At 37.8% G+C, this 72,089-nt stretch overlaps 3 protein-coding genes across 4 annotated transcripts in view; 2 read left to right on the forward strand and 1 right to left on the reverse strand.

Moving 5' to 3' along the window:
- The window catches only part of sh3kbp1 (SH3-domain kinase binding protein 1), a 41,311-nt gene extending 37,615 nt beyond the window's left edge, over positions 1-3,696 (reverse strand). The window contains exon 1 of one of the 2 annotated variants that reach the window (XM_042510202.1): positions 3,477-3,696. In XM_042510202.1, the coding sequence (XP_042366136.1) occupies positions 3,477-3,480 (4 nt within the window). In that variant the 5' untranslated portion in view covers positions 3,481-3,696. The remainder of the gene's footprint in view (positions 1-3,476) is intronic. The other variant, XM_042510203.1, reaches the window with a different exon arrangement.
- A 10,118-nt stretch (positions 3,697-13,814) lies between these two features.
- tfr1b (transferrin receptor 1b) lies at positions 13,815-27,641 on the forward strand. Its single transcript, XM_042510204.1, has 19 exons — positions 13,815-13,882; positions 16,370-16,407; positions 17,242-17,437; positions 17,699-17,897; positions 19,150-19,287; positions 20,058-20,142; positions 20,259-20,381; positions 20,489-20,584; positions 20,710-20,849; positions 22,062-22,225; positions 22,324-22,443; positions 22,956-23,041; positions 23,124-23,187; positions 23,267-23,334; positions 23,422-23,486; positions 23,884-23,974; positions 24,602-24,829; positions 24,965-25,105; positions 26,045-27,641. The coding sequence occupies exons 2-19, from the start codon at positions 16,375-16,377 to the stop codon at positions 26,249-26,251; spliced, it is 2,244 nt and encodes a 747-aa protein (XP_042366138.1). The 5' UTR covers positions 13,815-13,882; positions 16,370-16,374; the 3' UTR covers positions 26,252-27,641.
- Positions 27,642-30,561: 2,920 nt separating this feature from the next.
- On the forward strand, positions 30,562-55,804 carry tnk2a (tyrosine kinase, non-receptor, 2a). Its single transcript, XM_042510377.1, has 21 exons — positions 30,562-30,860; positions 32,816-32,921; positions 38,042-38,204; positions 38,350-38,420; positions 39,135-39,341; positions 39,484-39,633; positions 39,731-39,826; positions 40,597-40,778; positions 40,897-41,023; positions 41,174-41,320; positions 42,102-42,196; positions 42,626-42,820; positions 43,386-43,477; positions 44,547-44,591; positions 44,697-44,932; positions 48,730-48,933; positions 49,018-49,664; positions 51,869-52,004; positions 53,434-53,529; positions 53,881-54,008; positions 55,318-55,804. The coding sequence occupies exons 3-21, from the start codon at positions 38,042-38,044 to the stop codon at positions 55,322-55,324; spliced, it is 3,024 nt and encodes a 1,007-aa protein (XP_042366311.1). The 5' UTR covers positions 30,562-30,860; positions 32,816-32,921; the 3' UTR covers positions 55,325-55,804.
- Positions 55,805-72,089: the final 16,285 nt, after the last annotated feature.

A 72,089-nucleotide genomic window follows, 5' to 3' on the forward strand; every position in this document is an offset into this window, starting at 1 on the left:
CATCATAAGCTTTTCAAAGGCAGAATTTGTGATGGAGCTGCTTTGTTTAATTGCAATATATCAATAAAGATGTTCCTAATATAGTGGCCACTGGTGGAAGATCTTGATGAAAGGGACATTACACCCAAACTCAAGAATACAGAATGTATTGTGTTGTTTATTTATTTATTTATTGTGTTTATTGGTGTTTTCGTATTATATTATTATTCTTACCGTTAGTGCTATTTATCAGTCTGGTGCTATCTATCAGTCTGTTTGTTGTGAGCTGCTGAGTGTTGAAGATTGTGGCCATAGAGATGTCTCTCTTCTCTCCAAAATGATGAAACTAGATGATGCTGGGATTATGGTGCTCGAAAAAATCCACTTGAAACAGTGAACAGCAATGTCTTCTAACAGAAAACATGACCCTGTAACTCAGGATAATCCACACACCCTGTTGTGAGCAGTTTCATTCAGAAGTTATTTTCTTTCTACCAAATTACACCCACCAACCATATAACTGTATTTATGAGGGCAAGCCCCTCATATATGGAAGCTGTCATGTATGAAGGATTTCTGGGGGGTGATTGTCCAAGATTTCAAAGAGGAACTATGGATTCAAAACTTCCAGATGATCAGCTCAACTTTTGCAGAGTTATTCGATGCAATAACACCTCTTGGGGTGCCTGTTTCTACCAACAAGCGCATAGCCATGGCATCACGTGGCCTATAAAAGTGAAATTACAGCAGACATTGACATGCTTCTTTTAGGTCTATAATATATTCGCAGTTTCAATTTGTGTAGTTTGAGGTTTCATGGAAACCGCTCATAGACAGACGGCAAACGAACAGCTGCTTAACAACAGATTTACCAACAAGGTCGCAGACACGATCACAGCAAAGAAGCATAAAGTCGACAGCCAGGGCCACCGTGCCCAGGTGCAGCGGAAAGTTGACTACTTTTTCACTCAAAGATGAACAGTTGGAGAAAAGGCAGACATCTCGACAGCTGATGTCTCAGATCTAGAAACAATCTAAACTGATAAATAGCACATCAGAGGAAAAATGTGCTTTGATTGGGGGATGAACTGTCCCTTTAAAAATCAGACGGGAGTAGGAAACTTGGCAACTTATTCCTCTTGTACAAATGTCATGAACAGATTAACCCACTTGGGGGCCCCGTATTGACACCCCCACAACCACCACCATCCCTCTGGGCACTGTGTATGCATCCTGTTACCATGTATTAGAAAGAGGGATATGAAACCTATGAATGTAACATAAGAGGATATAAAAACTACTTTTTAAAGGCTTATTTTAGGTTTAGTTAATATGCCGGTCCTGTTTAAAGGCCCTTGTAATTTCCATTTCAGCTGATACTATAATTAGTGGTGCATATTACAGCCAATTTTGCAAGTAATTAAACGACCACAGTACACACATGCACACAGTGAGTATGGTCTAGGCCTTTGAGGAAATCGCCTGCATCTCCCAGTTGGTCAATCAGCCATGACAGCAGAGTATAACTGCGTGCCTGTGAGTGTTTCCTTTAGGGATAGCTGTGCATTGTTTGTTTACATGCAGCAGAGTCAGGGGTTCATTAGAAGGCACGCATGCAAAGGGGATTTAAAAGAGGTATTTTTGGACAAGGTTGCAACTATCTTCATTACAGCTTAACCCTTTGAAACCTGGGTCAACATTACTTTCCTTGTGCTGCGTTCAGACACCTTTCACATGTTTTTAAACCTTTAAACCCTGAGCAAATTAGTCTGATTTCTTTTGAAAACGGGATAGAAAGGCAATGAACAACTGCATGTAATGTCTTGAAAAATGCTAGAAATTAGTATATTTAGAAATTTATTTTTTTAAAAGACAGGAGGATATGTAGAGAAAACTATACTTATAATTATCAGAATCATATTTACAAAATATTTTTCAGAATTTGTATAATTATTATTTTAAGCATTTTTTGGTCATTTTTTCTGTTCATTAAAAAAATATATTATCTTTTTTTTGTGCTAATTCTCCAGGTTTCCTACATTTTAAGGCAAGTTAAATTTAAGACTTTTTAATACTTTTTAATGCCCCTCAGAAAAAAATGAAAAAAAGACCAGATTTACAGTGAATTGAAGAAAGAAAATGAACTGAACTGACAGTTATGTAGAGTTATGAACAATTTTATGAGGTATGTTAGGGGCAACCAAGCAAAAAATTGCAAGAGTCAGATTTACAATTTTGCCTAAATGTTTATTTAAAATATAGGATGACTTTTTTTAATCTTGTGGTGGAAACAAGGGAAGAGCAAAAGTAGGAAATACCCACTAATTTATTTTTTGTGACGATTTTGCGTTTTTCACTCTCAAATCACCTTTTATTCTTCTTTTATTTTGAGCATGGATGTATGCTTTTGAAGTTTCTTCTTTATGTCCTGTGCCATGAGCATAAACACTGTGTGCCACAGTATTAATCATCCGTGCAAAACACATTGCACTTTTTTTAATATGGATTAAACAAAGCTTTGATGCAGATAATTTGCATAAATAATTTTCCGTTTCACCCCTAGATGCCACATCACAACAAACAAATCCCATGTCTCAGCATTTTTAAGAATTTTGAAAGTTTGATTTTAGACATTTTAATACCAGTTAAGGCCTTACTTTAAGATTAATGAATTAAATGCCTTCTAAGACTTTTTAACAATCTGTGGGAGTCCTGTTTTCTTGTTCTACTAATTTCTTGCCCATTTTCACCTCTTAAGCGGCTCATTGTTTGAAAGAAATCAAGCCACTTTGCCCTGGTTTCAAGGGGTTAATAATATAGAACCTTCAGCTGTTTACAAAATGTAAAGTGCTTCTTTGCAGCAGTGATAAGTTATCCACGGGAATGTCTTATAGATGCAGACTGGAAAGCAGCATGGAAAGAAAAGGGAGGTGAAATTTCTACATGCACTTAACTGATAACTCCTCCACCAATCCTGCAATGAATTAATTTTCATGCATTGTGTGCAACAGCGCAGTGCTGTGGGAAAACGATAGCGACGATGAGAGAAATGTCACAGTCAGGCCTGTTTTCATCCACAGAGACGCGGGGAGCTGGAGAGAGTCAAACACTGTGCAACACAATGGGCAGACAGACAGAGAGTAAATGTAAACGTGTCAACATCTGCAACTCATCAATGTGACCCGCTGCTTTTTCCTGAAAACGCATGCACAGCCGCGCCGCCGCACACCCACGCGCAGCTTTCTAATCATGAATACAAGCGACGGAAACGCCAAAGCCCGTGCGGTCACTCACAAACAGCTCGGCTATGTATGAAGCGACGTCAGTGGAGGTGAGGTGGGGAGGAGAGGAGAGAAGAGGGGGAGGAAGGAGATAGGCTGAACCCTGCGCGCATCTGGACCGGGCGTTTATTCCTGCCCATCCAGATGCGCAGAGGCGCTGGAGGCTATTTTTGGGTATTCTCTAAATTAGAAGCAGAAAAAGACGTTGCATCTCACCCATTTATGTGTCCCGGTGTGCTGGTCGCGCTCCTGTGGGTTAGTTGTAAAGGTGGTTGTGTGAGGTTTGTGCGACCGAGCCCCAGCCTCCTGCTCGTACTATAGATCCGCTACCGCCGCGCTGAAACGGGAGGAGCGTCTGATGAAACCATATTCCTTCCTCTTTTTTCTCTCTCTCTCCGGTGACACGGCAGAGGAGGCAGAGCGAGGACCCAGAAAACGGAAAAGCGCTGATGAACAAATCTCCCTCTCCCTTTCTCTCTCTCTTGTTGCCTTCAAGTGCACTGCGTAAATTCCGACTTCCCAAATTTGCATTTTCATCACAGCCAGATAACGGGAGCAATGTGACGCAATTTGTTGTACCAAGCATGATGCTCTCAAAGCAGATGGTGGTGACACAATTACAAACAGATCTCTGTACTCACAATGAGCTGCTTCACGAGGAAAGCTCTGATTTTGCCCAACATGCTGTAACATGATGATTTATTTAGATTATTTTTAGAATTGTTATATTCAATTCAAAATATGTTCTTTTGGAGAAATCATTGCCTTATATAAATTTTGTCAAATCTTTGGTTTTGTATGGCATTTGATTTTGTTTTAACTCTCCTCAACATCTTACTCCATAACTCACAGACATCCTCACTAACGTCATTGACTGCCACAGCTCGCAAACTGATTTAATATTTAGTCTGGTTTCTTTATTGTATAATAAAAAGATTTTTGAAGTTGTTTGTGTTTCCATTTCAATATTTTCTTGTCTTGGCTCTAATGGCTTTAGGTTATAACAAATGAAAGCGCCTGGCAATATGTCAACCCAATCAGCAGAATAAATTGTACAAATGCATTACATTTGTACATAACTATGTTGCAGACACTTACAGATGTTAGGTTTCAACAATACTGTCGTTAAAATGTGGTTAGCTTTAGGCACAAAAGCCATTTGGTTATGGTTAGGAGAAGATGTATTGGCTTAAAATACCCACTCTTTTTGCCACAATGCAGTGATGCTTTTTGAAGCACTATCGCAACGGAATCACAGCAACAGGTCACGTCAAAACACCCATGTTTGGTGCCTAAGAGGCTATCAGGAAAACAGTGATGAAACAAGTGGAGTGATTGTTAGCTGGTCTCGCACACTGTTCTGCTGTAGTCTGCTATTTCCGCCATCCAACATCCTTTACAACTTACAATGAAAAAAATCAGTTAATACACTGTGTCACTTTAAAATTGTTGATACGGGGGTGCCTGGTGGATCAGTGGATAGAGCGGGCGCCCCATGTATAGAGGCTGTGTCCTTGCCGCAGTGCTGTGGGTTCAATTCCGGCCTCGGCCCTTTGCTGCAGTCAACAGACTGATTAATTGACTAATCATCACATACAATAATTAATTTATGTAAGCACATGCATGTAAAAGTATGCAATATACTTTAGGTACTTTGCAGGTGCATACAGGAAAATTAGGTCTTGTGATACATAGTATTCAGAAATTACTATCAAATTCTTAAGTCATAAATACTCTTATGTTCCAAAAAATCATGTTATTCTAGAAAACAGTTACAAAGCTGAGCAAAGGTAAACATAAGGCATGTAACTGGTGTTTTAATTTAACAAAAGGTTTTGCAAATTTCTCCTCAGTGATTGAATTCCCCTTGCTCTAACAGACTAGTCTTATCTATAAATATTATGTTTCTGATTTTGTTCTCTGTTGGTAAAGTGGCTGAAATACACTAGGACATTCAGTATCAGTAACTTTTAAAATGTTTACAGAGCTGCTTAAGCACTTTTCATTGTGAATGTCAGTATTTCCAACAGCCCTTGAAGGTAGCACCTTCCTCGACTCATAGCCTCGCACCTGTGTAACCCAAATCTCGCGATAGCTGAGTGTAATCATATACCCTCACATTGCATTGTGCAGGGAGTCTACTGTAGTTTAGATAATGAGCTCAAATGGATAAAGTGGCATTTGACTGCCAGAATAACCTAGTTATTTCATGTACACCTCATTATAAAATTAATTGACAGTCACTTAAAACAAACATACAGTACAGATACACACACAATCTCTCTCGCACACACACCATACTAAGCCCTGCAGTGTTATTGTCCCCTCTGGATCAAACTCCATGCAGGGGGAGAATGTGCTGGCAGCAGCAGAAACAGGGCCGATGAAATGATGCAGCGAGGGTAGAGAGAGAAAGAGATGAGGAATTTAGATTATTTCTCACATTCAGATGTCATTTGGGTGGAGCACAGTGACAGAACAAGCTGCTGTACACACAACAAAGGAGATCTGATGTGATAAAACACAGCTCAGCTCAGAAAAGGCATTTATACAACGGCAGAAGTCTATTTTTGTGAATGCATCTCAGGTCTCTGTGACGCAAGACAGATGATACTTGGCTGACCTTGATTTTGTGGACAGTGCTGCAAGATAATATCAGTTGCATCTACTAGTGCTTACTGTATTATGTAAGTAAAAATGGCTCTCCTGTGGGTGTAAAAGTGTGTAAAAGCCTTCAAATTTATCATCATGTGTCACGCATCACAGTATCTTAAACTGAAAGCAACAAATTCTATTTTCAGAAATTATCATTACTTATGAGAATATTTTTGACATTTTGTATCATTATGATTAAGTTGGATGAGAAGATTGATACTCTGCAATCTTTGCAAGATCACTGGCGTTTTTTTAGAGAAAACAAAAGTTGGGGCAACAGTTTTGCACTGATGCAAAAACCATAAACATTCTGGCATGACTTCACTTTCCCACACACTTTCACCCAACATGAGCAATTTGACTTGATTTTTTACAATTATGTGGAAACAAGGCAATGAGCAACTTTACACAAAAAAAGATCCAAGAATTTGCAAGACATCCCTCTATGACTGATCTTCAGATGTTCATAATGATTATGCATACTTCTAGATTTTCATACTATAATTGAACTATAACACTTTGTATTTTTTGCAACAAAATGTATTGATGTTTTAATTGTTAATGTTTTACTATTCATATGTTTTCTGGGTGTGTGTGTGTTTTTTTTGTTTGATTTTTATATAGACCATTATAGGTTTCTGCCACACTCTCACAATGTACTTTTTATATGTTTTATCCTCATTGTACTCTCTATTATGTGAATCAAATATAATAAGCCAAACTAAACTAAATTAGTAAAAAGTTACAAGAAAATCCCATGAAATGATCACCCCAAACATGCTAAAATGAATATATATATCATAACAATAAATACTTATATTTCTGTTACTTAATTTTCTTTTTTTTAAAAAATAGAATAATCATAATAATAATGAATAAAGCTTTGTTGATATTTTCCCATTTATTTGATAATTTTCTAACACTCTCAGCTAATTTTAAGGTAATTTTCTAGTCAACTTTCACTAATTTTTTTGCAATTTGCCTTTCTCCCCATGTTTTTGAAATAAATCAAGCCATGGTTTAAATGCTTATTAACGGTGTCTGAATGCAGTACAAGAAAACCAATGTCAATCCAAGTTTCACTGGGTTAACTCAGGTAATGATAAGACTACTAAACCGCACACATACCTGTTCTCCTTAGGTTGCCATTAAATTGCTCCATTCCTTGTTTTTATGCGCTTTCAGTTTGGGCAGCTAACGTTAGCATGTGATTGCCCAACCTCACATTTTCCTCCTGTTTTCATGTTTGGTAATCCTCTCCGAAAAAAAATCTTTAACTCCAACGCTTAATCTTGACCAGCTGTCTTAATTTCCTAATAAAACCAGACAAGTGGAGCGAAAAACGAGCGTTTTTTCTGTCAAGCTAACGTTAGCAGTTAGCCATTTTTAACCGCTGGGAAAACACTGTAACATTATCTTAAATACCTCTGTGACTTCCAACCAGGGGTAATGGTTTTAACCAAACCTCTAATAAAAAAAAATCAAACTCTCGAGTTATTCACCTAAATATGTGCCAATAATCCACATTGTTCATGGTGACCGAGTACTGTACTACTACTGTAGTAACTGAACAGAAGAATACATTTTGCGCATGCGTATTGTTTTCCCACGCTGGCGCCACTTGTCATGTAAATCATGTAAAACAATTTAACAAATATCATATATTGTCGCTGACTTTAAATAATAGAATAATAATAAATAACAGCTGTATTCAATTATTTTTTATACATATATAATTTTATTAATAGTGTATTATTTAGTATTAGTGTTTTAGCACATTTGGTTCCCTTGGCTTAAATTGAATAGGTTTCTAATTTTTAAATTTTATTCATTTATTTATTGTTAGACGTCTGAAATGCTCGTGTTGATATACTCACTGGTTTGGGGTCACTGCAGTTTTTACTTGGTCTTGCAGCTTGTATGATCTGTAGCTTATTGTGGCTAATGTTAGCAAGCCTGACATAAATTCTCTGTACTGTATTTTATAGATTATTTTAATCATCAGCAGGTTTTCTGCATTTAGAATTATAATATAGGCCTAAACTATCATTTTTCGCCACTTCCATGACTATACTGTGATCGCTTAAGAGTCATTTCTTTTCATCCAAGACAATAAAAACCATTAATTTGTTTGTTTTTTTGTTTGTTTGTTTCAGGTCTCCTGTCTATATTTATTGTACCGTTCAGTTACCATGACAACAGGGTGAGAGACCATCCTGTCATCAAAATGTCACAGGTTTGATCCCACAACAGCTAACAAATCAATTTTTCCAGGATCCTCAACGACGTCTTCAGTCAAAAGAGTGCACTCTGAAATGCAAACAAACTATCTAAAATGCAAAAGATGTGTGGTATTCAGTGTAACAAATATCCTAGATGCCATCTGTGCTGCTGTATGTGCAGCCTGCCTTCACAGAGCCTAATTGTTTTCTCATGCAGAGATGGAGGTTAATGTCTCCAGAGAGGAGAGGTAATTTTAACACAAAGCACTAAGGTGACACCATCTGGGACAGTATTGCTATTGCATGGTGTGCTGGAGCCCTAATTGAATTTTGCCACCTACAGTACATGTGGAAACACGCAACCACACACACAGTGAGAAGTCTCAGCAGTGCCAACACTATTTCTAACACCTCCATTTCTCCCGTGGACAACACTTGTTGTTTGATAGCATCTGAAATGTTGCATTTGAGTAACTTTAGGGACTGTATGAAAATTATTTGTCATCACTGTAACTCTCTGTGATTCTAGATTCTCAGGTTACACCATGAATCAAAAAAAAAAAAATAAAAAATTTAAATGTTAAATGAGACATTATATCAACATTCAATAAGATATATTTAGGCAGTAAATGTCACCTGAGTCACCGACAAAGATGGCAGCTTAGGAGAGGGGCTCCGGCCAATCGTGCACAAAAAATCTTTTTTTTCCCGGATAGTGGCTTGGAACTTAAAAATTTCAACAGGGTCAATTATGTCGACATCTCACGCAACTAAGGACTGCGACACTTTCACCAGAGCTCGAAAACTGACCGCTCAAAACAAGAAAGAGGCCTCCTCACCCCAGCAAGCTGGCGCTAGCAACGTGGCCAACATAGCAGACGTGCTAAAAGAGCTAAAGTCGCTTCGCTCGGAGTTTGGATAAAAACTGGCCGGCATTAATAACCGCCGCGGGGACGTGACCAATGCTATAACGGCGCTTGAGGGCAAAGTAGCTGAAGTTAAACAGGACGTGTCGGGACATACCAAACGCATCGAGGAAGCGGAGAACCGAGTGATGGTGGCAGAGGAGGAACTGGAGAGTGTAAGGGCGGAACTGGCCTCAGCTGTGAAACGGCTGGCATATGTGGAGATGAAGTCTGACGATTTTGGAGAACCGAAGCAGGAGGAAGAACCTGCGTCTGTGCGGTGTACCCGGTATTGGAGCGGGTACACCGCACTCTGGCGCCAGCAAAGCCGAACCGACACAGAGCCGTTCCCATACGCCTCTGGAACTTCCAGGATGGAGAGACTGTTTATCGTCTTTCATCACAGAAGAACATCCTACACGATGGAGCTAAGCTCACTCTGGTACAGGACTTTTCAGCAGAAACGATGCGGAAACGTCGGGAGTTTAACACAGCCAGAAAGTTGTTCAACGAGGTCGGAAAGTTCCGGGGATTTCAGCTAAATCCCTGCAAGATGAAAGTGGTCCATGATGGCAAATGTTCCTCTTTTCTTCACCGCGTGAAGCAGAGGAGTTTTACCATGAGATTCAACCTAAAGGTTAAGCCCTGTTCTGCACAGTCAGCCTCTGATGACAGGTAACACCAGTAAGAGTCACAGTAACAGTGATATGGACTAACGGGACTGATAATGCCAGCATTATAATTAGCCCAGCACACTTACGTTTTTTGTTTTTGTATTTCCTAATGAAGATTCAAGTTTATTGCATATTGTTTGTATGAGCATTTGTACGGAGTGTGAACTGGGCATGGTCTCAATTAGCCCCAAGTATTAAACAGAATTAGACAACTCCAGTCCCAAATAGTTTTCCTGCAGGAAATACATTTAAGGGCAGCAGAAATTGATAGATTGCAAAAAAGGTGGCCAGGTCAGGTTTTGTGCGCCCCATATAGTAATCATGCTAGGGGTGTGCTCATTCTTATACATACATCTTTACCGTTCCAAACTACTAATGTTATCTGGGATCAATATGGCAGATATATCATTATTCAGGGTAATATAGCCACATGTGCATTAATCTGGTTTGCATCTATGGTCCAAATGATGACAATCCAATTTTCTTTCAGAATCTCTTCCTCACTCTGTCTACCTTACAAGGTATGTACATCATTGGTGGCGATTTTAATTGCACTTTAGTGCCCACAAAAGATCGCTCTACTAACATCGACTCTACTCATATACAAACAAGGAAAATACTGTTACAGGCCTGTCAAGATTTGAATTTGGTTGAAATATGGAGGGAGTTGCACCCAGATAAAGCTGCATATTCCTGTTACTCGAGTACGCATGGCACTCATTCGCGAATTGATTATTTTTTGGTCTCATCTGGACTTCGTTCAAAAATTAAAGAATGCTGGTATGATAGCATTGTTATTAGTGATCATGCAGCTGTATCATTGAAATTATATATAGACACATTTATTCACAATCCGAAGAGATGGAGATTTCCCACTGAGTTACTGCAGGACACAGAATTTATAAAATTTGCTCAAATAAGTATTAACAACTACTTTGAAATTAATCTTAACCAGACTGACGCCTGTGTTAGATGGGAGGCGTTCAAAGCATATATCAGAGGGGAAATTATTAGTTTTACGAAATCTAAAGCCAAAATACAATATGGAAATGGAAACAATTGAAAATCAAATTAGATTGTTAGAACAGGAATTGTATAATAATTATAATCAACAGAAAGCAAAGGACTTACACATTATGAGAGCTAAATATAACAAATTATCAATAGAAAAAGTTGCAAAAAATTTAATGTGGCTAAAACAATCTTACTATGATCAAGGAGAGAAATGTGGTAAACTATTGGCAGACAGCGCAATTAATAGCATCAAGACACCTACAGGCGATATAACTTCAGATCCAGTGAAGATTAATCACGCTTTTAGGGATTATTACGAGATCTTGTATACATCAGAACGAACAGATGATTTAGACAGTCAAAATTCTTTTTTGGATCAATTGAGATTTCGGACTTTGTCAGAAAATGAACAACAGAGTTTGGATTGCTGTCTAACAATTAAGGAATTAGCAGAGGCCATTCAAAATATGCAGAGTGGAGAAACACCAGGGTCGGACGGCTTTCCAATTGAATTTTACAAGAAATTTGGGGAGAAACTTCTGGCCCCGTTATTGGACATGTATAAGGAATCCTACACAAAAGGAATACTCCCTCCAGCTTTGAGGCTTGCAATAATAACTTTAATTCTGAAACCAAACAAACCACCAAATGAATGTTCCTCTTTCAGACCTATTAGTTTGATGGGATGTGATATTAAAATACTCTGCAAGGCCTTAGCCAGAAGACTGGAGTTATATTTCCCTCACCTTGTTGATAATGATCAAAATGGCTTTGTCAAAAATAGACATGGATTTCATAATATTCGATGTGTTCTGAATATATTGTATGCAAAACACAACTCTAGAGAGACAGCTGTGCTATCCTTAGATGTACGTCTAGCCTTTGATAGGATTGAATGGGGTTTTCTTTTTAATGTGCTTCCGCAATTCGGAATCGGTGCAAATTTTCTGAGATGGATCAAGCTCTTGTATACAAGCCCAACTGCTGAAATATTGACCAATAATAATATCTCTAAGCCATTTACTCTACACCGATCAACTAGACAAGGGTGTCCGTTATCGCCTTTGCTATTTGTGTTGGCCATTGAGCATTGGCCCTGAGAACTTTGTTGTGTCTCAACAGCAGTCACTGTTTATTGACTTTGGGCTCTTACAAGCCAGAAGGATAATAGCATTATCGTGGAGAAATATGGACGCACCTTCTATTGGAATGTGGACGAAGGAACTGATGAACTGTCTAGCTTTGGAGAGGCTAACATATATTGTAAAAAAGAAAGAAAAGGACTTTGCTCACTTGTGGAGACCTTATATAGACTTTTTGGAAACTCATGACCTTGAAGTGTGATTAATTATATGATTATTATTGTCATTATTTGTGTCTGTTTGATTGGGTTTTTTCTTTTTTCTTTTTTTTTTGTTTTTGTTTTGTTTTTAATATATAATATTTGTTATGACATTAGTCAAATTGTCTAAACTCAATTAATGTGAAAATCTTAATAAAAATATATTTTAAAAAAAAAAGATATATTTAACTTTATTGTGTTAAAGTGAGCAATAAAGTGGCTGTGGGCTGGTGAAAAAATGGTATGCTTATTATTTTGGCATATTCCTGGGTAATTGCATAGCCACTGAAACACATTTGACGTCGACGCTTATGCACATTTATTTTTAGGACATTTGATTTTTGAATTTTAGAAACGTGATCAAAAAGAAATCAAGTGCAGTAACTTGCATTACTTGAATGATGTGGTTAAAATAGCGATGTTATTTTAATGGTAAAATTTTAAAAGGGTAACTGAGTTCTTGAAATAGTCTGTAACCAATTGCATTTCAAGGGTAACCTTCTCTGTCCATGACACTGTCCATGACCAAAACAAAAGGCATATGTAATGTGTAAAAAGGCTCTTTACTGCTCTCCCACAGTAGAAAAAAAACAAACATTACACTGAAATAATATCCATACAGTCCCTTAGATACTGACTCAGATGTCCCCCTTTCCCATATTTTAGTGTTGTACTGAAGTCATGCTCTGCCCGACAGACGACTGGCAATGACCCATCTGTGATGACACTGCAGAGTGAGATCATGTTACTGTAAGTGTCTTTCTCTGCAGTTACAGGTGTATCATTTTCCATCTCAGAGGATTATAAAGACCATTAGTTGCACTGTGGTGTCTCCTTCACCTGTAATCAATCATGTAGAACAACTTTAAACACATCGTTTATAAAAGAACATGCTGAAGTCAGTAGTTTGTCTTCTTGCTTGTTTGTCAGAGGAGTGGATTATACCTTCTCGCCAGAATAAATGTTGGCATTGCACATTTCTGCAAACCACAGATATGTTATGTATGTACATTTCTTACGCAGCAGATAAACTTTTATGTTTCTTCATGTTCCGGTTTTATGCTTTGACAACGCTGTGGTTAGGTTTAAGCACAAAAACCCACTTAGATGGGGTTAGATAAAGATAATGTTTTGACTTAAAATATCTGGTTTGGTTGCAACAAATACATATCCAGTTTTGTTGTTTGCCATCCAAAAACCTCTCCTCCTTAGGTGAAAGTAAGTAAGTATAACCAGGAAAATGTACTTAAAGTATGAAAACTAAAAGACCCAGTGCAGAAAAAATCATCATTAAGAGAACACACTCAAAAAACTCAAATTATTAAAATTATTAAAACAAACAAACAAAAACCCACCCCAAACCTCAAAATTATATAAAAAAAACCATAAACACAATTCAAAATTATTAAAAAAGGCAAAGAAACTTTAAAACTAAAAACGTATCAAATAAATATTTTAAAAAGAAAATAGAAAAACATCAAACACAAAAAAATTTAAATAAAAGAGAAAAAAAATTGAAAAAAACCCTCAAAACTATTAACTAAAACAAAAAAAAGACTCAAATGGTTATCAGAGTAGTAGTACTTGTATAAACTGTTTGGTAATTTCATTTATAACAAAAAATAAATTATAGAAATTAAGTTAAGTACAAATACAAGTACTTCAATACAGCACTTGAATCAGTGTACTTTCGCCTTTAAGAATGCGTACGTGACTGCTTGCAGGATGACGTAAAGCGGAAGTGCCATAGTAAGGACACGGCTGAGCGGCGCTCCTGCTAGAAGACGCGTGGTGTCTCAGCGGCGAAAAGGTGAGATTACTGACACTGACAGACATTTTATTCATCTATTACTCGAAGTCAGATAATTGTTGACCTGCAGTGCATTTTACGAGAGTCTTTCCCTCAACCGGAAAGATACGGAGGTCACTAAACGTGCAGCTAACTAGCTTACTCATGAATGATGCTACAAATGTCACCTGTCCTCTCTGCCTCTAACATTTCCTCCGTAAATGCATATTTCATTGATTAACCCAGAAAAATATGCATGTATATCGTCTTTAATATGGAAGTATTGATTTTGTTTCGTCTCACGGTTTACAAATGTAAGGTATAAGTTGTCTTTGCAACACCAAAAAAAAATACGAAATAATTTTATTTAAAAACAAACAAACAAACAAAAAAAAGATCAGTCCTACAAAACTGTCAAAATGTGTCAGAAGAAAAATCTATCTTTTTTTTAGCGGAAGAGTCCACATGTGGAGTCAAGAAATGATGCAACCTCACATAGCCACTCCCCAACGGTTTCTTTACAGTTTATTTGCAAAATAACGCGGTTAAAAAAATGAATACATATTAGTGGTATGCTCTTGAGCAAATGAGTGAGTAGGTTTGCACTAGATATAAGTCTAACTCTTATTATTAGGGTTTTAAACATACGTATTTTAATGAGGATGCTTTAGGATGCTCAGATTTATTAAAAACAACACAAAAAATGTTTTGGTCAAATTTCAAGCAAAAATGCCTAAAAATTGCTGGTTCAAGTCTTTCAAATGCAAGGTATTGCAAATTTTCTTTTTCCTAGATGATTGTAAGTGGAATTAGATATTATTACAGATATTTTCACAATTCTATTCATTAAACAAACCAACAATGAACTGGCTAATAGGGTGGGAAAATGATTAATCAGAAATTAAATTTAGTTGTACCGAAGAACCTAAAAAACTAATGAAGTGGGACAGAGTTGAAAGAGACTGGTGGACAAACCTGCAGCTAACAATTTTAAGCTTAAACAAAGTTTTAAATAATTGATAAGACAAAAAATAAATAAATAAAAGATATAAATTAATGATTAACTTGTTAATTGGAAGATATTTATCATTCAAAAATATTTTCTAACTTCTCAAAATTTGATAACTGTGTGATCTTGAGTGATTGTCTTTGCCATATTTTATTCCTCTTAATACATTTATTGTATGTTTAATGCATGCACCAAAACCAAAGGAAATTTCCTGTAAGTAAAACCTACTACTAATAAATATTTTTTTTAGTAAAATAAACCCCCTTTCTCTTCAGGTTTAAGACTGTGATAGGACAAAACAAGACCTTTAAGAGGATGTCATTTTGAAACTGGGCCTGGCATTTTACACTATTTCCTGATGATAAGATAAGTTAAATATTCAAGGAAATAATCAGCAGATTAACTGATAAAGTTGTATGAAAACTTCCTCATACTAATAGGCTGTCGCATACATAACATCAGCAAGGAAGTGTTGAGATCGTGTGCAGCAGCCCGCCAAAAAACTTCATCTGTCAAGTCTTTTGAGAGCAGTTTTAGGGCTGCACAATATGCTGAAAAAATCATATTGCAATTATTTAGCACAACCAGATAAACATTTAGAGCATGAAATGAAAATACATAAATAAGTAATATAAAATAAAATAAAAAAAAAATAAAAAATATAATTGATAATAAAATAGGGGAAAAAATAAACAATTTTTATTTTTTCAGTAAACTGTAGTTACACTGAATATTATCTTTTTATGATATTCCAGTAGCTATTTCCTGCTTCACCTCAGTAACGAGGAAGTGGGTTGATTAACCGGTAAGCTTGGTTCATGTTGCATCAGTTCACTTGCACAAGGAAGAAGATCTACCTGAAAGTGACAGTTGGAACAAACAGTTGTCCGTAAGCCCTGACTGACGCCTCTGTGTCTGACATGTTTATAAAAGAAACAAAAAATATCGCTGTTGTGATGTGGAAACAATTCCCGAAGGTCTTGTTTTCGGTGTATTATCTGTCTCGTGTTTTGTAAGTATGTGTGTGGAAGGTGAAGGTCACACCAGTTCTCGGATGTCGTGACATTTGAAGTTTTGCATGAAGACAGGGAAATAACTTTTAATCAGAATGAATACAGCATTCATCTTTGTTCCCCCAACTAGTCATTTAGTCTGCAAAGAGTCCAGAATATTGACAAAAATCCAGCAAAATGGTCCATATTATACGATTATGACAGCAGGAAACTTACTTTAAACTGTAAATAATATCATGTCTTGAAGCGGTTTATCCTGTGTAGGTTTCTTTGAGTAACAGTCAGCCTGTTTGCTGAGAAAACAGTCTGCAGACCTACAGCAGCCCTTGATGTTAATCTGAATATGAGCTTTGTTGGTGGCCTGACTCCCCCGACATCCTCTCCCCTCCCTCTCTGTTTCCTTTCATCATCTCCTTTCATCGTTCCTAATTTGCTGCTCATAAACTCATCTTCTCCGTCTCCCACTGTCTGTCCTTTACACAACAGCTACAATGGATCGAGTGAGGACTGCGTTTAACAACATGGTGAGTTTTTGCTATTCATATGAAAGGTACAGTTAACTTGAAAAAAAAAAGCTCATTTTACCTCTTACCGTTTTGGTGTGAGTTTCTGAGTGTTAGGGATATCAGTCATACAGATGTCTGCCTTCTCTCCAAAATAACTGAACTAGGTTGCACTCTGCTTGTGGTGCTTAAAGCACGGAGGGAAAAAAAAACTTCTAAAAAACTCAACAGTCGTGTCTCTTTTCAGAAATCGTGACCTTATTGTGAGCAGTTTCATGTAGGAGCTATTTTCTTTTTATCTAAATACACTTGCCAACAGTATTACTGTGCAAAAGGAAGTGTGCATCAAAGAAAATAGTTCCTACATGAAACTGCTCACAACAAGGTCTGTGGATTATCTTTAGTAACCGGGTCATGATTTCTGGAAAGAGACATTGCTGTTGAGTTTTTCAAATTTATTTATTTGGCACTTTTTGCACCACAAGTCGAATGCCATCTAGTTCCATTATGTTGGAGAGAGGACAGATATTTCTATGGCTGATATTTCCAACACTCAGCTCATACCAAATCAATCTATATTAAAACTGGTACCACAGGGAAGAGGACAAATATCTGTTTTTTGACTTGGAGGTGAACTGTTTTTATTATTTTTGTATCAAGACCAAACATGTTAAATGGGTAATAATATATTGTCCATTTTGCACAGTGTATAATAGAAAAATTGCCAGCCTTTTGTTAATAATTAGACCTTTGGTTACCACTTGGCCAGCTGTCCTCCTGTGCAGCTGTGGGATCAGGAGCACATTGCTCTCATAGTTGTCACTCTTATCTTTTCCTCTTTTTCATCCTCTGTAGATTAAAAGTGAGCGGTACAGCAGGTTCACTCTGCAGCCGGCGGAGGACGGAGAAAGACACGTTGAGGTCAAACTGTCAGATGATGCCACAGAGGACCAGGCAGGAGGATCTCCGAGCTTCAGGCCGGCACCTCCACATCAGAGCCGGAGAATGATTTGCTACCTGGCCCTGGGGACCATCCTGATATTTATCACCGGTAAGCATCGCTCGTTCTGTTCATCTATGGATCCTTAAAATCCTTGAAAGTTAATGAATTTGAGTTCAAATAGACATAAAAAGACATTGGTCATTGGAAATGCTTGAATTTATATATTTTGTGCCAGAATAGATATTTAAAGTTATTTTGGTAATTAATTTTATTTTTCTTTTAATATATAAAAACTCCGCCCTCTTTCTTTGTCTGTTTTTCTTACATTCCTTTGACCAGTTTTTGTGTTTTGCATTGTTTGTCCTCCAGGCTATGTGCTCGGTTACCTCAGCCACCCGAAAACTGAGGTGGAGCAGGTGAACTGTGGCACCGAGCAGACAACTGAGAATGAGCCCGAAACAAGGCCAGCTGTTGTTGCACCAGCTCCAGATGTACAGATGGACTGGGTGGACGTCACCAAACTCCTTACGCAGAAACTCACCAGCGAGACCTTCAAAAAATCTCTGAGGTACTCTGTTCCTGTGCACACCTTTAAAAACCACACTCAAATTTATGTCGTCACACTGAAGGCGAAGCAAAAGAGAACACATTTTACCAGACAAACAGCCAGACAAACGTCCTGCCAATCCATTAATAAGTAAACAATCCCAAATGAAAAGAATCTACACCACAGTATTACACCACAGACAGTCACAGAAAACAAGAGGAAGGTTATAACAATTATATAAAGAATAATAAACAAGTTTCATGACTAGTGGATGATGCAGACCCAAAGAAGCACCAACAGACGAGCAAGAGAGATTTCAAACGTCTGAAATTAAATTGCAGTTCCCACTTAGAAGATTTGTTTTTTCTTCTTTTTCTTTTACTGCACACATAACTCAAACTCTAAGCCAGAGCTGTGTGACAAAAAAAGTAAAATCATAAGTTTTCTTCGGGCTTGGAGATGATTCATGATTTGAATAATTTCTAAAGCAAACTACAGCAAGGCTCAGACATGAGTGAAAGACCTTAAATTAGGTTGTCATTTACAAGCATTTTGCAAGAGTAAAGCACCGTTGTTACGCATTTATTTAGAAAGACTGATAAAAATACAAGTATTATACAACGATGAACAATCACTACAAGATGTTCTGAATAAAAAGAGCACTAATGTCCACTTTAGCAATCTGTTTCAGCACAGAGAGCAGAAACGTTTGCGCAGTTTATTATGATTGGTCGAACACACGAGCAAATGCAGCTCAGGCAACCTCCATTTTTTTTTAAACCTTGTTAGTCAAATAAACGCAAACAGCTCCTAATAATCATAATAATTAAAAAAAAGTAAGAAAATGTGTTTTGACCACAAAATGGTAAACTGTAAAGTCCAGGCTTTATTTTGACCCATTAAAGCGAAATATTCACGAAGAATCTTTAATAGCCAGGTTATGCCGCCTCCATGTTCCTATTGGCAGCATGAATGCAATCAGGAAAAAAGCCCTTTAAGGCACATAGTTCTTAGGAAATCCCCAGTACAGTTTGGTCCAAAAACACCTAATATTTTTCAGAAATTAGTTCAGCTTTGTGGGAGGTATGCGTCATTTTGAAAGTGTTTCTTGTAACCCAGATAGAAAATGAGGGCTGACATTTAAAAAAGAAAGAAAAACCAAAAAAAAGGCACAATTTGTGTTATGAGTCATCTGTGGGGGTTTTTTTCTCAGAGATGTTTGACCTGTGCATGAAAGAGTGGTTAACAGGGGCGTTTTGTTTTTTTCCTGCAGTGACTTTGATCGGCCCACACGTTCAGCTGGAAGCGATGAAGACATGAGTCTGGCAAACCGCATCTTTGAAGAATTCAAGAAAGCGGAGATGGATCCCTGGACTGACGTCCACTACGTTCAGCTGCAGATGCCAGACAGGTTGATGCAACAGTTACTGCATCTTTACTGCATCTGATACAATAGCTGATTCTGATTTTTTGATTTTTTAATTTAAAAGAATAATTCTATAACATATCAGGATTTGGTGTTGGGACTTGAATCACCATCATCATCACCACTGTCCTACACATTAAGAGCAAATGTCCTTGTTGGCCTATGGGAGGTGCTGTAATTCAAAGTCAGTGTGATGGAGTACTCCTGATGCTGATCGGGTACTTAAATTATTTATTAATAGAGGAAACGATATCATCCTTTAAAATAAAAAACTGAATGCTTGATAAAGTATTCTTTTTAACAAACAAGATAACACAAGCAATGCAAGTGAATAAATATATAAACAGATATTTAAAAAAAGGAGGGTACAAGAAAGAAAGTAAGAAAAAAAACACAAACCCTGTTTTAGATGTCTTTTTGCAAAGATATTGTAGGAGAAAGTAAAAATTGCAAAAAAATAGCTCTTTTATGGTCTTCAGGAGTAATTTTCGTTGGTAAATGTGAGACTTTTGTGTTGCACGTCTGCATCTTCGCGACCAGATACAAATATGTGAGTTTGGTGATGCGGGGCAACGCTGTGATTGGTGAAACTCACAGGAAACTACAATGACAGATCAAATTTGTGGAAAAGTTGGACAAAATTGCAAGGTTGCACAGAAACCACAGGGATTAGTTAATTCTGAGTAATTACTGTGATCAACAAAATGAAAGTAAATGAATGACATTGTAACATGCTTTTGTCCTCTTATCTGCAGCAAGCGTCCAAACCGTGTCGTTTTTGGCTCAGTGGACTTTAAACCTGAAGGGTATCTGGCCTACAGCGCCACAGGGAAGGCTGAGGTGAGTTTCAGTATCATTTTTATGAACAAAAATGTTTTTAAAAAAAATGAAATATGAAAATGAATTTGTTGCTTTTAGCTGTTGATTGTAGCGGCCTGTCTGACCTGTGTTCGTAGGGCAAGCTGGTGTACGGAAACTACGGCCGTCAGGAGGATCTGGAACTTCTTCAGAAGAACAACATTGAGCTGAAAGACTGTGTGTTGCTGCTCCGAGCTGGAAATATCACTTTTGCAGAGCAGGTGACGGCTGATTTGAGACCTTTAGATGCTTTGTATACATCACTTTTTGAGTTTCTCAGGAACTTTACTAAAAGCTTGTTTTCATGTTTCTGATTTTGTTCCTTCAGGTGGATAACGCTGCCAAGAGGGGAGCCTCTGCTGTTCTAATCTACCCCGACCCGAAAGATTTTGACTATGTAGCAGACACAGCACTCTATGGACATGTAAGTTTGTGCATATTAGTTTTGAAGGAGATTGTTAAAAGCAACTGAATCAAGTAGCCGGTGAAGTCTTGCTTTGAAACCAGTTGGTACAGCATCGACTTGATTTAGTGTGTGTCCCCGTTCAGGTCCATCTGGGTTCTGGTGACCCCTACACTCCTGGATTCCCCTCCTTCAACCACACCCAGTTCCCCCCAACAAAGTCATCCGGCCTCCCAAAAATCCCAGCCCAGACTATCACCGCCACAAAGGCCTCTGATCTTCTACAGTAAGGACACAAATACACAGATTTACAGACACTCTGAGGTGAACAGTCTTTGATAGATCTTCTGGTTAAACATGTGGTGCACAGTAAATATGTACATTCATTGTGCTGTATGGCACTTTGGACAAGATATAATCCTTTATTATATAGGGGGAAATTTGTATTATTACAGCAGCAAAGTGATATCAAATCAAGTTATGTACAAGATAAATAAAGCAAAAGAACAATATAAATATTAAAAAAACAAATGCAAAAATCAGCAGTTAACAAATATTTATACCAACTGCACATGGAAAATAATTGCAGATTGTGATAAAATGCACTTTATGATAATAAAAGTGCAGGTTGTGATAATGAAATTGCACAGGTTTGAGTCCATTATGGAGTGTGTGTGTAGTGCTGGTTGTACAGTCTGACAGCAGCAGAAAGGAAAGACCTGCAGAGTCACTGCTTCACACTTTACTGTATATTAACAACCAAGACTGCTGCTCAAATTGCCTTGAGCTGGAATGAAATAAAAATTAAATCATTAGGACAAAGTAAAATGAGGTAAAACAACAAACAATGATGAAGTAGAACAGTAACAAAAACTCAAAGCTTAGATAATTATATGGAGCATGTCTTAAATATCAATAAATAAGTAGCAGCAGCAGGTTTTAAGTATGTTGTTGGTTGTTGCACAATACAGTGCATGTGCTAAAATCAGTGCTCAGCAGCTGTGATAACAATGGGCCACATGGTGGTGCTGTAATTACCCCTCTCACCATAAGTCTGATAGATTTGAAGTTTGGGTCACATATCCTGATCAGTGTGCTCCACAAAAAAGCCTTTTGAAACCATAAACGTCACAATGGATTTTTGAAAAAGAACAAACTTTGAATGATTAGACGACTTTGTGTGACTCTTTTGAATTGTTTTCAGAGAGAACAGGTAAAATCTTGTTAGGGAAAGTTTTCTGGGAGGTTGTGAGACTAAAAAATTATTAATTCAGTCCAGACGTCTCTTTGACAGTGTTTGCATATGAGTGTTATGGGTGTATATGTCTTAACAATTTTGTTTTGGACAGGTTTTCCTAAAAAACTCAATTTTGGTCAAAGCAGTATTAGAGCAAAATATATTTTTTTTCTCAGTTTTAAAGTTCATTTTGTAAATACATTTACATTGCATTTGAAATAAAAGTAGAAACTGCAGTAAACTCTTCTCTATCCTCTTTAGGAACATTAGCGGGCCTGAAGCTGATGGCACGTTTAAAGGCGCCCTCTCGTCAGTGACTTACAGACTGGGTGGCAGCAAGAACATCACCGTTGAGGTGAACAACGTGCTGGTCAACAGGGAAGTCCACAATGTGTTTGGAGTCATCAAAGGATTCACTGATCCTGGTACCTTTTCTCACTCTTCTAATCACCTACAGGCAGATAATTTTTTTTGTCATCATACATGTAAAATAACATGTTGGTGCATTCTTGTGAATCTGCAGATCGCTACATTGTACTGGGGGCTCAGAGAGACGCCTGGGGGAAAGGTTTTACCAAAGCCACCGTTGGCACCTCCATACTGGTTGAGCTGGCCAAGGCTGTTCACGAGATGGTGGAGAAAGGTATCAAATATCACAAAACACAGAACACGAGAGATTAGCAGAGATTAACAGAGACATGACACTGTGTTTCCTTTATTAAAGGCTAAAAACCAAGCCTGAAAAACGAAATTAATTTAGTTTTTTCTGATTACATTCTTCTGGTAGGATTTTATTTATGCTATGGAGAGGCTTGTATATGAGTTATAATTGACCCATACATATCCAGCTGGTTGAATCAGTCAAATCAAGTGGATATCTTCCACATGACAGTCTTTTTAGTAAAACAATCTCCCTTTTTTATTGCTCCACTGCAACACAGTAACTCTGTCCAGAAAAACAAAGGAGGCCATTTTAAAATAAGAATGACTAACTCTGGAAAATATTTTTATACCCTCACTTTAACTTGAAGTATATTAGAAAAAGATCTTAAGATTTAAATGCCCTGTATTGACAGGATGAATGAGTACCATAGGCTAAACCTGTCTGTGTTCATATGTCCACTTGACTTTTCTGATGGGTTTTCTTTGTCTCAGATGGGTTCAGGCCCAGGAGAAGCTTGGTGTTTGCAAGCTGGAGCGCCGGAGAGTACGGAAGTGTTGGCGCCACCGAGTGGTTGGAGGTAAGAACTAAAATACTTTGATCTGGAGGCACAAGAAAAGAAGAACCGTACTAAAATTGTTCTGTAATATGTCTGTTTTTAGGGTTACATGTCCTCCATTGACAAACGTGTTTTCACCTACATAAACCTGGATGGAGCTGTCATGGGTAAGTACAGCACAAAGCTGCAGGAGAGCTTACAGTTTTCCAGTGATTGTCAGCTGACTCAAGTGTATATTCTCATAAGGTCGTGGGAGCTTTATGGCCTCAGCAAGTCCGCTGCTCTACACCCTCCTGGAGAACACGATGAAAGAGGTAAAAACACTCCATTCAGTGCTGATTCAGTTCTGTATAAACCAGTTGTGTTTGTACTAATGAAATTAACTTGCCTCGTCCATGCAGGTGAAGAGTCCTCTTGGTTCTGGCACTGTGTATGATATGGTGGGAAAAACTGCCTGGACCAAAGTGTAAGTAGATAACTATTGTGCTTGGGCGGTATCTATTTTTTCATACCATCCTGACATCCTATATGTGGTACATGGTGATATTTTCCTCATAGTTTCAACTGGGGGGTGCATTCCAGTTTGCTTTGTGATGTTTGGTTTCATAAATTAGCAAAATAAACTCAGAAGATGACAAGAAAAAAAAACTCTTACACCTATTTTTCTCACTGAACCTTTAAAAATGGAAATTCTGCAGAAGACTGCAAGATTGTTGCTTGCATGATCCTGTTTAAATGGATTTAAAAAAAGAACCATAATAACTAGAGCATTGATTTTTTTTGCAGCAGAAAGCTAAATCTTCTGTCTTCTCATAACAATTCGTCACAACTATAACAGTAACTGTACGTGATGCTGTTTGCAGACTGAGCCCGATGTCAATTGACGACCCTGCCTATCCCTTCCTGGCCTTCTCTGGAATTCCCTCCATCTCCTTCCACTTCACTTCTCCCAATGTGAGTCCTGATATTAAAAAACACAGCAGATATTTACTGTTAATAATAATCTGTGTTTACATTTACTTACAACAAGTAATAATGGGGATTTTTACATGTTCACAACCCTCCTGTTAGCAGAGATAATCACATAACAGGTAAAGCAGAGATTTGAAATAAACAAAATGCCCCTTATCTACAACAACGATTAAATGGATTTGAGTTATTTCTAAATATAAGGTAAATATAAATCAATATAAATATAAATTTGGAAAAAATCAATTTTACTCATCTAAGGCAGTTAACTAAATATCTTTGGGTTGAGGACAAAACAAGACATTTTCGTAATCTTTTGACATTTTATAGGTGAAACAATTAAATGTTTAATTGACAAATTAATTTACATTGGTTGGTTACAGCCCTGCTGAGCACAGAACAGCCGATTAATAAACATAATTGTGCTGTTTTTGTGTAATTTGCTGATGTCTACTTGAGTCTGGTTGTTACATTTTGATGCTTAAAAAAAAATATTAAAATATATATATATATATATATATGTATATATATATATATATATATATGTATATATATATATATATATATAGAGAGAGAGAAATAAATAAATATAAATTGTGTTTTTGTTTAAAGACCAAGTACTATAACTACTATGGCACCAACCTGGACAACAAAGATCACCTTGATTACAAAACAAACCAGCGCACCAGTGAAATGACGGCGGTGGCGGCACAGTTTGCCGGCCAGATGGCTCTGCGACTAGTCCACGACCACCTGCTCAGCCTGGATGTGAGCAGATACAGCGGCATCATCACCAAGTCTGTGTACCAGGTCTACAACCACGTCAAGCAGCTCTCTCAGGTCGGTCTCTCTGTCTCACATCTTTCCACGCTGTTGTTGATTCATATTTTGACATTTAGCTATAAAGAGCAATTTGTTCTTTGACATGTGTTCATGTTAATGTTTGTTCAACTTTTTGTTGTGCTGCCTGGTCAGCTGAAAGACGTGGATCCCAAATGGCTGAACGTTGCACGCGGCGCCTTCCAGCGAGCTGCTCGCGACATCAAGAATGACATCATCAACACTGACTTAGATGACAGAGAGGCCTGTCGGATCCTCAACGACAGGATCATGAGTGTAAGACACACACTTTGAAACCTCTGCTGTCGTCACATGCATGTATTAACATCCCTCTATGTAACTTTTTATATTGTATGACAGAATATAAGGAAAAGCATAATGGGTCCTTTATTAACAAACACCGGGCTGCGTTCAGCTCTGACAAAACATAGCAAAATGTTTATTTAACATAAACATTTGTAGGTTCATCCTGTTGTGGTATGCAAGCATGGTTGGTAAAGATCAACTAAATAGTCACTTCTGAGTAACTGGGTAACACCTCTGACGTAACCAGAAACCGAAGAAACCATACCTCAAAGCCAGCTGTTTCACTCAGTTTCACACTGTTTCAAAGAAACATTTCAGTCTGGAGACTGTAGCAAAACAGTGCAAAACATTTTGAGACTGAATGCGCCCCTAGTTTAGTTTTATCAAAGCCTGCCCTGTATGATCTGATCAGTTTATGAAATTAACATCATGAAACATTTGTTTGCTGAATGTATGCTCCTGAACTCAGACTTCAGTAAAAATTCAATTTTATCAAGAGGGCTATTAGCGTAGCAGCAAGAATAAAAGCATAATAAAAACACATAAAGCATAAACAACAAGACACAAAAAAACAGTGACTTGCCCCTTTGTACATTCAAGCTCCACAGGAGCAGATTAATAAGTTATGAAGTATCCACCATAACTCTTCAGGGCCTATAATAACTTAGTGAGCGTTAAAAAACGACAAAATCTTATAACAACAAACCATTTTCAGTGTAGTGTACACCTTCAACAGGTCATGACAGTCACAATAATGCAGCATCAGGACTGGACCCACAAAAGCCGATGCTGCAATATGGCTCACAAGTACAATATGTACTGTTACTATCACCCAGTCATCAACATCATCATTGATACTGTAAGTACAGTGTGCGTGCAAGATGTATTTTTTTTTTTTTATCCTTCCAGGTTGAGCACGGCCTCCTCTCTCCATACGTGTCCCCCATTGAAACTCCCTTCCGTCACCTCCTGCTGGGTCGCGGCTCCCATACGCTGGCATCCATCGCCAAGACCACCGACGTGGAGCATCTCCACACCCAGCTGGCCCTCGCCACCTGGAACCTGCAGGGATGTGCCAACGCCATGGCGGGAAACATCTGGGACATTGAAGAATAGATCTGAAGAAGGAGGACAAGGAGTTGTGAGGTGGTGTGTGCGTGTGCGTGTGCGTGTGCGTGTGTGTGACTCAAAATGAAATTTGAGGTAGAGCAGAAGGATGAGCTCCAGTAACAGCACTTAAGCACAAGCTGTCGATCAGAGAAGAAAGGCTTATATTCAGATTTTTGGGGTATTTAATCCCACAAACATCCGTGAGGAGGCAGAAAAGTGAAAAACACATTCTTAAAAGCTGCGAAACAACATCAAACACTTGAAATGCAGAAATGCCACTACTGACAGATTTGCCTGCTCTCTAAAAGCCTTCGCTGTGACCTCTCGCCATCAAACACTGAGAAACCTTATTACCTTGTTTTTTGTTTTTTTTATCAGTGGCAGTGCCCACTATAAAGTTATTGTTTGTCTTTTTATACGACGTTATCGGAAGCAGTGCCTTCCATAATTATGACGGTTATACTGTCGAATCCTCCGGCAGCATCTGCTACACCAATGACTCCTCAACTGTTGCTGACAAAATGGGGCCCCGGATGATGTTAGATTTATTTATTATGGCCTTCATTTCTTCGTTTCTTGGAGAATTTTTGAAATGACTACATGAGAAAAAATCTTACTTGACTCATTAAAACGTTGCATGAAATTATTAAATTTATCTCTGGGCTAGGGCTATCCATCCCAGTTTCTCAAATAAATTTGTCTTGTCAGTCGAAAAAACAAAAGATATGTAGTTAAATGTGATATAGAACAGAAGGAAAGCATGGAATTTTCATATTTGAGAGTCTGGAAAAGCATTATCTGCTCCTTTTGCATGAAAAATTACTTTGATCAGGGTTCCCACAGTTATGATATTCCTGGAAAAATAATTAATCTAAAAACTATTTTCTGGGCCAGGAAATTGTCTGGAATTCACTGAAAGTTTAGGAACAGTTTTGAATAAACATTGTTTTGGCTATAGTTTAAATTGCATTCATAAAATTCCCAAACTATATCTAACATTATGCAAAATACATTATATTTAACATCTAGTGCTGCGCTGCCTGATCGTTGATTGGATCTTCGGTTTTCTATTCCCCCAAAACGGGTGCTAGTTAGCTGCAGGAATGTCTAACTTGTGGGCGAAGATAGCAGGTGCTAGCAATGTACTTACTCAAATGCCTGTTAATTTCATGTTTTTAAGTCTACCCTTATTAAACTAAATAAGTCATGTAATCAGGGTATAATATGTAAAGGTTTTGAAAAATCATCAGTTAAAAATGTGTGGGGACCCTGTTTGATTAAACGATCAAAATAGCTGGTTATTATTTTTCTGACAATCAACTAGTCGACGCATTATTGCAGCCCTACGCTGCATATTGGGAAAGTTTTACTATAGCCTGGAAATGAACACTGAATTTAAAAAAAAAAAAAAATCACAAAAAGCCAAAACTTTATCAACCTCCCCTTTTATTGGTGCAACAACTAAGCTGATAATTCCATAATTTGCAAGAAAGCCATTGATGTTGCACAGTCTACTTTGGAGCACTTAATGATACAGTGAAGTTATCGGGAGCAGTGCCTTCCATAATTTAAAAAAAAAAAAAAAAAAAAAAAGCATTATCGGGGGCAGTGCCTTCCATAATTTAAAAAACCATTATCGGGAGCAGTGTCTCCCATAATGCCAAGCAGTGATGGTAGTTTTTGCCTACCAGTGTGTGCGATTGTGTGTGTTTTACATGTGTATTTATCGAGAGCAGTGTCTCTCATATTTCACTTGAAGGGTGGAACAACTTATCGGGGACAGTGTTTCCCAGAGTTTTATACTTGATGTATTTATTTGTTTAGTCTTTATTTTTGGATTATGTTTGTGTGCGCTTCTGATTGATTTTTCCAGTTTTGCTCACATTCCTGCATCACACTGCGACTTTCTTGCCGCTGTATTTGTTAGATCTCAGTTTGGTTTTGCATCCAGTCAAACAACTCAACACACAAACATACTAATGCACTGTAATCATTAGAGTTAGCAAACTTACCCTCAAACCTGTCATGTGTTTTGTTGTGTTAGTGACTTTAACCCTTTGAATCCAGAGCAAATTGGCTTGATTCTATTATGAACATGGAAAGAAGGCAATGGGAAGAAACCACTCAAAAATTTGTCAGAAATTAGTAAAAAGTACAAGAAAAATACCTTAAAATCAGAAAAAAAGGAAAAAAAACAAAAAAGAAATGACTTAAAAAGTACATAAGTGATAATAATAATTCTGTAAAATAATTTTCAGTGTATGATAATGATTATTATCTTATAGTTTTCAGATGTTTTTCCATAGTTTATTAAAAAAGGAAAATGAAAAACAAACAAGAAAATAACTGGAATAAAAGTAGTTGATATTAACAATTATTCTGTTAAATAATTGTCATTATATGTTATAATTATAAAACACTTCATTGTCTAAATCTACTAATTTCTTGCTAAGTGTGGGACATTTCTTGCCTTTTTCCCAGTGTTTAAAAAAAAACACAACAATTTGCTCAGGATTCAAAGGTTGAAATATTTGTGATAGGCGTCTAAACGTAGCACAAACGGTTGAAGATGCAACAGATGCTGTACCTTTGTATGAATTTACTCCGCAAGCCACAACTCTCTTTGCATGTGTATCAACGACATATTTCCTCTTCACTGCGTGGGACTGTATTGCTTTGATAAAGTGTAGCTCAACAGACTTGGACCATATTACAAACTCTTCAGATTAATTAGGTTATAACTGATATTTTCTGATTTTTAGTTTGGACATAAAAACAACATTTTCACATCTGGGCTGCTGATAAATATGTCTGACTATTTTCTTCCCATAAAAGTTATTCAGTCGTTTCCTAAAAATATTGTCACACCGCCGAAGCAGTAATAAGAGAAATATAACAAAAAAAAATTATTAACTGCAATTGCAGCTGGAACATATTAACCTAAATGCACCTAAAAGTAAGTAAACAGCATGTTAAAAAAAACTAGCATCACTCAGTCAGCACCATTTAAACCATATTATGAACTGCTGTATAAATTAAAATCTTAATTTTACCGTGCACTCAAGCGCAAACACATTATTATCTCATAATTCAGATTATTGCATGTTTGAATCCATTTGTTTGTTTCTTGGTATCACTTCTGTTGAGCTTGATACTGTTACACCTTGTTTTTACTTTCCTATGAGCAGATTTAAAAGTACGGTTACTTCTTCCCGAGAGCGGAAGCCGGGTGGTTAGGAAATAGCTTTTTCCGCTCACTGTTAAACTTTCACTGTTGTGTGTCAAAGCCTGTTATTATATTCATGTTTCTGTGATCTCTACGTTCAGCAGAAAAGTGAAATAAAAACCTTTGGCTTAGCATCCAGTATATCAGTCTGATGGTAGTTTTTGTCATGGTAAATAACAAGACATTCACTGCAGAAGATACGTGGCATTCTTGTCTCAGTCCCATTGTTTTTTTTTTCTTAGAGTAAATCCCAAGGGCAAAATAAAAATCTGCATCCTTCCTCTTTAATATGTTCAGAAAAATGCGGAAGCTCAAGCAGATGTTTCAACAGTGGCAGTTTGAGTATATCATCATTTACTTAGGCAACATATTTTTATGCTTCTGGTGCTCTGCTTTTCAGATTAAAAGTGCAGTTTGAGGTTGAGAAATCTGAAATATTTTCACTGGAGAAATTTTAGTTCTGCTTTAGTCCACAAGTACTTGGCTCAGTCACCTGCTGCACTAAATCTAGAATGTCAAAAACCCAGTGTGACTCTTCTGGAGTCCATCTGTTCACTGCTGCTGTACAAATATGAGATGTACATAACCTGATAAAAGTATTAAAAGGCTGGTGTAGTTGTAGAAATGTTTGATTTGGTAAATACGGCCAATGTTGAGGCACTAGCAGAAAACTGGCAAACTGTTGCTACTTATATACCCCTGTTTTTTTGCAGATTTATTTTGTCATTTTATTTTCATAAAGATTTAAAGATAAAAAGTGAACAAGTTAAAGCTGAGGGAGATGATTTATTTGAAACATGTTTTAGGTCTTATTAGTTGGTAAATTTACACTTTTTAAAATTAAATTTTCATATTGTTACATTTCTTACATATCTCTACAAAGTTTGATGTCAATTTACTGTTAAAATAGTACTTAATAATTTAAGAAAATTTATTTAAATAAGTTACATTATTTCAATTAATTAATTTATTCGTCCATCATCATTAGATTTATGTATAATGAATATGTATAATAAAATAAAGAAAGGACGCGATATTTTCAGTATTTCTAATCAAATAACTGACAGTTAAAATGATACAAATGTTTCATTATTTTTCCTGCGCTTTTATTTTGAAGCCCAAGACTCCAAACCGGAAGTGCAATTATTTTGGCGATTCCGAGCCAGGAATCATCTCTGCGTTGATGTTACGCACGGTGACGCTCATAAATCCCGACGGGCGCGTTGAGGAGCGTCCCGGAATTAACGGAGGAGAGCGATAACGGATCCGCTGAAATTTACCGACAAATAACTTCGGACTCCCGGCGGGCTGCAGCAGCTGAGAGCGGCGGAGGGAGCGAGGACTGACCGGGGGAAGAGCGCTGGTCTCCCGCAGAGCCCGTCTTCACAGGTCGGTGTGGTTGTGTGTTGTTTTTTTCCTTCTGGTAGCTTGTTAGTCTCTGTGTGGGAGATGCGACATGTTGCACCAAAACAAAATACAGTAAATTAATAAATAAAACAAAGTCAAACTATAACGGTGAGATGTTTACTGACATTAGACAGACAGAGAGACAGACAGAAAGACAGGTGGACACTTAACGTGACTGAGGCTAATCAGCTTTGTAGGGCAGACACAGACTGAACCAGCAGCCTTATCAATTAAAATCTAGTCTACTCTATTCATTAGAGATGGATAGACCTCTCAGCAGATATCCTACTTTATTTGCATTGGTGTATTATTTACTTTTTTAAAATAGCAAGAAATTTGTAAAAAGAAAAAAAAACTTACAAGAAATTTACCTGAAAATTAGAATCAAACAAACAGATTAACTACTTTTATATATCTATATTAAATGAATTACCTGAAATTAAGCAATAAACCAAAAAAAAAATTTAAATAAATAAATAAGTAAAGTAAAACAAATTAAATATAACAAATTATATATCATGTTTGTGTCTTAGACAGTGAGATTTAAGTAATAAACAATATGATGTGACACCAAATTACAGCCAGAATTTTAGACATTTTAGACTTTTCTCCACTTCAGAAGACTTCATCTCATTTTTTAAATTGTTTTAAGAAATGTCAAATAGATCTGCCTTGTATCTTTTTTTTAATAATCAGAAACACACAAAAACATTTTCTTACCACATTAAGATCTGAAGCATTTACATTTTGTTTCTCGTCTTTTTCAGTCTTTTTTTCTTTCTTACAGTGTTTCCTGTTAAACCCTGTTGATTTTTTGACTTGTACGTTTTATTTTTCTGCCCTGTGAGCACTTTGTAATGCTGTTTTTGGAAAGTGCTCTGTAAATAAAGTTTATTGTTTTTATTTTGCACACGAACAGGAAGGAAATTCTGGCGGGGAAAATCCTCAAAGCTCCCGAAGCTCTGAATTATTGTTTTTATTTTGTGGTGTAAGCAAAAGATAAAAACATATGTGTGCACAAAATAAAAGGGACTGTGAGGGCTTGTGGTTGAGTATCTTGACTGTTGATGAGAAAATAAAGGAATTGTCTGCACTTTTTCCAGCAATGTGCAGCTGGATCCGGTTCTTCTGATATTTCAACAAAGCTGTGTCTTCAAAAACAAGTTCAGTTACAGCTCGGATGAAGACACAATAATCGAGAAACCTTGAAAAGACTCCCATGTTTAAAACCAAAAATCCAAGAAAACAAAAAAGAGGAAAGGACCTCGGTGCTCTCAGGTGTAGTGACAGATGCTGACTGAGACAGACTTCTCCTCCTCAACTTTCAATTTTACTTCAGATATATAAGCAGAAACATTCAAATAAAAAATATATACCCACACTTGGTCTCAAAACACAGATTTAAAAGACAAAATATGAATTTATTTTTTATTTTATTTTATTTATGTTTATAATATAAATATAATGAAAAAGTAAATTTATATTATATTTTATTATATTGTATTTTTTTTCATTTATCTATATTAAAAAAAATAATTATAATTGAAAAATAATAGAAATTAGCATTTTATTATATTTATTTATTTAGATACTGTGTCACTAAAACTTCCACACATGAGCCCCCTGACAGCGGAAGTTCCCAAAAACTTTTCTCTGCCCTACGGCAACTCAGAGGGACACACAATCTGTTACAGCTATGACGACAGCTATGACCAGTGTGAGTCTTGGACTTAAGGATTTTGGGACTTGATGGCTTGTTTTTCACTCGGCAGTTTACGGACAGATGGAGGTTTTATTTTCTTTGCAGCAGTTCATAATGATTTGAGTGAAAACAGTTGTTTGGGCTCTTGGGTCTCCATGTCACTTTATTTTATTTAACTAATTTTAATTTGTTTTTTTAAGTAATTTTGCCCTCTTTCTTTTTCTGGTATGTGAAGATGTGGGGTCTCTCCATCTATGGCCTCCTCCAGGTGGACCCACAGTGACCTCAGTCACTCCTGACGGCAGCTTCAAGCTCCTGATTCACCAGAAGACTTCTGCAGGGTGAGAACAATTTTGACCAAAGAATACACACAAGCTTTAGTTACTTTTTGTGTATTTTCTATGAGAACATTGTACTTTAAGTGACTGGTGTATTGGGTTAACATTAGAGCTTAATATGAAGAAAATTCTTCAATATGAAAAGCTACAACCATTTATATTTTGTTCATTTTTTAGGCAAAAATTACAAACTTTCTCCGGTTGTAGCTTTTCATATTTGAATTGTTTTCTTTGTGAAACATAATAGTGAAGTGAATATCTTAAGGTTTCAGACTTTTGGTTCCTTTTTGTTAGCACATAGATGTAAAAAAAAGACTTTTAAAAGTTTGAACACTGTGTAGGAGAAGTTAGAGGACAAAAATGGCTTATGAAGACACGCCCCCTCTTAAATAACGATAGTTGTACTTAAAAAAATAAAAAAAGATTAAAAAAGATTGCATAATTCATAAGACATTTTAAGACTAAGATGTACAAAATTAGAATATAGAAAATTGTTTAAGATGTACAAAAATTATAGAAATGTACAAAACTGACCGAAATATAAATAGTGTTTAGAAATGTACAACATTGATAGAAATATACAGTGTATAAAAAAATTTACGCACTAATAGAAATATAAAAGACGCATGGAAACGTACAAAATAATTAGACATGTACAAAAGTTACAGGAATTGACAAGACTTATAGAGATGTACAAAATGAACAATGTATGAATTACAAAATGTTTTTTATATACCAGTTAAGATGAGTTATGAATGAATTAATGAAGTGTTAGTGGACTTTTTGTTAGAGAAAACAAGCAAATTGAAGACCCCTGAGAAATGATAAAAGGTGTTATTTTTCTTTTTTTTTTTAACATTTCATAGACTAAACAAGTAATCTGTTAATCAAATACATTCTTTGTATTTGATTACTTGATAATGAAGATGGTAGTTGCAGCCTCAGTGAATGTAATAACTCCCAAACTAAAACATCATTGAATATATAGTAACAGATCCTTCCTTTTCTATTCCCCTGAATGTTTCCCCTCCACATTATGCTCTGCGTCTGTACTCTGATTCTACTATAAATGTACCAAATTACAGGAAAACTGAACATTGGTGTCTATAATTACTCAGTGGTCAATGCGTGTGGACAGTGAATGTAGAAAACCAAGAATTTAGATGCACAATAAATCATTGCCGCCGTCACATGTTCAGTGTCTGTGACTGAATCTCAGGTATCTGATGCTGAGACGAGAGCAGAATAAAGCAGCTCTGCTCCAATCGTCATGGCAGTGAATTTAAGCTAAATTTAGCTTTCCTATATTTAGAGCATCGCCCTCGATAAAAACTCGTGCAGGCATGGAGATGAAAGCTCTGATTTTGTGCTCATTTAGGCCACAGAAGCACACACACACACACACACACACACACAGACATGCATGCAGCCGTGTATTGCACGCGCCAGTTAGCCTGTCTTTGCCGGCAAAACGTTGCTTATGGTGATAATTCAGTATTTCATTGTTTTTTTCATTGTGTCTTTCTACTTCTCAGTCTACGCTGTTGCATTATGTATGTTTTATCAGTTTTCCCTTGTTTCTCAAAATCTCAAAATTAACGCCTCGCATCTTGAATTTCCACAAGAGTCACATTCATATTACTTCTTATGTAAGCTTGTTGAGCTAATTATATTTTGAATGAAGCCCACAGGATCAGCAGATTGGATTTATGTGTGCATTTCAGTCTTTGGCAGGAGCTCAGTGTAAACAGTGGATAAGCTTTTACCAAATAAACTGACAAGAACTCACTTAATGCCGTAATCTGGCTGTGAAAGGGTCGGTAAACCCCCAAAATCTTTTTTTTTTTTTTTTACTTCTTATCTGTAGTGTTATTGATCAGTCTAGATCATGTTGTTGTGAGTTGCAGAGTGTTGAAGCCGTAGAGATGTCTGCCTTCTCTCCGGTGTAGTAAAACTAGATGGCACTCGGCTTGCGGTGCCTGAAGCGCAAAATTTATGATTTTTTTCTTTGAAATTTACTACTTTAATCTCAGAGAATATCTGGGTTTTTTTTTCAAATAAAATGACAAAAATCAGAGTTTTTTTCTCTGAGTATTAATGCCCTCTCCTGGCTCTGTATTCTATTTGTCTTTTTATTCCTATTTTTTACCCTCAACTGTCCTAATACACCATTGTAGAAATTAGCAACTGCTTGACATTTGTCTGTTTCTTAATCAATAGATCTATTTGCTATTACCATTATCGACAAAATCTGCCGATTATTTTTTTTCAATTAATTGATCGTTTTTTTTCATTTTGTAAAAGGTCAGAAAATTGTGGAAAATGCCAATCATCATTTCCGTGGGCCCATAGCTATGTTTTAATATTAGCCCAGTACCCAAACAATACTCAAAATGATATAAAACCACACTGAAATCACTTTTTCCTCATCAATGACTTAAGTAAACAATCATCATTTCTTTAAAATGGTCCTGAAATCAGCTCAAAGCTCCCAAAGCTGTTTTTTCCAATTCCCCACATGATATTTCCATCTTTTTAGAAATGTTCTGCTTCTTTGGATTGATTTCAAGCTTATCTGTTGTACCATCTGCATGTCTGCGTCCATCAGACGCACGCTGGGAACTGTCTCCGTATTATTTTTCTTTGGTCTGACCATTCATGCATTTACCATCCATCTGTGCGCCTGTTTGTATCTGCATTTTCTCCCCTCCTTCCTCCGAGATCTCTCCCTCTCTCCCTCATCCTCTTGTAAGCGCTGCTGAATTATTTATCATCAGACAGACAGCGGGGCTCGGCTGCAGAGCCGGGAGATGGAGAGCTAGAGCGAGGCAGAGGATGGAGAGAGAAAGGGAAGCATGGAGGTGTCCGACGCTGCAGGAAGCCGTGAGTCAGCAGGGAGAGAAAGACCCAGTGGGAGGGAAGACAGAGAGAGTTTATAGATAGCTTGAGGCGATACGGCTGGAGAGAGTGGCGTCAAATGCCTCCCAGTGTGTTTGTGAACGTGCGTGTGCATGCGCCCATCGATTGAGCCGAGAAGGTCATGGAGCCGAGAGGAGATTAGCAAACCAGACTCGGAGCACGGCAGCAGAGCTAACGCCTCCTCTGAATAGCAGCTAGACAGAAAGAGGAGAGCCAAGAGAAAAGAGAGAGGGGGAAGGACGAGAGGAGCTGCTGCAGCATGGGGGAGAGCTATATGTACCGGCGACTCCCCTACACCAGAGGAGGGGAGGAGGGGGAGGACGAGGACGAAGAGGAGGGAGACAGGAGGATCAGAGAGAGTGTCGGGGGACAAATGGTAAAATGTGAAGCTGTGTGTGAAAATGCAGTGATTCTTCCTCTCTCCCTGTGTTTGTGTGTTTATGAGAAAGTGTGTGTGTGTTAGGATGTAAGTGTGTTTGTGATTGTGTGTGCATTGATTTTGATTGCAGCTCTGCAGCTTCATTTGCCTTTAATTCACTCCACTTGTCTTAAACCCGCAGGGCCCTGTGCTGCAAATGTGGTTTAACTAATCCAGGCTAAAATGCTGTTATCGGGCTAAAATAATCCTGTGATCTCATGTAGTCTAGGGATGCACTATATTGGATTTTTTGTTGATATCCAATATGCCGATATATTCCAGCTCAATTGGCCGATAACCGATACTGATATCAGTATATCCACTTTTTTCCCCCACCAAATTCTAGTGATCATCAAGTCTGTAGTGGAATTAACATCATATTATGCATACTCTTATCATGATGGCCTGGCCTGTGGAGACATAAAATACTTTTTAGTGTATGTGTTATCCATTCATTGTGCAAAATATGAAAAATACTTCAATTTAGGGTTGATGTTCTGTACATGTCCACTTTGTCAATGAAATCCTCATCAAAGATGTTTTGAATAGAAATAACTTAACTCTTAATAATGTGAATATTAATATCAGTATCAGTCTAAAAGATCACATCATGCCTTTGTGGAGATAAAAAGACAAACAAAATCCACAAAAATAAGAAAATTACTTATTCCAATACTAACACACTAACAGTTTCAAATAACCTGAATATTTTTGCAAATTATTGTATCCTGGGAAATTATTCAGATACAGAGTCCTGCAGGGATGGTTTTTTTGTAGTGCTAACCCAGAAGTTAACATTGCTCTGGTTGTCTCATCAAAAAGCCAATTTTGAATTATGGCCGAAAACAAGCTCTGTGGCAATCAAACATTTATAGTATGATAATTTTATTCAACAAGATAATCTTTGATCACTTTTGCACCTTAAATGAAATCGTCGGAAGTAAAAAGCTAATGTCAGGCTATAAACAAAACTCCAACGCCACCATAAAAGGGCTTTAAGAAAGCGCTTTGGGACAACTGCTGTGCTCTAATTTAGCCATTTGTTAAAAAGCAGCCTTTTTAAAGACACATAAAAGCTTTAAAATCTAAATTTGGGTTATTTACTGGCACATTTTATGCTTTTAAACTAAACTCAAAAGTCTCTTAATCTTGCATTGACTACAGACCTTATTTTAGGCATCTACCCTAAAATAATTGAAAAAAACAAATTGTCTTTGAGACAGAGTCGTGAGTGTTAAGATGCTAACTCGTGCAGGATTTAGGGATAATTCCTGCAGCACTCGATGTGACATTTTGTTAAGATTCAGGTGGAAAAGTAAAGAAGGAACCAACATTAAGCAGAAATTTCACATTTTGGGAAAAAAAGCTTATTCATGTTCTTGCAGTTGGCTAACTTAGCTTAGCATAAAGACTGTAAACAGGGGGAAACAGCTAGCGTAGCTCTGTCCAAATGTAAAAAATCTGCCTATGCTCACTCATTATCATGCTTTATCTATTTTTAATCAATATAGAAAATGTTAAAAACAAGAAAAGTAGTGCTTTTATGGCTGTTACAGCAAGTAAAAAATGATTTTTTTTTATATTGATCTTGTAGTTAAGAGCTGCTCCTCCATTTCCACCGAACATTACAGTGAGTCCATTAACAGGGTCCATCAACATCCCACTCAATAACTGAACTATTTAAGTGCACATGTTTTCATAATTCATTTCAGAGCCTACTAAACACTAAACACAGGCGATTTGTCAATGTGTGTGTCCTCACATGTGTAATAATGTGTGTGTGCAGATGCAGTGTGAGGAGGGGACAGAGTGGCTGCTGGAGCTGCTGACAGATGTGCAGCTGCAGCAGTACTTCCTACGAATCCGCGATGATCTTAACGTCACGCGGCTCTCCCACTTCGACTACGTCAAGAATGAAGACCTGGAGAAGATCGGCATGGGACGCCCGGGTAGGTCCCATTATTACCTCTGCTCCCATTATCATTATTATATTGGAGTGTTACAAAAAAATAAAGTCAGTTTATTTGTGCTTATATTAAGTCCTCTGGAAAAAAAAATCTAAAATGTGTTACATGTTTGTGTGTGTCGGTTCAGGTCAGAGGAGGCTGTGGGAGGCGGTCAAGAGGAGAAGAGCACTTTATAAACGAAAGTCCTGGATGAGCAAGGTGCAGTAACACTCTACCCTGCAAACACACACAAGCAAATATTCTGCTCATTTTCCACAAATTTCCTTTTAGAAATCAGTAAAGTGTCACATTGCTTTCATCGCTGACTCTGTGACCTCAGTGTCTGAACATCAGCTAAATAAAAGTCTGAATGCCAAATGAGATATTTGGAGTCATATCCACAGTTTTAACAAATTTCTTCCACTAGATCACTGATTTCCAAGGCTGGCAAAGTACTCACACGCTTGCAGGGTGAATGTGTGTATTTGAAAAAAGCAAAATGACTTTTTTATTTGTGTATTTATTGTTTGTGACAAATTGATTTTATATTGTAAATGCACTTGCACTAGCACTCTCGTAGTCCAGTCACAGCACTTTCATCCTACAAGTCACATTCACCCACTTACATTCATAAAAATATGTTTTTGTGTAGTTTGCATTTGTGTAGTTTTGGTTTTAAGATCATTCTGTTTAATATTATGTCACATGTTTTGTGTCTCTTTTTACATTTTAGCAAACATAAATTAGAAAATAACTTGCTCATGTTATCCCTTGGATTGGTGAAGATCTACAAATAAATCAGAAATCTTGAAGATCAGAAAATATTTTACTGTACAGTTTTTGCAAAAGTAGAAATGTGTCTTTCTTTTTTGCATGTGTAAAATCTGTGATCATTGAAAACCCGTCACCAGTTCCTGTCTCTGGGCTCTGTAGGTGTTTCCGGTTAAACGACCCGACTCGGACCCCCAGCAGCCCCTCCCTCAGGGGGCGTCGTCCAGTTCGGCGACAGCCAACAGCGAGCCGGGAGCCTCGCTCACCTGCCTGATCAGAGAGACGGAGCTACAGCTGTTTGAGCGTCTTGGAGACGGCACGTTTGGGGTGGTGCGGAGGGGAGAGTGGACGGGACCCAACGGCAGAGTGGTGAGACGCAGAGACACAGTAGAAAGTAGGGTGGAGACGCTAACAAGTACACACATTACATGCTGTGGAGTGTGCAAAATGTGTGAAACTTTCACAAAAACAGGCCCAAAGCATCAGTATGACATCATCTCTTCCTCTCCAGTTATCAGTGGCTGTGAAGTGCCTGAAGGCCGGCGTGCTGGACTCTGACGGTCTGGACGATTTCATCAGAGAGGTGAACGCGATGCACTCACTGAGCCACCAGAACCTCATCCGGCTGTACGGCATCGTCCTCACACAGCCCATGAAGATGGTAAAACACACACACGATCATTCTCAAACACCTGAGTCGCACAAATTAGATCTGTGAAAAATAATAAGTGGATTGTTGTGTGTGTTTGTGTGTGTAGGTGGCTGAGCTGGCGCCTCTGGGTTCACTGTTGGATCGTCTGAGAAAGCGTCAGGGTCACATCCTCATCTCGTCTCTGTGTAACTACGCCGTGCAGGTAAGTTCAGCACCAAAAACATAAAATACACAAGAGGAACTGAAAGTGATAAAACCCTGAATTTCATCCGATGTTTGGTGCAGTGCCCGGAGACGTGTGGCGGCCTCCTCTGTCTGTGCATCAGAGTCATTTTCACACTGTGGATGTTTATGATCTCTGTGAAATGATAACGATAATGGTAATAATTATGAACAGGCAGCAAATGGCAAATGTAAAAAGACATGTTAGGGCTATTGTAGGTAAAAACAAGCAACAACCAAAAAACAAAGCTGTAGGAGGGGGGTATCTTTCGAGAAAAATCTCTATTGAAATTGAAGTAAATTCTCAAGAATTAACTCATTAAATGTATGAGAATGGCTCCAATGGCTCCTTTTTAATTTTTAAATTTTTTTCATAAACAGTGGACAAACACTACATATTTTATGTATATATATATATATATATATATATATATATATATATATATATGTATGTATGTATGTATGTATATATATATATATATATATATATATATATATATATATATATATATAATATATATATATATATATATATATATATATATTATGTATGTATATATATATATATATATATATATATATATATATATATATATATGGGGCATTTTTTCATTCAGCAGTAGGTGGAGTAGAAGTGCAAAGAAACATTTTATGGAAATACTCAAGTAAAGTACCTTGAATTAATACTTATGTGCAGTCCTCGGGTAAATGTACTTAGTTCTGTCTCTTTGTGACTGTGTGGGTGTGTAGGTGGCGTGCGGCATGGCTTACCTGGAGCAGAGACGTTTCCTCCACAGGGACCTGGCTGCCCGCAACGTCCTGCTGTCCACCAATGACACAGTGAAGATCGGAGACTTCGGCCTGATGAGGGCGCTGCCAACACACACCGACCAATACATCATGGAGGAGGGACATAAGATCCCTTTCCCATGGTGAGAAGAACATCCTTGTAACACTAAATCGTGTCATTTTGTCATGTGTTGCTCTCCAAAGTTTTTCATACTCTAAGGGATTTTCCGTGTATCTGTCTTTGTCCTCGTCTTTCTCCAGGTGTGCTCCAGAGTCTCTGAAGTCTCGTACTTTCTCTCATGCGTCTGACACCTGGATGTTTGGGGTCACGCTGTGGGAGATGTTCACCCACGGACAGGAGCCGTGGCTAGGCCTTAATGGGAGCCAGGTGCATGCATGTGAACATGCAAAAAAAACTGTTATTGCATGTGATGTTTTTGCAAAAATCTTAACCCACAAAATAATTTCAGCCTCTTGCAATTTAAAAAAATCACCAGATAGTAATGATTCTTCAGTGTATTTCTGTGTCCGTTTGCAGATCCTCCACAAGGTGGACGTGGAGGCCGAGCGGCTGTGCAAACCAGACGACTGTCCTCAGGATATTTACAACGTCATGCTGCAGTGCTGGAGCCCCAAACCTGAGGACAGACCGACCTTCATCGCCCTCAGAGACTTCCTGCTCGAGGTAGCACAGTAGTCAGAATGAGATTCATAAGCCCTGCAATATCAGATCATGAAAATCATAAGCGGCAAAGCTAAAATGTCATTGTGGTGTCTGCGGAAACTGGGTTAATGTGATTCAGAAATGAGGTTATATCTGTAAACTTATCTTAGAGGAAATTATCATTCTGAAAACTGAGGCCATTCTGCAGTGGTGGAATGAATATCTATATCCTCTCCTTAAAGGGACAGTTCACCCCAAATTCAGAAATACTTAATTTTGCTCTTTATTACCATTTATCAGTCTAGATTGTTTTAAGCCTCCTGCAGAATGTGAGATTTTAGCAGTCTTATAGGTTTAGTGCAAGCTACACTGTGTGAGAATTATCTAATAAACTTCATGTTTGATGTATGCAGACTGTACAATGACAACGCCTACTGAATTGCAAGCTAAAACATACGTATAGTATGCCCTTTCAAGTCTGTGTTAAAAATGCTCTCTACATTATTATTAAAAGTCAGGTTCTAATCAATAATTGTGCCCAAGTACTTAAAATGTTCCACTTTGTTTTAGTTTTCTTCTAAACGTACTACAGTACAAATGTTTTTCAGTTGCTCCAAAAGTAGTGTGTCACCAAAGTGATGCACCGGTGCAAATAAAGGACAATAAAGAGGAAGCGAATGGAAAGAAATAAATCAGCATTACACAAAATGACATGAAGAGTTTGTCTCTATGATCCTGCTGATGATAGTCATTAATCACCGGACTTTTTTGCTCAAAGTGTAACTGTGTATGTGCTCTGCAGACCATGCCGACTGACATGAGAGCGCTGCAGGACTTTGAGGAGGAAGACAAGCTGGAGATTAAAATGAACGACGTCATCACCATCATCGAGGGAAGGTCAGTTTGTCACATGCAGGTACCCTCGAAAAAAACCCATTTAATTCTAGTAATTTAACAAGATTACTAGCATGAAAGTCGTGCCTGTGTGACAACAAATGCATCTTTTGTTGACATTGGATTCCTCGCATTGTGGAAAATTACTGTCATTACTATCCCGTTACTGGCTCATTGTATGAATACTGCGACTTTTGGTGATGTGAACAAATTAACAAGATGTTCCCTAATTTTACGCTGACATTTACAAAAGTGTACTCATGTGACAAGAGACAGTTTCTTGCACTCAGAAAAAATCCAATTAAATTAAATTATTGTTGAATATCAGGACACAGATAATACAAATCACAAGAGCAGGCAACATGTCATGTGGTAAACACAGTAGACGGTGATTTAATGTGTGTTTGTTTATTTTTGTGTGTGTGTTTTCAGGGCGGAGCACTACTGGTGGCGAGGTCAGAACAGGCGGACGCTGCGCGTCGGTCAGTTTCCTCGTCATGTTGTGACGTCGGTCGCCGGTTTGTCCGCCCACGACATCAGCCGGCCGCTCAAGCACTCCTTCATCCACACTGGACACGGAGACACGGACCCTCACAGGAGCTGGGGACATGCAGACCGCATAGACAGGTCAATAACACTCATTAATTAAAGTTTTTATCATAAAATATGAAATAAAACAGTAGGAAGCTTGAAAGATTTAATCTAGGGAGATAAATTAAACCTTTATTGACGCGACACAAGGGGAAATTCAAGTGTTGCTGATGTAAATAGAATAGAAACAATAAATGCTTTTAAAGAATATTTTTCACAATTACTACTTTTAATTAGATGAAATATCTGAGTGCTTATTCCAGCTGTGTCCACTGGAGTGCAGCATTGCATCAGTTCACCAATAGATTTTGTACTTGTTGAACTTCTCAAATCTCATCTCACAACTGCTGCAAAATACACAGAGACTCAATCAACATTTTTTCTGGCAGTGATTAGAGCTGCAAAGTGTCTCCAACTCTGTAATATCTATTAGCTCTAGCAAATATGAAGGATAGCTGGTAAAGAAATGAAAGGTTCAGTTGTTACTTTGCCCATTTTGTAGCTTTTATATAAACATATTTTTCATATAAACCCATCCTGAATTAACTTATGTCCTCAAAATAATTCAATCTGATTTACTCTCTGATTTGATCTCTTTCAGTCTGTATTTGGGGAACCCCATGGACCCTCCTGATGTCCTCGGGATGGAGCCAGGCACTGCGAGGCCGACCAAACTCCCCAACCGCTCCAAGAGTAAATATATCCAAACATTTAAAACATATACTCAGTCATTGAAGTACATTTACTTAAGTAATTTACTTAAAGAAAAAGTTTTGATCTTTTGAAGTGGGGTTATACGAGGTACTTACAAGTAGTCAGTGTATTACATGCAGTAGATGATGGCTGGCATGACCCCAGTTTGTAGAAGCAGCCGGAGTAGCGGCCATAGATATAGAAACGTAGATATGTCATTGGCGCCATATTGGCGAGGTCAAGATCCACCTGTAAACAAATACATGTGTATTGAGAGATGCATATTTCACTACAAAATCAACTTTAACTGGCTCAATTGAACTTTAACTGAACCAATTTTCCTTAAATTTGTTTTGTTATTATCACTGGAAAGTGAACATGATAGTGGTTAGTGGTTTGAATTAATTCCAGGTGATATAATCACCTCTATGGTAAAAAAAGTAAAAAAAGTAATCTTCTGACTGATGAATAAGTAACATCCAGTGATGGAGTGTATCAAAGTACATGTATTCAAGTACAGTGCTTACGTACAGTGTTGAGGTACTGGCACTTCTGTTACTTTAAATTAACTTGAACTTCAAGAAATTTGTAGTTTTTGGAAGTTATTATTCTTAAAAAGCCAGTGAAAAATGTTGATGGAAAACTTTTTAAAATAAATCCTGGGAAAACTTTATTATACTGATCATAATTATATGTTTAAATTGTTTTTACAGTATTTCTAAAAATTTTCAAGCATTTTTTTCAGGTCTTGCTCGGTTTATTTTATGTTTGTTTGTTTCTAATTGTCAGATAATTTTCTTGTACTTTTTTTAAAAACAATTTCTTGCTAATTCACCGCTCATTGCCTTCTTCCCATGTTTTTGAAAGAAATCAAGACTTTTTTTCAGGTTTCAAACAGTTGCATAGAGTATTTTCATAGTGTGGTATTAATGTTTTTACTTCACTGTAGTAAAAAATCTGAATACTTCTTCCACCACTGCATATACTCAACATATATGTTATTTTACAGAGTTTATACTCATATTCTTTAGAGAAATGTGAACTAAATGTCTCAAACTCTCTTCATCAGAGCAACCTCCTCCTCGTCCGCCCCAACCTGCCATTCTGCTGAAGAGTAAGTGTCTTTCCTCGTCTTCCGTCTGTCCTCAGTTTACAATCTGTTCTTTAAATAAACACTTTTGCTATTTCCTCAATCTGGTTTGTGCATTTGTGTGTCCAGAGCCGTTCTACGACTCTGTGATGGACGATTACGACGACGACGACGACACCAGCACCTCGTCGGGGCTGAAGAGGCTGGGAGTGTCCCTGGGGCTGAAGCTGCGACCCTGGGAGGGATCCGGCGTGCGCTCGGCCAAAAGCGAGGTGTCGCTCATCGACTTTACTGACGACAGCTTCAGCTCCACCACGCCCTCGCCGCTCACTGAGACGCGGCAGCCGGATGAGGACACGTTGAAGGTAAAGTTGGATAGTGACAGTAGTTCGATCTTCAGAATGGAAAAAGCTATGATGATGGAAGAGCAAATGCAAGCAATTAAAACAAATTAAAGCTCACACAAATACAGTAAAGCTTGTTATTTTAGTTTGGACAATTCCACAAATCACTGTGATCTAGATGTAATTTATTCTTTGGTTTATTTAACAGGATAATGCATATTAATAAACATTGCTGTATCAAATTTCATAATTTTTCATTTCATCTATTAACCGATGTTACAAGTCATCCTTTAAAATGAGTAAAAAAAGCCATTTATTCTAAAAGTTAGAAGCTGAAATCATTTATAATAAATAAATAAAAAAATAGCACACCACTGCACTACATTATCAGGTCCTAATTAATATATATACCTCAGACAAACATTATACAAAACATGAATAGATATGTGAATAGAAATATGCACTGAATAAGACCATATTCTGTCACATTATTTGTCCCTAAACGAAACATTCAAAGCTGAATTATGCAGAATAGTACTCATAGCATCATAAAAAATAAAATGAAATGATTAAAGCAGAAATGTTCAAAGGTTTTGCAGCAGATAAGTACAAAGTAATATACAAAATAAACACTAGATTAAATACTAAATGTAGAATATAGATTACGCTGTGATATTTGGAGTATAAACAGTATTAACATATGTAACAATTGAAGTAGGCACAATATACTGCACAGTGCAGGTATAAGTACAATAAGGAAATAGTGAGATACACTGAATAGACGTATTAAAATCAAAATAACTATTTATCAGGCAAGGCAGCTTTATTTGTATGGCACATTTCATACAACTGGGCAATTCAAAGTGCTCTACAGAGCAATAAAGTATATTCAGATTCAAGATAAGAGTAAGGGGATAACATATAAAAGGTAACATTAATTACCAAATAATTTTAAAAAATTACTATTGAAAATAGCAAAATCTGTTAGAAAATTGTCCTGAAAAACACAATAAAGGATACAAGAGAGTAAAAGTAAAGACAACACAACACCAGACAAAGTGTAGCTTGAGATTTGTCCACACGTGGGGTTAAGTGGACCTAAAAGTGTCCATAAATAAATAATATGGAAAATAATACCGATAAGTTTGTCATACAACCCTACTTAAAGAAATCCAAACTATCCCTTTAAAGAGTCTAATGGCAGCAGGCACGGGGCTTTGCATGGCCCACTTAGTCCTGAATGGGAGTGACCTGTAGATAACCTGAAGGTAAGTGGCTGTATTGGTTGTGTAGTGTGTGTGTGTGTGTGTGTGTGTGTGCGTTTGTGCGTCTGTGGGTGTGTGCTGTTTGTGGTCCTTTCGTTTTCGCCTGTCTGCTGTAAATGCAGCTCGATGGTTCTCGGTCCAGTCCAGTGATTTTGCTCATTGTGATGATGCTTCTGTGAGGATTGAGGTGGAGGCTGCTCATCCCTGCGTATTTGTGAAAGGTGTATTGAGTTTATAAAGCTTTCATTTCTTAGTTTTTCTTGTATTTTTCTCATTTCATTTCTCTTGAGCTGCTTTAACAAGTGAATATTGGACGAGGAATCAATAACTTGTTTTTAATCTTTTGTTCTTTTCTTATGTCCAAGGTCCTTGTGTTGAGTTGTGTTTGTCTCTTGATATTAATCAGCGTTGTAGGAGAACAGTGAAGGCTGTCTTCGCAGTTCAGTGCAGAAGAACAAAGGGAGATGGACGTTTCAAATGCAGTTTGAATGATGAAAATCCGTTGAGCTTATGTTGAGATTTCAATTTCTAAAGTCGAGAAAACTTTCCAAGGGTGTAGGTTTTAAGAAGTGTAACATGAGTGATTTTGACCATGACTGAAAATGCGTTACGAGCATAAAGGCCCGACCGCGTCTCTTACGCAGACTTTTGTGTGGTTTTGCATCTCTTTGTAGTTGCTGTGCATCTTTGCGTGGTTTAGTGTCATTGTGATCATGTCAGTTTCTTTTTTAGCGGTTTTGGGTCTCCTTGATAGTCAATTTGTGTCTCCTTGTGGATGTTTTGTATTTCTTTTAGGGTTTTTTGTCTTTTTTGGAAGTTTTGTGTCCCTTGTAAGTCATTTTGTGTCCTCGTCTTTCTTTAGGTCTCCTCAATAGCTGATTTGAGTGTCCTTGTGGTTGTTCTGTGTATCTTTGTAGTCATTTTGTGTCTCTTTGAAGTGTTTCTTGTATCTATTTGTACTTGTTATGCATCTTTGTGGTGTCTTTCGGAGGTAATTTTGTGTCTCCTTGTGGTTGTTTTGTGTATCTTTCTGGTTTGTTGTCCTTCCTTGTAGTTGTTTTGCTTCTCTTTGTGGTTGTTTTGTGAAGTGGTTTTTGTATCTATTTGTCCTTGTTATGCATCTTTATGGGGTGTCTTTCGGAGGTAATTTTGTTTATCCCGTGGTTGCTTTGTCCATCTTGATAGTCATTTTGGTGAGTCTTTGAGGTAATTATGTGTCTATTTTTGTCATTTTGTGTATCTTGTTTGTAATTTTTTGTCTCCTTGTGGTTGTTTTGCTTATCTTTGTAATTTTTTGTGTCTCTTTGTGGTTGTTTTGCCCATTTTTGTTATTTGTTGTTTCTTTGCAGTTCATTTGCTGTCTTTTTGTGTGTCTGTATGGTCACTTTGAGCCCGTTTGGTAATCCATCCACATCACTATCAGATAATGCAGAAGCAACAGCTCAGTGCTAGTGTGCATAGCAGAAAAAAAACCCAAAAAACGATTTACTCTGCAACATAAAAACATAAAACAGCATTGTGTTGTCTGTATAAGATATTGTTGTAACAATAACTGCTAGTACACTCTCTAGCAGATGAGCTTGCTAGCTGTAGCACCAGCTTGGTTATCCCCCTTGGTCACTTGACTCTTTTTATGACAGTAATTTTTTTGTTTGTTGAACCTTTTAACTAGCTGAAGTTGATAGGAGGGATGATTTGTGTGTTTTGCGGCAGGACTTACTGTTCCACATGTATTAAGCTGCAATCATAGGACAGCGAGCGGTTGTCTTATCTTCACACGATATTCCATCTGATATGATGCATCCAGATACCTTTTTCTGGTCGCATGTCAGCACACACAGAAAGCAAATTGTGCTCCAGCATTACGTAATAATGACGTCCTGTCAAACACCAAAGACCAGCTCCGTCTGATCACACATTCGTGCTCTAAAAAAAGGAGTCCAGCCTTTGGCTAAGAAATATCTTGAATCATCTTTTGTCCCTGGATGAGCCCGAGGCACATGCACCATGATAGATTTATGCTCATTGATTGATCATGTGAACATTCATGCTTTGGTGGTTTACAGTCATTTTGCCGCTCGTCTTCTGGTCCCTTTCAATTGTCAATAAGCTGTAGCTTCATGCTTCACACAGCATAAAAATTCGCTATCTTTGCTTTTTGTGGAGCATATGGAGATTCATTTTTATCTCAGTGGGAATGTTTTACGATTGTGTATAATTGCAGAGGACAATTATTTTGGCAGGGCATTTTTGTTGTGATAGATGACGATGTTGTTTAAGCACTTTGACCCAGACTGATGCAACACGAGCATTGAAGTTTAGTCCTTTTTTGCTTCTTTTACTGTTGACTGCTGCTTTGTAATTGTCCATATTTCCAGGTGGTTCTGGTAATCCACGTTTTCTGATTGTCGAGTGATTTAACTGTAGTTTTGTGTACATTTGCTTGTGTTGTTTCACAAATTTACCTTTATTTAATTAGCTGATATAACAGAAACTTTCTATATAGGTCTTTTTCTCAGCTTCTCTGAGAATGTCCATCATTCTGATCCTCAGGACACTCCGTCCATCCTGGACTGGCCTCTCCCTCAGCCATCTTACGACGAAGTTTCAGCGGAGCTCGAGGACCAATCAGAGGACCAGGAGGTGCGGTCCATCAACAAAGGTTTTACTGAAGAGACAATGGCCGTGTCCGGCTCTGCCATGGCGAGCAGGAGCGAGTCACAGTCAGCTGACCTCTTCCAAGAACTACAGAGAGAGGTAGAGAAAGATTTTTCTCTCTGTCTGTGATGATAAAAACAAACAGACACACACTGATATTTCTGTCCGTCTTTGTTGATGTAGGTGATGGTGAAGCTGCAGGTTCCCATGGCAACAGGCCGCTCCCTCCCGTCCTCCCCGCTGCCTATACCCCTGGCTCCGTTGGGCCCTCATCGACAGATCTGCCTGCCTCCTCCCTCGCCATCCTCCACCTCCTCCTTCCCCTGCTGCTTCGAGGACCGGCCCGTGCTGCCTCCTCGCAGCCCCGTACCCCCGCTGCGTCCCTCCAAGCGCAACTTCTCCACCCGCACCACCCACCCGCAGGCGCGCTCCAGCTCCATCTCCCTGGGCGACGAAGACGACATGCCTCCTCAGATCCCACCTAGAGACCACGCCTTCTCTCAGCCGGGCTCCCGCTCCTCCTCTCCCCTCCCACTGGTGCCACCGCTATCCTCCTACCCTGTTGCCCTGCCTCCTCCTCCCCTCTCCGTCTCCCCACGCCGGGCATCCGGACTCCTGGGTCCTCTCCTGTCCTCCAACTCGTTGTCCTCCTCTCAGGCTCAAGCCACGTCACATTCCTCCCAGCTCGCAGCTCGTGGTTCCTCCTACTCATCCAGCTCCTTACTGGATCCTCTGGCCTTTCGTGAGGGGCGTAGCCTCTCCTCACTGATTGACAGCTCCCCGAGCTCTGCGCCCGCCCCGTTGCCAGAGCGACCAGCTTTTCTGGAAAGGTGTGCTTTCTGATATCAAACCTTGTCCAACTAACTTGGTTGGCCAAGACGTTTCACTGAAACAAGCTCCTTATTAGCTTCAGTAACTAATCCAGGAGCTAATATCTGAGTTCATTTTTATTCAGACTTAAGACAAATAATGTTTTTTAAATTATAGCCCTCTTTCAAAGCACTCAAGGACACTTTACAAGACCCAGTTAAATACAAGCACCAATATATGCAATGATTATATATTCAAACAAATCAGTAATGTACAGTATTAAGTTAATAACTAGACAAAAAAGATTTTAAAAAAGCTATGAACAAATTGTTATAAAGTCATTATCAGCGCAAATCTCAATGTGTACGTCATTGTTAAAAATAAGTGCTTGCCTCTGTGAAAAATACTTCGAAAGTTTCAGGAGTTTATGCGGCTTACCCCTTTAAATATTTTTTTTTGCGGCATGTCACGTTTTCTAAATCCTTACAATGGAGTTGCAAGTGCAAAGTTATTTTGACCTCATTACCCCCCAAATGATCATTTGTTTATCAGTTACTCAACCTCGTGTTACGTTTAGTTCATGAAGCAAACTTTGTTTTTTTTCTCAATAAAAGGAGAAAAACCATAATTCGAAGTCATAGGTGGCCACGTTTAACAGAGACTATATCTAAACACAAACTCTCACATAACTCCTGCAGTATACGTCAAGTATCCTTCATCCATTTGTATTCTCAGTACTTCTAAATACATGTATTTGTGCTAAAACTTGCTATTTAAAAGTGACGCTTATCTATGCTCTCTCTAAAGCCAGACTCTGTGGCGATGAAATAACCATTTAAAACACCAAAGTCACACAATAATACAAACACGTTAACTATTTGTAGCAGAGGAAGACCAGCAGCTCCTGTGTTCAACGAGGTAAAATTACTGTTTTTGTCAATGAAGTCTGGCCTCGAAGAGAGAGGATATGAGTGTCACATTTAGATCAGTTCCCCGTCAGAAACGGCTGTTTGTTGGAGAAGTACTGAGCATACGACTGGATAAATGACACTTGGATTATACTGCACGAGTTGTGTGAGTTTGTAAATGGATGTTTTGATATAGTTTTACTGTTACTTAATGTCACAAGTGCTCATTTGGGTGGGGGGCTTATCCCTATAATGAGGGTATATATATATATATATATATAATATGTTTTAATTTGAAAAGTTCATCAAGTTTTACTTTACAGTCCAACCTTAGTTTCCCTTTTTCTAAGACTTCTATCTTATAAAAGTCTTTATCTAGAGAGGGTCTTGAAATATTTGCCACATTTAAATTCTCCATCGGCGTCATTCAGTCAAAATGACACATTGTTTTGTTGCTATTTTCCTGTATGTTAAACAAAAAACAGCTTTTCCATCTTATTCTCATTGTACATAAAATACTGAAAACACTAAAGGATGTTGACGTCGTACCACAGTTTCAAAACGAAAGCTCACATAACACCCAGAGAGAGCAGCCGCCACTCAATACCGAGTGAGAAAGTGCTGTGTGACTGACAGCCCGACTGAGCTGCATTTGTCTCCCTGTGAAGTGTTGTTCACTCAGGCAAAAAATGGTTCAATCCAGATCCATTATTTAATTTCTTTTGCACAGTGTGACGTCACCTCCTCGACGTGTTTTCAGTGTATTTGTCTTGAGTTTGCAGAGGAGATATTTATGCAGTTTATTTGGATTCCAACAGCTCCGACGCTCTCTTTCATTCTCACATCAAAACTTTAAAACCCGCAGCAGATTTTTCATCACCGAACAGAAAACAGAAAAATAATGGGAAAGAAACAAAAAAAAATACAGCATCGATATATAGCAATCAGGGCAAAACAAACAAAAGTAATTTTGTAGCTGCAATATAAAACACTGGATTCAAATTGTGACCAAAGTTGAGTTTAATGCCAATTTTAACTCTTTTCTTTTGCAATCTTTGTGAAATTGTGTTTTAACTGTAAATTTGAAATTCGAAATGTGTTTTGGAGCTTTTCATCATACTATATATACTTTAATAGCAGAAGGACTTTGCCAGTTTATAAATATCTATGTATTACAATTGTGTTCATAAATTGTTAGATATTTAGTAGACTCATTGTTATCGTGTAGTACAAACTTTAATTCATTGTAGAAAAGTGCAGAAAAACATGCACACTGTGTATAAAACTGTGAAAACTGTCACCTTATTTTGTATCAGATATGGAGCAGCCAATATGGCGGCAGTCAAACCCATGATTCAGCATCCCGGCGGAGCCAAACCAAACTCCTCCTACAACAACAACAACGGGCGAACTGCAACTCCCAGCATGCAACAGGAGCAGAGTGTCACACAGGTAATGAAAAGAAAATTTGAATGCATGTTTTTTTCTTTTCCTCCTAATTTAAATATCATCACATCGCTTTATTATTTTCTTACATGCAGCACAAAAACAGAGTCACAGGGGTCTTCACAACAAAACAATACACAGTTTACAACATATCCAGAACTCAGCTGCACAAGTTTTAACTCGGACAGAAAGATCAGACAATTTTGAGTCAAGCCCTTTGAAATTTAGGCCTTGTTTTTGGACTATAATTCAATATCCTCCCTTTAGTGTACAAAGCACTTGCTGGTGTGTCTTCACATCATATCTCAGACATGCCGTCAGCAGCAGATGCCTGTGGTCGCATGTGGAAATCACCCTTACGTGTGCCCTGAGCATTTTCAAAGTCTGATGAGATGGTATTCACAATTTATACAATTAGAGTATGGAACAGTTTTCCTGCTGGTCTAACTGTGAATGTAAGAGAGCTGCCATAGAGTACACACTGACTCTGTCTTTCGTAAATGTCTGGCGTCTGTTGGCAGCAGCAGCTCCCGAGGAACTGAATAGATAGCGTTAGCCTGCATTCACCAAGCTGACTAACAGCAGATATTTTTATTGAGCAAAGATGGAAGTGTGTCTATTTTGCAAGACGCATGTATAACGGATGTCAAAAGCACTTTTTTTCATGAACACATATTTGTGCAGTTTGGTTGTGTAAGTGTTTTCAAGTGCATATGCATGGATGTCTTTGTATATTTGCACATATTTCCTGTTATTTTGTTTTTGAAAGAGCACTCTGAACTGATTTTGTATAATATGGTGCTATACACAAAAGCTGAACTGCATTAAAATGAGTCAATCATAACACATAACTTTATGTTATCTTTAATTTAATTTCCCCGATTGGCCTCTTCAGTTAAATCCAAACCCCTGCGATAATCTTTTTTTTTTTTTGTCTTTTCCTCATCATAGTAAAACTTCTCTTCGTCCTTTACTGTCTCAATGTATGATTGTTTTAATATTCATTTAGGATTAACAATAAAAAATTTAATTTTTTACTATTTTCAACACAGCTGTGGGAGTGAATGGTTGACTGTAAACTTTTAAGTGCGTTGGGGAAATTAGGAAGTTTGTTGCACTCAGTCATTAAGATAATCATAAAATATGATCCTTTTTAAATCTGTAACTGTGTTTCATCACTCATTTCTTAAATTATAAAAACAACATATATTGTTATATTATGAATAATTAAATAAATAAATATTGAGCATGGAGATACTTAACTTCCAAGCTTTTGTTATTATTTACAAATTAGAGGAATTAAAAAACAACAACTTTTTTTTTCCCATTTATAACGTTGTTGCTATTGTTTACAACACAAACTATCCATTGGTCCACTTGTGTTTCTTTTGACTTGAATCCTCCATTGATAATAAGTGTATGGTATTATCGACAGGTCCAAGGAGCAGTTCACGGTGTCACGCTGGAGGAGTGTCAGGCCGCCCTGCAGAGCCACAGCTGGAGCATCCCTCAGGCCATAAATCATTTGAAGGTACGCTTATCTCGTTTCATTTTTGTATTACTTTGTTAGCCTTGGAAGTTAAACTCTGTCATCTGTTGTGTCCTTTAGTAGAAGCTGATACCAGGTAATAAAATAACATTTTGTTCAAATTTAACATATTTTAAAATACAGGACTATGGATTATTAATCGTGGAATGGTGTTTATTTTTTTGTTTTTGTTGCAAAACGCATGTTTTAGTTGAATTATATACCAGGACAGTAAAAGATACCCATGACACATTGCAAATGAGAAAAACTGCACATTAAAAAATGTGTAGTCCATGGTGAACACCTTGCCTACCTTGCTGCCTGAAATGCCTCTTATTACTGTTTGCGTTGCAGGTGGAGCAGTTGTTTCGCCTGGGCCTGCGGTCAAGAGCCGAGTGTGAGGAGATTCTGCAGCGCTGCCAGATGAACCTGGAACAGGCCAGCACGCTCATGCTGGACACATACGGACCACATCGAAACAGGTGTGTAAAACTAAACTCACTCAGAAAATTTAAAAAAAAAAAAGAAACAGAAAAACCTAACGAACAGTTGTACACTTTGTAAGGAGTCATATGTAAGTCTTTAGTGGTACATCTGCAAAAAATAAACAGTTTCTATTGTGTGTAACAGCTGTTTTCTTTATCGAATATATGTTGTACATCTGTGTGTTTTTAAAGAGTTTCTGAGTTTAATGCAGCCAGAGTTATAAAACTCTCTCCGAGTTTCTCTGACAAACACAATCACATATGGATGAAAATGTCACTCCATCTGCTCTTCTTACCACTGTCTGTCTTGTGCTCTTGTTACTGTTAAGACACCCAGTTTGAGGGCACACATGCTGGCAAATGTCTTCGTCAGTTTCATCATTTCATTTTAAAGTATGGTGGTTGTTTGAAACTGTGACTAGAACAAGGGGGACATTTTATCAAAACAGGTGTGGTGTTCCTCAGGGATCTACTTTGGGACCTAAAAACACATCTGTTCGCTCTAACGCTGACTTTCTAAAACTCTTCTTTTTACACTCAAGATGGCTGCAATTCTTTTAAAATGTTTTATTTGATTTCATAATTTATGATTTTATCCAATAATTTTATGATTTTAAACAATTAATTTAAGTTTTAAACTGTTTAAAATGTCCTTTTAAGCTGAATTGCCTTGGTGACCTGTTTTATTGTAAAGCACTTTTTGCTGCATTTCTTGTATGGTATGGAGGGCACTATATACATACATTTTATTATTATTAATATTGTCATTGTTATTAGTAGTAGTAGTAGTAGCAGTAGTAGTAGTAGTAGTAGTAATGGTAAGAGTAGTAGCAGTTGAGAGAGAGCGAGAGATAGAGAGAGAGGTTAATGAAAACTGGTTTGCATGTGAAAAATCCCAAAATTACAGATATGTCCATGCCCTTTGAAGTGGCACCGGTACAAAGGCGTTACTGGTCAGATGATGTCTTGGAATGAATGAACAGCTAACAGTCCATTAGTAAAACAACCTAGTTATTTGTATCAAAGAACCACCGAGTTGAGTTAAGTTTTTGTTAATGACAAGATCATCTGCTTCACCACCCACGTGCATGCACAAGCGATGACGGCAAACACACTAGCAATTTGGTAATCTTTGCTTTGTATAATATCTGTGACGCACTTGACAAAGGTAAGTTATTTTTATGCAGTTATTTCAGGACTTTTATTATACACACCTCTGAGAAAAGGTGTGTACGACTATGATTACATGGCAGATTTTCGGATTCCCCCACACCTGATGTCATCTCTGTCTCTCTACGTCTCACAGGAAGTGACAGCGAGAGGAAAAACTGAGCGATAATCAACCAGATACGAGCTCCTGATGTAATCGGGATCAACACATCAATGCTGACCTGCGCGGATGAGTCACCGCTCCGAGCAGTCGTAACACACAGAAGCTTTCTAATGAACGGAGGAACATAAAGCAGTACATGTGCCTCACTTAATGTACTGTGAATACCTGCTATTACCTGTCGCACACATGCATGCTCATTATTACCTAACAGAGCAGCTTGTTGAATGAGTCACACTGTTTACTTGAACAGTTGCTATTTATGTTGTTTTACTATTATATGAATAATGAAAAGTAATGTTTCTGCAAACTTTAACTGTGTGTGTGTCTGCTGTGAAAGCGTGCATGTTCAGGTGTGTGTGTGAGTGTGTGTGTGCACGCATAAGCTTACATTTTGTTCAACACTGTAAATGCCCATGCCTTTTTGCTGTTAATGAAGCATTATAAAATCAGGGAAATGTCAGCTAACGATATAGTTGTATGTTTTTATGAAAATGTACTGATTAGATGCTGTATTGGATATAGCACTTTACTGAGTGTGTCGACACACAAGTGGATATTTTTGAGCACACATTAACTGCTGGTCAGAATAAGATTTATCTAGTCTGTGAGGTGAGATTCTGACATGTACTGATAGCATATCAGGTATTATTATGCATCATTTTTGTTGTAAGCAAAGCTTTTTTAGGCTTTATAAAGGTGGGAATTTTGGATCTTATTGTAGGCAATAAGATGGCAGAAAAGAAATGTGAAGATATCTATCATCTCCTTATGAATACAGGGTATATGAGTCGAACCTCCACAAGTTACGTATATAATGAACGGAAAGTGGATGTTGAGTATTTTTTCTGATGGAAGGACCGCTGTCTGATAATCATAAACACATGCACAAGAGCTTAAGTGTCAAAAGCAACTGCTATGCTTGAGTGTACGCATGTGTGCTTGGTGCTGCAGATAGTGATGGCAGCTGACATCCAACTTTATAGTGTGTGTGCGCAAATGTTGATCATAAATGTGATCAATTACCAATTATAAGCAGCTAAACATAGATACCAACGGATGACGAACTATCCATCCCTTTACTAGACTCTGTGGGAAATTCTCTCCTCTAATCACGAGTATGCATTCGCCCTTTGAAATTTGCATTAACGTAGCCAGCCTTTCAGGACATGCCACCCCGAATATGTATACAGTATAGAGCCTTATGACTGTATCATTATCCATTATTCTCCACGCAGTAAGGTGGCATACTGCCTTTATTGGCTGGGGCCCCTACTTCTCTGCTGCGACAGCCTAGGTTATAAAGAAATAGTAATAATAGTGTTTAGGTTGCCCATGTTAACAGGTTAGAGCAGGCACACTGTCCGCGTATGCAGCAATGCTCAGGCGCGGCACAGCTGCTGCTCAGCTGCGGAACATCTAGAAAATATCTCGCCTATTTTCACACATGTAATTAGCAGCAAAAATAGACTGTGAGTATTCAAATTCATATTGACCATTTCCAGTGCATTGAAGGGTACCTCTCAGATGAAAGGTTGAACCTCCGGGTCGATCAAACATGGTTCAAACTGAGCATTTATTTTTCTGGTGTCAGGTTCAAAATAAAAGCCAAGCTCTGTTTTTGACGCCATAATCCCTTCATTTGTTATCACAAAGCTTTTTATTTTTAATTATAGTCATAACCTTGTTGTTGACAATGCAGTGGCTTGCACAAATTCAGAAATTAGTGCAGTATTGTCTTTTAATTGTGGAAATACAGTTATTACAGCTGCACGCATGCAGTGCCGCAGCAGTTCAGCAAGGTGGCCGTCATGCACTGTTCAAGCAGGCAGTGTGGGCTAGATGCAAACCGGCCAGGATCAGTGTGGCTGGGTCGATGTTATATTGTGACAGGGCGTTTATTCATCGGGTGCCACCCACTGTTACAATATTTTAACCCTAGTTCCATTAGCACAGGCAGAGTCATCGCTCTGTTTAACCTATGGATGGTGATGTCTTCACATGGCTTGTATATATATACGCTCCGCATGTATTTGGGTAGGCACGTCCTGATTGGCCGATTATGTTGTCAAAATTTAAGTGCATAGAGTCCAGTAGAGGGCTCTGCTGGTGCCAATAGAACCAGGGTTACAATATTGTAACTTTCGTTAGGTTGCTCTCTTCTAGATACAATTCAGACAACTCATTTGAAAAGTCGGACATACAATGTGGCAAAAATTGACACTTGTTTTTGTGTGTCTATGTATGTGAAAGACTTTGCGCTCTCTTATGCTCAGTTGTAAGCTCCTGTAGTCACTCTGCTGTATGTGATGCTGACTGCATTGTACTGTAATGTTAGAGCCGCTTATTAATGAAAAATGCAATTGTGGCCTCCAAGGTTTTATAATAAAATGAAATTTGAATCTCTCTTTTCAAAATGATTTATGTTCTTTGCGTATTTCATAAATGAACAAAGCTAACATTAAAGTCTCCTCTCAATCCCAATCTTTATATGAGTTTACAAATGATGCAATACGGTTATGGTCTTTGTAAAAACACAACACAAAGGAAAATTTGAAGTCTTTGAAAAACCCTTGCTGCAGGGAATATGGAAGACCAAAGCTAACTTATAATGGAGTATATAAATAGGTGAGTTAATGAATATATGAAAACAGAACCAGTAAGGCTATGGCTTTTATTTGTATATGCTTTTAACAGTTAAATACAGCACAGCAAGTGATGTCAGTTACGCAATTCTGATAAAGAAAATGAATTCTGCTAAATCCAACTAAAAGAAATAAAAATTCAGATAAGACAGATAAGGTCACCTGCTTCACGTTATCGGCCCATTAAATGGCCATTATCAGCTGTCAATGGAGGCATACATTTCAGGTAGTAGGGCCCTACATTTTTTGTTAGGCAGTGACCTCTGTTGGCTGTGGTCATTTTGAGGGGTAAATGCAAAAGTTGTGTGATAGAAGGGTCAAACAAACATAGGACTTGACCTTGGACAGTGTTTGTGTCCCATGTAAAACCAAAATTTTGGTTTTAACTGACGTATGTAAGTTAATTATATAACATTTCATCACATCAAGTCATATCATGTAAAAAACACATTTATTTTATGCACCTTCTGGACTGCTGGTAGGTGCAGTTCTCCCCATCCATACCATTATAATGATAGTGATAATAACTGATAACAGCTATTTTAATGGGGTGATAACATTCAAAAGAGATGATTGGATAGAGCTTCATTTATACAGTTTTTCTGTGCAGCAGCTGCAATATCACATTACATTTAAAAATATACTTGTTTTAACTTTAACGACTATCTTTTCCTAAATCTTACTATGCCCTATTAGTGCCTAAACCTAACAAAACTGAAAGTTAAAATGAACAAAACTGTAACCATTTCATGACATTGGATATGCACCTTCTGGACTGCTGCCAGGTGCAATTCTCCCCGTCTGAAGGATTATAATGGTAGTGATAATGACTGTGGTAATGGCCATGTAATGGTCTGATAACACTGAAAAACAATGATAAGAAAGATTTATTTATACAGAGAGAAGCTGAGCAGCAGCACTGAGTACAAAGTACAATACAGATTTATGTATTTATGTGTTAAAATATCAATAACAGATATCTAAATTATGATTAATATAAACAAAGTTAACAGTGAGGAGTTGCTCATATAAGTTACTAAAAAATGACTTTTGACCACTTATTTTTTTACATTTAATATTTTCGTTCATATATAATATTTTTAAAAATTTGAATAATTGTAACACTTTACAATAAGGTAGCGTACACAAAAATGCAAATAGTTACAAAAGTTTCTTGATGGATAACACTTTTGGGAGTCATGTAGTGTGATGCAGGTGGACCCAGTAACAGATGACTGCAGGCAATGTAGGGAAGGAGTAACGAGGCTGATGCAGAGCAGGTGTGTGGAGAGGTAAAAAAGGGAAAGGCAGCAGAGGAAGGTAAGGTCACAATAAATAAAATCCTCAAAACTCTGAAAAAACATTTTTTTAATAATAAACTCACTGGAGTGAAAAGAAAGACAGAGAAGCTAATACTGGGAACTTCTTTGAATTGAAAGTCTATTTCAGATCGGTCCAGTTTTTCCAAAAAGTCTTTAGACATGAGGGCAGAGGAGACTATGACACTGAGTTTTACACATTTATTTTAATATTTACCATTTCTTTGACAGCAGTTATTATTTGATTTATTATTTTCTGAATAAAACAGTTTTTGGCCAACATTACTGAACACAACCTTGAAAACTTAAGTGGAAATGAAGATAAAACCCAGATATTCACATCTGCATTTTCACTCTGAATATGACAGGAAAAAACAACAAACAAACACATTTATTCTTGATTGCAGCATGTTTCTGCTAATTTCACTTTGGAAGTTTTAATTGCAATGGTCAAACGCACATTTTTCAGGAAGTAAGGACCAGAGTTCAAACCGTTTTAACTAAAACTCGCTATTAGTCACCAAACATCCTCCGAACAGCGTGTGAGCAGAGTGACAGGTTCAAACAGTGCAGGACTCCTTTCTCTAATGGAAGTCCTGTCTCTGCTTCCTCAGGGATCAAACCTGTGACCTTTCCATTATGGGACCTCCAGGCTGCCTCCCCTCTCCACCCCCCTGTCTCCCTCACTCACTCTCTCGCTTCCTAAATTGATCGCAGCTGCGGTGCATTGTGGTTCGATTGCTCAGTGTGATCCCTGGACTCCCTGGACGCTCACTCTGCACTTACTTGCTACAGCAGTAAGCACTCTGTCACATTTACTGATGATGCATGGGACACACACGTACACCGTGCACCCATGCACCTTTTAGGTCTCGCACATGCACAAATGTAACCACGAGGTGTCACCACGTCCTTGCTTCCAAAAGTCACTCCATGTAACAGGTGTGCAAAGTGGTTTTGTGTGTGTGCATGTGTGATTATGTTTTTGTAATGTGAACAGAAAATAACAAAAAAGATCATATTTTGTTTGTTTTTTTAAAACTTACAGATTTTTAAAAAATCTTACATCCTGTGTTAGTTTGTGAGTTTGAACTTTTTTCATACAAAACTGTATCAAATATAACAAACTGGGGTGCTTTATCATTTATTTTTCTTGATTTATAACAGCCACATAATGCTCTGCATATATTCCCTAGTTGTATCAAAGTGTTAACCAATTTGTGTATAATTATGTTTTTTACCAGAAATGAGTTGAAAAATCTTATTTATCACTTTAATGCAGATGCAGGTTAAACATTTATAAAATATTTATTTATTATTTATTATTCTAATAACACATTTAAAGTGCTGTTTCAATTTTGGTGGTGTTTGAATGAAAAACAGAAGCCTCACAATATGTATTTGTGGGATTGATTATTATTTTTGTGTACACAGTATTAGCGCTGTAACTGCTGATTAGTGTTAAATTATTGTTTGTTGCGTTAAAGTTTATTGAATATGCGAATGTGTTATGTAAATCTGTTCATAGAGTTTTTTTTTATCAATTTATATTTATATGTAGGTGAACTTTAAATTATTAAGAGGTAATACATTCAATTTACTGTTCTAATTTGCCTTTGCTATTTAAAAAAGCAATTATTATTACTAATAATTACTTTTAATTATTATTAATTGTCATTTTGTGCTTTATTTTGAAAAAAAAAGTATAGGTGCAGGCACTGTTGAGGCACTGGTACTATTTTAAAAGTATAGGTTTAGCGCAAGTATCGGAAAAAACCCCAAACAATACCCAACCCTGACCTAGACTGTAATATGTAGACTCAGAAGTCTACTGCAAAGCGGCAATATGTGACAACTTGGGATGAGATCTAGTTGGTAATGCTGAAGTCAAAGCTTGATGCCGGATGTTGAATTGATTTCAGACATGCAGCTCAGACTTGTGCAGCCAATCAGCTGGAGGTCAGACCTGCGATTGTTAGAGATTGATCATTAGGGCTTAACTAGGATCAAATGGGACGTTTGATAGATAAGTCAGTGAATAAAATGGATTAATTAACTGGGCAATTGACCCACTGATAACTCTCCCTGTCCCTGTATCAGCCTCCTGGGCTGCAGTAGCTCTGCACAAACACACTTTACAAAAGAGTTGATTTCAGGGACAATTCTTTTCATCGCTGCCAGAGTGGCATGCTTCACAATAGTCTTTTTCTTCTCCATTTGTGCATTTGACTACTTTACATGTGACCTTGACTAATGGCAAAAGAACTTCATCATTCAATGAAAACATTATCGGCAAGTCTGTTGTTATGAAGATGTTCGCATTTCCTCGACCACAGACCATCATTTTGAAAAAAAAAAAAAACAATTATCAGGAGGAGGAAATATCATTTTATGAATGACAACTAATCATTGCTGCTGCTACACCTAAATGGCAGTACCTCTTCATATCTATCAAGTTCTGTGATTGCTTATTGACAAAATCAGAAATGCAGATTGCAGCCAATCACTTTCTCAGTGATATGCTGCACTCTGCCACTGTCCTTGGCAGTGGCGGCAGCGTAACAGATGGTGATGGAAGAGGTGAAAATTGACTCATTGACAGAAAGTGCATCATCTTCATTGGCAGGTTAAATTTCTTTAGCTGCTGCAGGAAGTACATCCTCTATTTAACTACCTATTAACTCAGGGTTAGAATTACAGAACATACAAAATAGATTTATAATAGCCAGCCTATGAAACTCATTAAATATAATTCAATATGCACTTAAATTTCCTCCAGGCAAATTAATGTGTGTGACTGTGTGTTTCGGACCTTTGAGCATAGCATTGTAATGTAAGTGGTTGGAGAGAAAACTAGACTACCACACGTGCTCATAGCACTTGTTATCAAGATTTCGAAAATCTAGCCTGTGATGGCAGACTTTTTCTTCAAATATGCCTATTTTACCTAAACCTAACCCTCTGTGCCATGTTGTCTAATCCTAAGCATGTGATTTTGTCCCGGCTTTAGTTGCAATGTGCCTTTGTTGCCTAAATATAGCCACGTGCAGTTTAATCCTATCATGTGCTTGTGTTGACATCACAGTAGCAGTGTTAAAACATTGTAGCATCCCCACATTCATGATCAAAATGAATGATCTGCTGTGTTAGTTTTATGACTTTTTTTAGCTGAATTGTTCTACAAGCTTTAACTAATGCAATGTGATGGCAAAGGCTTGAAAGTTGCCGCATTTATTTTCTTTCTCTTCGGCTTTGTAATGCACAACACAAATTCATTGACTTTGCTCGAAATAAGAAATGCCATCATCCTTGGCCTCAGAACACGAGCTGCTTGTGAATAATTTGGGCGGGTTTAATGCAGAGGACAAATTTCTGCAGGGGGACCAATAAAGTGTAACTTCACTCAGTAGTCATTTTGAGTACATTGTTTGGTTTTAAGTTCTTCAAAGTCCTGTTTATCTGTTCCCTTGTGAACATCCTGTCTCCCGTCTGTTATCTGCTCTTGGGTTCAGTCCAGTCAATCACATAAATGTGAGTGTTTGAAAGAGACGCAAACCAAAGTCGGCGCTCATTATACTGAAATCACAAGCTTCAGTGACGCAGATCTAGGCCCGAAACCATGCCATCCCACTGTTTTGTTGTTGTTTTTAAGCTGTGACTTAGAGGGCAGACAATTTGGAGACAAACAGGACTGGCAGTCTGTTTGTGTTCCTGCCAAAGCTGACCAAACACAGCCTGGCAACTATGCCTGACTAGGGCTCTAATGAGTGTACTTGAAAGGGTCAACATCTTAGAGAAAATGAGTGAGTCAGAAACAAAACACCCTCACAACTTCAATTACAAAAGGAATAATTGCACATTTTTAGGAAGCGACAAAGACCACAACAGAGCGCAGATCCACCACCAATTATCCCCAAGTGATACCTCACAATCTGCCTTTGAGTATGAGATACCCTCAGCAGGCCAGACAGGTGGCTTTGTTTGCTCCATCAAGGTGAACAAAGGCAAAAATAATCAAACAACTTCAGGTATCTTCAGCTTGTTTCAGTTTGTCCTATATGGTGAAATATGTCAAAATATGTCAAAATACATTACTTTTGGGGATACCCGATACTCTGATAACAACTCATTTGGCTGACAACCAATACAGATATCAATATATTTAGTTTTTTTCCCCACCTAATTATACTTATCAAGTCTCTTCTGAAATAAACATCATATTTTTCACACTCTTATCATGATGGTGATCCACCAGTATATGGAGACATAAAATACAATACTTTTCAATGTATGAAACATTCAATTATTGTACAAAATAAGAAAAAAATGCTAGGGTTGATGTTTCTTATATGTTTGGTTTGTCAATAAAAAAAGAACATATGATATACAACACCAAAAGCCAACATTTGGGTCTGCATGATATGCTGCTGGACGGCTTCAGGTGAAAATGTGGCCAGACAGAACTGGTCCAGTGTTATTACATGCTGCTGGACGGCCGGATGGCTGCAACACAGCTGAATTAAATGATCAGCTTTTTGCCAAGCAGCTTTGGGAGTTCATAATGAGTTGATCAGTTGAATCAGCTGTGATGGAGTAGGGAAAGATCTAAAATGTGCAGGACAAGTGGTACTTAAGAAGAGGTTTGGGAAACGCAGCCCTACAGTGAAAACATTTCATCACACAAGTCCAGTGTAGCTCATGTCAAACCTCATGCGGCTGCCATTCTCTGTAAATAAGATTAATATAGCAATTTTTCTGGCACTTTTCGAGGCTACATGGGGTGACTGACACCCCGTATACTTTCCTTGATGAAAACATACAAACATCTCCCACTGAAAGGCAAAGGGATTTCAAGCAATCACCATATGAGCAGGCCTCACACAGCACACGGGATGTGTACACTAGTGTAAACGCAGGGCAGCACTTGCTATGGTAAGAGGGGAACTTTTGTTTGTAAGATCATAAATGTTGAACAAAAGAAAATCTACTTTTAATTGGTCTTGATCTCCATGTCAAAGTTGCAGAGTAGACATTGAGACGCTCTTCTCGGACAGAAGATGAAACTTTCTTTAGAGGGACCTCTCTTTGGTCATTCTTGCTGAGATCTGAGGCCGAAGAGCCTGTTGCACCTGCTGGTCTTAATAACTCTTAATAAGCCCTGTTCTAACTGCTAAGTCTGTCTTTGCAAATGAAACGCTGCTTTCTACCAGCCTTAACTTTTGAAGTTGAATTACCTAAGGGCTGTGGGTAAGGAAAGCATGGTAACAGTGTCTTCTCAGTTTCTCAACAGGACAACAACACAACTCAACTGCACACAAAAAGCGTTCTCTCATATTGCTTCACGTAAAGCAGGAACAACTTAAAACAATATAATGTGAGGATTTACCATTAATGAAATTAACTTAATCATCTAAATAGATCAGAGAACTGAATCTACCAAATAAACTAAAACGTCAAAAAAATACATCTCATCTTACATTAATATTAATCTTTAGAACAGACTTATCATTGGTTGCACCAACCAAACTTCAGCCTCGTCTTAGTGGTTTATGTGAGAAGAAGATAAGGTTGGACTTAGTTACAACTGACTCAGCTTCAGACCAGATTTAAGTCCTTGTCATGCAAAACACTGACTTCCTGTGAGCCCCAGAACCTTTTAGGGGCACATAGAAAACTGAATTTTTTGGGACTTCTCTATTGTAGGTAGACTGGTTCTCTTGTGCATTAACTACTACTATAAATTATTTGTAACTGTGTGCTGGTCTAAGTCCAGGGCAAGCTGTTTGTTTGATAAATTTGGCTGCTGTTTGTGCTGCTGATCAAACCTCCATGGTGACATGGCAGTTGTCTGCTTTGCAATTTCCTTGAGTGGTTTTTGTATGTTTCCGTGCACATACAAAAGTGCATGTGCATACACTTGGGCCGAGGTGAGGGCCAAAGAAAAACCCTTGCACCGGGGCTAATCAAAATTCTGTTCTGCTGCCGGTCTGAGGACAGAGGCTGTTGTGTTGTACAGGTCATAAAAACCTTTGAGACGATTTTACGGTTCTGGGCTCTTCTTATTAAAAGTAACTGACAAATAGAGGATGTTGTTATATTAGTGTGAGAAAACAGTAAAAACCTGCAGTGAAGAATACCTGCAGTGTCTTACAGTTTCTGGCACCTGTCCCACTTTAACCTTGTTAGCAACATGATGTTAGCGGCATCAGTCCTACTGTTTTAATTTGCCTCATGATGTGCATGTCTCCTTTCTTTAGTGCCAACAGTGACTGTGCGTAGGACACAAGTGTTGCACTTATATTTGATTTCATTTGATCTGGTTGTATTGACCAAAGGAAGGAAGTAATTGGACACTTATATAAATATTTACAGAGAAAGAGAGAGGGGAGGCCAACGAAGACAGGGTGAAAATGACTCATCCTTGAACCGGGTTGAAATCGATTGTGTCAAACCGAGAGGAAAATGTGTTATCCCCGAGGAGCGCAAAGGACAGAAGACGAGGCAGGAGGTGCAAGAAGAAGAAAATAGTAAAAGAGTTCTCCCCAAAACAAAACAAAGCACACAAAGGTACAGAAATGCTCTCAGGTATGAAACATGTATGTGCATGCGTTGCATGTACAATAAGCAATAATGTGACTTTTATGGTCTTTTCTGGTTCAGAGACCAGCCAGGCCATCTAATAATAACACAGCGTTTTCTCATGTAGTTTTTCCCTCTTTTTTTCTTTGGCCAATTTACATGTTTCTAAGCTCCATCTGAAGACAACCTTTTAGATGGTTCCCTCCAGAAAAAAGTCCTCAGAGATTTTTTTAAGCCCTTTCTGCATATTTCTGTTTGATTGCAATTATGCAAACTTATGCTCAGTGAGAATTTGCATCATTCTCATGTTAAAAATCAGGGATGAATGAGCAAGTTTGAAATGATAATACAAAGATGAATGTATTGAAAGAGCTGGAAAGACAGATATGTGCATACAATTTTCAGGGCATATCAGGAATGTCATCTTCCTCTTATCTTTGCTAATCCTTCTCACTTGTCCTCTATCTGCCACTGATGAATTTCCAGCTCCTGAGCACCACCTGACCTGAACGACCTGCCTGCTCAGCTGCTCCCTATCTTATTCGCTCCCCCTTTTTGTTTCCTCCTGCCACGTCTTAGATGAAGGTAAACTCAGTTAAAAGGACTAACAACACTTTTTGTCAACTCAAGGTGGAACCAGCTGGCACAACACATCTATTAATGGGAAGCCTTTGGGTTTTGCAGAGGTTAAACCTGTGACCTTTCACTTACGTTGTCTTTTGACTATTCTCCACTGCTGCAATATCCTCAGAGTGCAATGGTTGAGTTATAAAGGGAAAAAAAACAAACTTTAGGCCTGGTGTTATTGATTGGCAGAGCGAGTATCTGGCTAATGCTGTTTGCCAGGCTCTGTTCTGTTCTTCATGTGGAACAGGAGAGTGAAATCGTATGCCGGCTACAGATCCCCAGGGAGCTCTCAGGCTTTATTTATCCCCCGTTAAGTCCTTATCTGATGCTGTCCTATGTTTGTTTATTTTTTTAATGAGGATGACCCAGTCAGTAATGAGCAGGATTGCCGATATGAGATTCACCCACATCTCAAACACATTGACTGTAATAATCCTCAGATAACTAATGACTAATGGTTAATTATTTTTAACCGTCACTTTCTTCCCTTCTTTTGCTTACTGTGCTTATGTTATACATCAATACTACAAAGCAAATTACGTGCATGTGACAAGTCACTTATCAATAAACTGGATTCTGATTATTTTTTGTTCAAAGCATCATATTCAGTGCTGCCTCTGGTGGCTGGAAGCTATATTACAGTGATCATGACTTAACTGACAACTTCTGATAAATCGCCAAGAAAAGTGTTCCTATTGGAAAGTTACTTACTGTAAGCAATTTCAAGAATTTTTGTCTAATTTAAATTTTCAGCCTTTTGAAATTCATCTCTGAAGGGAATTTAGGGCTCTGTAGTTTGATGGTTCCCATTCAGAGCAAAGAACTAAAATGTTTTGCCACTGCTATGCTTCCATCAGCAAAATATCTTATTATTATGTAAATTTGCACATCACATCAGGCATATAAAGAGACTTCAACTGTTCAGCAAATGGGTTGTAAGTGCAAGGTTGCTCATACCTCCGCTGGCTGTTGACATTCTTTGATATTAAGCCGCTGATCATTAAGAATTTAACCTTGAATCCATCCATTGTAAAGTCCACAAGGTAACATGGCAGAATAGACAGTGTGCAGGGTGACAGCACAATACTAGAAAATGATTTGCATGTCTTATAGACTTCTCACCTTGCACACAAGCACTACCACAGGCTTTTTTTTTGGTTAATAGTTTGGTGCATTTTCTGTTAATGATAGGGCATCTTGTACCAGTAATCTTTATTTTCTTCTTTTTCTTATTTTCTTAAAAAATCACAAACTCCCTGTGAGTCACCTGTGAAGGCCCACAAGGGAACAGCGGTCACATTCATGCATGAATATATGACAACTTTTCAGAGGGAAAAAAATTAACAGAGAAAAAACAAGGGGTCCAAATATATTTCCCCAGCTCATTATTAATTTCAGGGCCTGGGGCAAAAAACGCCCCAAGCCCTTATTAATTTCTGACCCTGATGTTAACCCCTACTAAAATTTAATTGGCTGTGAGATGAAGAGCTTGCAGATTGTGCTCAGAAAAGTTGGAGTGATTCCGAAGTTTCCATACCTTTCATTTCACAACTGAAAGAGATAATTCAGATGTTTTAAGAGATTTAATTATAATCAATGTATAGATGGCAGTCAGCAAGCCCCCAATGTGGAGAAGCAGACAGGTGTACCACCACAGAAGCTAGGCAGTGTACTGATGTGGATAGGGGCAGTGTTTTAGCCACCTGTGTACGCCATATATAGAATATTTTTACAGCTACATATCGGCTGCATTTCCAGCCATGACTGTGGCACCGAAATGAAGTATTATAAGCCAAAACATGATCTTTTCCTAACCTCAATCAATGGTTTTGTGCATAAACATAACCACAGCATAACCACTGCATTATAACAAAAATGTGTTACATATATATTTGAAATATCAACATTTATTCTTGTGACTCGCCTGAAGTCAGTACATTTCACCCCAACAACACTGGTGTGCAGCTCTGTCTGTTTCCTCCTCTGGTCTCCTGTAATCACATGCCAGCACTTGCCAGAGGTCAAAGTGTCATCTTGTGGACTGGAGATTGGAGAGTGAACTCTGTGTGCTGGCGGTTGATGTGTGTAATGGTGTGGATAAATGGATACTGATGCTTCTCCCAACTCAGCCACTCACTCACAGCCAAGCGAGTCCCTCCGGCAGAGGCAGCGAAAGAACCTGAGACGGACACAGGAAAGCACAAACAAACACAACCACCTTTCATCTCCCTCTGTTAAATTCACTCGTCTTCTTCAATGAGAATTTATTACAAAAAAACCCTTTGATTGAGGGATATTCAGTTCACCTCGTCCCTTTTTTGCTCATTTTCACCCCTCACTACCCTTCTTTTGCCTTCCTGTTCAATCATCAATTTATTAGGTTGACGGTAAGAAATCATTCAAATGGAAAACCAAAAGCATTTCACTTTGATCTCTTTAATAAAAAATGCCTTTGGTCATCCTTGGTTTGATGCTGCGAGTGTGTGAGTGAGATCATAAGATCCATACCCTAAAGAAGTGCCTCTCATGTATTTTGATTGTTTAATTTTCCGTTATTTATCTAAATTTTCACATGGAAATAAACATGAGATACATTCATTGACTGGTCCAATAGAGTATAATGAATGGTGACAAAATGATTTTAACTGCAGGGTAACGTGATAAAGTCACAACCTCCGTCATCACTGTGAGTTTTGCTGATTCATGTGATGTTGGAGTTTCTGAGTTAGGAGGTTGTTTTTCCAACTTTTTAAGTTCATGTGCTTTGAGGTCATAAAGTGGGAATAAAACAGAAGCTACAAAGAAGATAGGTTACATTTTTACTGTAATACTATAGTTTAACATTGGTTATTTGGTGATACTTTGAGAGCCTAATATTTTATGAGGTGATACACGGTTTAAAAACCTTGAGAGCCACTGCCATATAGTGTAGAGTGTACGCCCTCGCATGTTCAGTGCAAATAAATGCAGAAATGAGGGAGTGTTTATTGCTGTCTAATCTTGTGGCGTATACACGCGGAGCAGGAAAACAGCACCAATAGTGTATAGTCAACTGTAGAAACATGATGGTGCCTCATGGTGATCTCTGAAAACAGAAATCTGCTCCCTGTGTAAATATAAACATCTCATTTTAAGGTAACATGAACACAGCAATATTTACTTTATTATATTCCATTTGTGCCAATATATCCCCCAAAATCCTACATATTGGACCTTTAAATACAAAGTTAATAGCGCAAAGGGTCCTCTCCAAACATAACCAATACTTTGTGGGCTTGTTGGCGTAAAAACATCTTGTATCGATGACTGTAGAGAGCACAGGGCCATGCTGAGCCTCCGTCACCACTAAAGTTGACAGATCATCCTGTAGCGTCACTGGACCTCAGATGTTAGTCAGCTGCAACTGAAGAAAATGCCCACCCCGAGGCCCAAAGCTTAGACACTTCCTTCCACAAAAGTCCAAATAGTTGTTTATTATATCTGCCTCAAAAGTGAGGAGAATCACAATTTCTCTTTGACTTAAAACTACTTTTTTAAAATAAACATCTGCAGTGCTTGCTTCATTATTTTTTCGACTGTTAAAGAATCATAGGACCGTTTGCTAATAAATAAAAATAAAACAAAATAAAAAAATTAATTAATAACTTTATTTTTTTTGATTGTTTTGGCTGTTTCTCTTGTAAAATATGATCAAAGAAGAATATAAAAAAGACCAAGGAAAAAAGATGAGCTGTTATACAAGTCCTTAACAACATTAACATGCACATTAGTGACCCTGCAAGATGAATTACGAAATCATGACACACAGCAGCAACAAATGTTGCACAACAGCAACATTTCATGAAAAAATATCTTTTTTCTTATTTCTGGAACATAATTTTAAGTATATAATTCAGAGAATTATAAACACAGTTTTCTGGACATTTTCCTCCTCTTTTTGACCATACCTAATAATCCCCCCAGCTAATTTTCAGATAATTTTCCTCTCAACTTTTACTTTTTTTTTTGACATTTGCATTTGACATTTTCTTGCTCATTGTATATTTTTTCCTATGTTTTTGGAAACAAATTAAACCAATTTTCTCAGGTTTCAGAGGTTAAAATGCTTGGTTAAAAGATATGATATATATATAGTTTGAATAACTGTGCCCGTACTACTGACTCAGAACAGACAGCATTGTCCTCGAAAACTGTCACTGACTAATGACCCCTTCTTCTTTTTTAGTTTCTTTGCTGGCGGCTTGCTAGCTTGCATTGCTTCCTCTTGATGGCGCAGACTGTTTCATGCACCTTACCAACCTTTTGCTGCTTTAGACGCAGGTAACTATGTTGTTTCATTTACTTGGAATTACTCGGATACTCAGAAGGGAAAAACATCTTCAACTATGTCAGTATGTAGATGTCCTCAGATCACATGTTTTTCCCCTTGGCACCTCATCACACCCCGTAAAATATTGCTTTTTAGATGTATTTGCTTGATTCATAGGAGTCACATTTTCAGGTTGGGAAATCAGGAATCTTGAATTTATCTGAAAAAAAATCTGCATAAACTGAAGATGCAATTCTTTCTGACAGTTTTACCATTTACTGGAACCAGTCAACAACCCCATGAAACCAACAAATTATTTTGTGGGGGGGTGTGTGTGGCAGTAAAATCTGACTTAACATGGCTTTAGGGTAAAAAAAGAAATAAAAGAAAAAGTAAGGACATCGTCAGTTGTGTTTTCCATCCAAGTCCGCTAATTAATCAGAACAACATTTCCGCCTTGAGGCAGGAAATATTGTTAATTCTGCCTTCTTGCCCCAACACTTGTCAGTCATCTTGACGAGCTTAAGATGACATCTTGCCCGAGGCTGAGGTGATCAGCATCCATGAAGACACATGGCAGCAGCAGCAGAAACAGGAGGAGCAGATGGTGAAAAAATTACAGCATCTGCAGTAAAACATCGAGCAAGTCTAATTGGATCCGTGGCATTTTTAGTTTTTCGTTCGTCCTGCTGTCTGCCATTAATGTTACTACAGCCTGACACACTGTCTTCCCTTCTACACACACACACATTATACAGTTAGTACATTTGCTCAAGCACTATACTTAACCCTTAAGGCGCGCTTTGGCATTACACATACTGGTATCGCTCTGCACACAAAATGCTATTTTCACAATTAAGCTTAAAAAAATTATACATTAATATTATTTTCTACTTTCATTTAGTTCATTTTTTAATCAACATCCTTATCATAAATATCAAATATTTATCAATTTTCAGAATTTTAATGCTTTAAACACCAGCGATTGTATCACGGAGGCCATGGCACCCCGGCTTCCCTGGTAGCCCCCCTGCTACAGTTTTATGACAAAAACCCACTTATCCTATCATAAAATGAAAAGACCTCTGTCCATCCTCTGCCCTTTTGTTCATCTGTCTTTCTGTCTGTCTGTATGGGCATCACAGCCAATCTGAAATTACATGTAAGCACTGAAAATTGCCATTCAGCCACTGCCTGTGCCTGTTTTGTATAAGAATACTTCATAAATTATGCTGACTTGCTTCTTCTTTTGCCCGTGAACTCAATTAA

This window comes from Plectropomus leopardus, chromosome 21 (genome assembly GCF_008729295.1).
Source record: "Plectropomus leopardus isolate mb chromosome 21, YSFRI_Pleo_2.0, whole genome shotgun sequence".
Classification (NCBI taxonomy): domain Eukaryota; kingdom Metazoa; phylum Chordata; class Actinopteri; order Perciformes; family Serranidae; genus Plectropomus; species Plectropomus leopardus.

Coding starts and splice junctions, on each gene's coding strand:
- tfr1b (XM_042510204.1), top strand. CDS start 16,375: ATGGATCGAGTGAGGACTGCGTTTAACAACATG. Junction 20,585..20,709: donor ACACAGCACTCTATGGACAT/GTAAGTTTGTGC, acceptor GTCCCCGTTCAG/GTCCATCTGGGTTCTGGTGA. Junction 23,042..23,123: donor GCGCCACCGAGTGGTTGGAG/GTAAGAACTAAA, acceptor GTCTGTTTTTAG/GGTTACATGTCCTCCATTGA.
- tnk2a (XM_042510377.1), top strand. CDS start 38,042: ATGCAGTGTGAGGAGGGGACAGAGTGGCTGCTGGAGCTGCTGACAGAT. Junction 38,421..39,134: donor GAAAGTCCTGGATGAGCAAG/GTGCAGTAACAC, acceptor TGGGCTCTGTAG/GTGTTTCCGGTTAAACGACC. Junction 44,933..48,729: donor CGGATGAGGACACGTTGAAG/GTAAAGTTGGAT, acceptor TCTGATCCTCAG/GACACTCCGTCCATCCTGGA.